The 72,089-nt window shown below is 38.6% G+C and overlaps 2 pseudogenes; both read right to left on the bottom strand.

Moving 5' to 3' along the window:
• Positions 1 to 12,874: 12,874 nt before the first annotated feature.
• On the bottom strand, positions 12,875 to 14,056 carry LOC127670619 (leucine-rich repeat-containing protein 58-like; annotated as a pseudogene).
• Positions 14,057 to 24,894: 10,838 nt separating this feature from the next.
• On the bottom strand, positions 24,895 to 71,556 carry LOC127670811 (vomeronasal type-2 receptor 116-like; annotated as a pseudogene).
• Positions 71,557 to 72,089: the final 533 nt, after the last annotated feature.

The raw sequence follows: 72,089 nt of genomic DNA, 5'->3' as shown, positions 1-72,089 counted from the left end.
CTGATCAATTTTCAAAGGACCCAGAGTGTGAAATCTGTATGGTTGTTGATTTTAGGTATTGTGTGTCTGGGTGAAGACCCAGGATGCGGACAGAGAGCTTGGTACCATGCTGTGCCAGCAACAGAAGTGTTACCAAGAAGAGCCGCCCCCCCCCACACACACACATGGCAACCTTGAATAATCCTCTGTATCTGCAAAAGAATGATGATTATTTTCTTTTCAAAAGAAAGTTCAGCTGCCCAATGCCACCAGTCACCATTCTACTGGGCTTGGTGAACAGAACCTGGGTAATTGATGATAATCTACCACATTCATGGCTTGAAGTACATCTCTGAATTCTTCCTGCTACACACTGGCTCATTCCCATTCTTAGGCCAACATCATTTTAGCATCAGGTGTTTGGTCCCTCTATCCAATATTTTCCTCCTTTTGTAGCTTCCTTTTCTCAGAATATTACACTCTCATTTTACCTATCTTGATATAAATGACAGGATTTCTTGGCCCTTTCTTTCTCTGAAGCAGGTTGCTAATGTGAAGCGCAGGCTAATCAACTCACATTTTTTTCTAGGTCCTTTGTGTTGTGGTGACAGGTTTGTATCTCTTGCATTTTTAGGCATTCTTCTTCCTTGACTTGTGTCTTGAGCAAGCATTTCATGGGTTCAAGCCCTTATCATAACCCCAGGTATTGAGACCTTCACAAACATTTACTGTGACTAGAATTTTTCTGTACTTGTTTTTACATTGCCTGTTGACTTCAGTCCCTTAAAGAGTTGATGGCTTGAAGATGTTCTCAGAAGCCATCGTTGATGTGGAGGAACTTTCTGGCAGTGTCTGTCGCACAGCCATTATATGTTTCTTCCTCTGGAACAATAGTCGGGGGCCCTGTCAAGCACATCCTGCAGAGTGATCTCAACAAGCAAGGCACTTTTATTCAGAGGCCCCTCTATGTACTCCAGTTAAGGGTGTGCAACCTGGGCGTGGTAGGATGGAAAGTTCATTCATGACACGACTGTTAAAAGGTTCTTCTGTGGATATAGTATGTTCATCTAGGGAGTATGTCCATGGGATGGACAAGTAATTGTATGTCCTAGCCATAGGTCTAGGCAGAAAATTCAAAAGCTGCTGGCAGAGGATTGTGGGCCCCTGTCGTAGGGGAATATGTGGTACAACAATAAGCTGAAACTTTATTTGAACAAATAGTCCCCAATAGGGTCATGGGAGGGGCTTCTGATAGAAGTGGGTGTCCTGTTCCCAAAATAAGCTCTAGAGAACCTCTGTTCCTGCTACACATGACAATGGCCCAGTGGTACTGAACCTTCCCTAAATTGAAGAAGTTTGAGCTCCCGGAATACTACTAATGTCATGTGATATCACTGATTTATTGGTGACAATCTTGATAGAAGCCTGACACCTGTTCATTATATACTTGGCACCTAGGATACTAGATCCGTCTTGGGGTGGAACAGTGTGTGCATCTGCTAGGTACAAATGCTTAAAATAGTAAAAAGTATGATAGTGCCCCATAGATACTGATCTGCTTTGTACACAGCCTAAGACCCAGCTCCATGGAATTGTGTCTTCTATGAGGTCACTTAGGGGATAGGCTGTGGATATTTTATCCGACATGGAAGTACAATATGGTGGTCCCTGGCTATTGCTCCCTCCTGGAACATGCCCTTTCTTTGCCTCCCCTAGGTGCTGTGCTGTTACGGTGTCACTCTGCAGTCCCATTCCTGGTCACTGCTTTTGCCTTGAGGAACAGTATGTGGCTGCTTGCGCACTAGCCCTGCCTTGTAATAAAAATGGGCTGGGTCCTCTGGACACTGGACATTTAAGAGGACATTGCATGTCCTCCTGGTTACTAATATTACAAAGCAGTCACTTTTTGATTCTAGAGGCTACTTGAGCAGTCTTTGTGTAATAAATATATGGCCTCTACCCCATGAGTTTTGGCTGACTAAAGGAACTTGAGTTGCCCTTAGGTCCAGTACGCATTCAGTATTTAAGATACCAAGCATCTGAGTGTGTGTAGCATTTACTTGTATCCTAGGTTTTGGGTCTGTCCTAGAGTGGCCTTTCGTGGCCTAAATAGTAGGTTTGCCCTAGTACCAGCATACAGTAAATCTGGGTCTTCAGACCGTCTCAAGACGTGCATGATGATGGGGCACTCAGATCTGGGCCTTGCTTCCACTTAGCAGAGAACTGGGCTCACTTGTAGAGCTGTATGCAAGATGTCCTCTTAGGTACTGGAGACCTGGCGTGTCTGTGTGTGTGTGTGTGTGTGTGTGTGTGTGTGTGTGTGTGTGTGTGTGTGTGTACCTTCCTTTGGTTTTTCTTCTGTGCAACTTTTTATTTGCTGTGTTTTCTTTGGTGTTGTTAACCTTCTCAGAATGGATTTTTCCTTCTAGTATCTTCTTTGGGCTGGATTTGTAGATGTTATTTAGTGTCTTTTCCCACAGAATATCTTATTTTTTCCATCTCTGTTGATTGAGAGGTTTGATATCTGGTGTCTTAAAGTCTGTAAGTCAGCTTTCTAGGTCTTTCTGGGTTTTAGAGTATCTGTTGAGAATTCTGGTGAAATTTAAACACATTTGCCTTCATATGTTACTTTCTCTCTTTCCCTTTCTGCTTTAAATATTTTTTTCCTATGTATAGTTTTTTTAATAATATATACATATATACATATATAATATATACATAAATACCTATACATATATATTTGATTATCTTTTGGTGGAAGATCTTTTCTGGCTCAATCTATGTGGTGTTTTGTAAGCTATGTGTACATTTATAGATATCTCTTTAGTTTAGGGAAATTTTCCTCTATAATTTTATTGAAGTTATTTCCTGATCCTTTGACCTGGGAATATTTTTTCTATTGCTATTATTCTGAGGTTTGGTCTTTTCTTTCTTTTTAATTTTTTTAATAAAATTTTACATTCCATATTTTATTTCCCCCCCATCCACCCTCCCGACTATTCCACATCCCACCTCCTCCCTACCCCCTCTCTCCACAGGATTTGCCAAACTCCCACCCCACCCCACCTGACCTCTAAACTTCTTTGGGCCTCCAGTCTCTTGAGGGTTAAGTGCATCATCTCTGATTGAACACAGATCCAGCAGTCCTCTGATGTACATTTGTTGGGAGCCTCATATCAACTGATGTATGCTGCCTGTTTGGTGGTCCAGTGTTTAAGAGAGTTCAGGGGTCCAAGTTAATTGAGACTGCTGATCCTCCTACAGAGTTGCCGTCCTCCTCAGCCCTAATTCAACCACAGGAGTATTGTTTTCCTTGAATTTTGTTGCTGTTCTGATCTTCTGTCCTGGGTTGTCTGCAATTCTGGTGATCAGTCAGACTTCAGGTCCAGTGTGGTCTCTTTTCTAAGACTTTTTGGCCTGGACAACTTCTTGGAATTGGATTTGGGGAACCACCATAACCTCTTGATCCCTAGAACTGGCATGACCTCTGGGAATGTAAAGATCTTCTAGCAACATTGTAGTGTCTAATATGGTTGCCCAGAAGATGGGGTGTAGTTTATGGCTTTTGGGTACACTTTAAGGGGAGCTAGTATGCAGGGGGCCATGTCTTACCTTGGGTCCCAAGTGCCCAGATGGCCTCTGGGAAAGCTTCCAGAGTCATGAAACAGAATATAGAACCCAGAGCATTGGGTGCCTTTTGGTGATGTTAGGCCTACTTTAAAGGGAAATTGTGGGCATTAGGTGTGGTCTTACATATGGTCCCTGGCACTTAAATGGCCTCTGGGAAGGCAACCAGAACTCAACAAGTCTTCTGAAGAAAAACATTTAATTGGGGCTTGCTTATAGTTCAATGTTATAGTCTATTATCATCATATTGGGAAGCATGGTGGAATACAGGTAGACATAATGTTGAAGAGATAGCTAAGAGTTCTACAACTGAGTTGGCAAGCTCCTGAGAAAGAGACATTGGACCTGGCTTGAGCATTTGGAAATTCAAGGCCCATTCCCAGTGACACAATTCGTCCAACAGGGCCACACTTACTCCAACAAGGCCACACCTCCTAAAAGTGTCACTCCCTGTGCCACTTTAGGGCCATTTTCACTCAAACTACTACATTCTACTCCATTGCATCAATAGTCCATCATCATCAAGAAAAAATGATTTAGTCTTACTTAAAATGTTCCCATTGTCTATCACAGGAACAGCTTCGTTTGAAAGCAAAGTCTTGTTTGAGTCTCATGCAATCTCACTGTAATCCCCTGTAAAATCACAATGAAGAAGCAAGTCACATACTTTCAAAAAATAATGGCAGGGGATATATACATTACCATTCCCAAAGGGTGTAAAGAGGATGTAATGAGGAAATACTGGGGCAAGGGAGACTAAAAACCAGCTGAACAGACTCCAAACTCTGCATCTTCATGTATGATGTCAAAACACTCTTCAGATCTCCAACTCCTTTCATACTTGTTGACTGCAACACACTATTTTTCTTGGGGTGATTCGGCCCTGTGTTAGCAGCTTTCCTCAGCAGATATCCCAGGGCTCTGGCATCTCTAACATCTTGGGGTCTCCAAGGCAATCCAGGCTTCACCTTCACAGATTCATGCAATGGCCTCTCTTGATCTCTATGCAGGGACACCCCTAACATGTCTGACCTCTGAGAATTCTCTTCAACTTGGAGGGAGATTTCACAACCTCTTTCTTGTAACCTTGACTCTGACATGACCACAAGGCCATGGCTGCCAAGTTTTGTTACTTATTGTGCTGGAAAATAACACCCTTATTAAAACATTCTTATTTTTCAAATACATTTTTCACCAGCTTTCTGTTTTCAATGGTTTTCTTCAGTGCCTAACGTTGAACGGCTTAGAAATTGCTCTGAAAAAACATGGTGGCCTTGAACTCTGAAGTCTACTTGTCTCTGCCTCCCTAGTGCTAGTATTAAGGTATGAATCAGGCCTTTTCATGAGGTGGAAGCTTGGCTGGGTCTTGTCTTACCTTGATGTCAACCATTCCTTGTATTTCATCTAGCATGAGACACTTCTTTACATTTTTTTAAATGTCCTTGTGTACAGGATTTAGTTGCTTTAAGTGTCCTGGTGCTCTCTTTTTCAGACTGTACATTTTGTATTTTTCCTAGTTCAGATTGTTCCTTTTCATTATAAAACTGCATAAGTCAGACCAAAAAGAACCACATGACACAGTCAATGCTAGGCTGCTTTAAGTGTCCTCTGTCAAAACTTTTAATGCATATTATGTTCAATCTAGCCTCAGATTGATCTTAACATAATTGTAGAAAGCAGCAATGCTCTTAGCCAAAATATCACAAGAATATTTTTCTAGGCACCATACTAATAATATTCTCCCCTGAATCTTCTCTAGCTGAGCCCTCACAGTTTAAATAACCCCGAGCATCACTGTCTTCCATGATCCTACTAGTATAACCCAATAAACCCTGCTTGAATTGTCCATCTGCACTTAAGTTCGAAGTCTGAAAGACTTCTGTATTCCTCCAGATGAAAGCATGGTCCGTACGATCTTGGCAACACCACAGGCCATGGCACCAGTTTCCATCTTAGTGTTTGATTGCTATGAAGAGGAACCATAACCACTGCAACTCTTAAAATGGAGAATACTGAATTGGGGCTGGGTTGTATTTCTGAGGTGGAATACAAGCATTATTATTGTGACAGGAGACATGGTGGCATACAGGCAGACATGGTACTGCAGAGTTAACTGAGAAATCTACATCTGGATTGGAAGGGAGAAGGAAGAGAGAGGGACCCTGAGCCTGGGTGGAGCATTTGAAACCTCGAGGCTCACCCTCCGTCACATACATCCTCTAACATGTCCTATGTGCTCCAGCAAAGTCACACCACTTAATCGTGCCAATCTCTGTGAGTGTATGGGTGGCATTTTCATTCAAACCACCACAATCCTATTTTAGAAAAGTAATTTTTGTCTTCTTCCTCCTCTTCGTCCTCATCCTCCTTTTCCTTCTCTTCCTCTTTCTATCTTTCTGCTACCAACCAAAGATTATGAATGCATTTTTGTGTAGTCCGGCCTTTTCCACAGTTTTCTTTAGCCTTACATAGACTGCCTACACGACTGCCTGGTGACCTCCACTGTGACAGGAGTGGCTTCCTTTGTCCTCTTCATTCCCTTGTGTTGGCTCCTAACGTTTACTGCTAGCCTGTCATGGTTTTCTCTCAATACTTGAAAAAAAGTTCAAGAGCTTCAATCAAGAGTTTTACAATATTATTTTATTCATTTAACTAAAACTTCAAGAAAAAAGAAACTCTGATATTGCTAGTAACACCATTAAAGCATTAGCCTAAGTAAGCCTTGTTTCCATGTCCTTCATTTATATAAAAAAGAATTCTTGACCTATTGTCATCATTTATTATCACACTCTGTCAAGTAAATGTCTCTACTTGTGAAAAGATACCCAACCCTTCACATGTTATTTTTACAAACACTCACCATTACGGCATTAGTAAAAGTACATACTATTTACATTTTTTTACATTTAGTTGTATGTGTGTGTGTGCGTGGGTGTACATGTGTGCGTGTGTGCATGCTTATATGAGGTTTATGTGCAATGAGTGTTGCCAGGAGTCCTGAAGAGGACATCTGATCTCTCAAACTGATGTCACAGGTGGTTGTGAGTCAACATGTGTTGCTTAGACCCAAACCAGGACTTTCTTAATACCAGGAAGCACTGTGCCATCTGTGTATCACTATTGTCTTACTGAGGGTGGTAGAGCTTCAAATTTATATATATTTGAATATATATATACATATTGAATATATATATATATACATATTGCTTGCACATGTTATTTACACAAATTGGAGAGTGTTACTTATGAGAAATCCATGTGTGTATCTACTGAAATTTAACTATAACAACCCTTCTACTTCTTTCTTCTGACCCCGTCCACATCCGTAGAAGGGCCCTGTCATTTTTTTTAAAATATGTCAGTATCAATTTTCCAATGTATATGATTTATCACAAGAGTTTATATTTTAACTCTTATGGTTCATAAGTTTGTGGTGGTGTACCTTTTTAGGACAGCAAAATAAAAACTTTCCAGTACAGGAAACAATGAAAACCTTAAGAATACATGCAACTCAACTGACCTATGTATAAAGCCATGTGTTTGTCAGTGCTCCCCAATTCATAAGGATTCTTGACTGTATAAAAGATTTTTTTTCCTATAAAGACATTCAACCATGAATGAAAAGATTAATATGAAAAGACAAAGTTAGTACCACCCATAATATCATGACAATTTATACCAACTTTGCTGTCCTTTGAAGCAAAAGAAAATAGTTACTTGTGTTACGCCATGCAGAGAGAAACAGCAAGTTCTTTTTCCTTTTGCCAATTCCATAAGAATTAGCTCATCTTGGCACAAAACTCTAAATGGAAATTATGACTTGAGTCCTTATAAGATGGCGCAGACCTTGTAAAGGAGATGCTTTGGTGTCCAGGTGGTCACAAAAGAGACTGAAACAAAAGCAAGCTCTCCCAGGACCTGCTATGGAGGTGTAAGTCATGACTCAAAGCAATGTGCCTGTGGTAAACTCATTGGAGGGAGGTTACATTTAGGTATTCTAATGAAGAACCAGGCATGACAAGTTCCCTTGTTCTTGTCCATATAATGCTCTCTGTACAGCCCTGAATGCCAGCACAGGATTCTGGCTCTGCAGCTGTTGGAGATATGCTGTGACAACAGTCTTTATCTCCAAGGGCTTGTGTGTCAACATTAGCATAGGATTCCAAACCAGTCAGTTTATGGGATAATCCATAACAAGCATGCCCTGATGTTTCAAACCTTTCTGAGTATAAAGATTCTAACAAGGTAACGCCAGAAGAACGTGCAGATCAGGCATCCATCATTCATGTGTTTAGCTGCTTAACTGTACCTCAGCACTCACTAAGCAACACTGTGGGAGGCTTACAATTTGTTTTCTCTGCGTGATTGCCAGTATTTCACCTTCTGTCACACAGAAACAAATTCCCTCTTCCCTAGAACCCAACCAGCTCTGCAACTGATACACTCAGACTTCTGCAGGACCTTGAAACACAGAGCTCTTCCTGACGGGGCAGAGGCCAGGTCTCTATTCACACCTTGTTCACTGCAGAATCTTAAAACCCACACCGTTTTCTAATAGGACATGAAATTCATTCCAACTCACTTTGTGTCTTCAGAAATTCACCTTCATAATCCCCATCTCCTTCTTAGAAAACGAAGGCTCCCTTTGCCCTTCTGCCACCTCCAGCTAGAGTGCGTTTCAGTCAGCAGTGATGGCAGAAGTCTTTGCAACTGCCTCCTGTACAGTAGCTATGGGCAGAAATGTGTACCACGAGCTATTCTGTCCAGCAACCAGGGTGCAAGGTCTCTGGTGAAGTATTTAGCAGGGCATAGCACGAGGATAGGACACAAAGGCCTCTGGGTGGACCAGTTAACTGGGTGTAGCACAAAGGAACAAAGGCCTTTGGGTAAAATAGTTGGTAAGTGTTTCTGTTTCTTGGTCGTGGAGATCTCTGGGAGGATCTCAGCAGTTGGTCTCTGTGGTCTTTTTGCCAAAGGTAAGAAGGGATTAAATATAAGGATTAAAAATATTTAACTGCATCCTTAATACAAGTACTCATTGTCTGGGTCTTTCAGTTTTGTATGTACCAGAACTTCAGGCATTTGTCACATTGATTTAAAAAAAACCTATCTTCAGTAATTTCCCACATGTACACATTACAGTTAGATAAGGCTCATTTGTTTCTCCTGCCTCCAACTGCAAAAGGGCATTTTGTTGTTAACCAGGTGAAGTGAATGCTGTCCCCTGTGTGTTATTGCATCTTCAATTAGCCACAACTTTGCCCTCCTGATTTTTCTAGAAATACGTTGGATCTCTTTGAAGTAGGTTACCTATGTTTTGTAGATGTTATTTCCTGAAGGATATTGCCATATCTTTTTTTAATGTCTGAATATTTATTTATTTATTTTTACTGAATATAGTCTTCATTTACTTTTCTTTTTTTCTTTTTTTTAATTTAATATTTTTATTTTCTATATTCTTTGTTTACATTTCAAATGATTTCCCCTTTCCCAGATCCCCCTCCACAAATGTCCCATAAACTTTTTCCCTCCACCCATTCTCCAATCACCTTCCTCCTTTTTCTCTGTCCTTATATTCCCCTCCAATGCTGGATCAATCCTTTCCAGGATCAGGACCCTCTCTATACTTCTTCATGGGCGTCATTTGTTATGCGATTTGTGCCTTCCAAATTCAGAGCTTCTGGGCTAATTAATATCCACTTATCAGAGATTGCATTCCATGTGTATTCTTTTGTGATTGGGTTACCTCACTTAGGATATTTTCCAGATCAAACTATTTGCCTAAAAATTTTGTGAATTCATTGTTTCTAATTGCTGAGTAGTATTCCATTGTGTAAATATACCACATTTTCTGTATCCATTCTTCCTTTGAGGGACATCTGGGTTCTTTCCAGGTTCTGGCTATTATAAATAAGGCTGCTATGAACATAATGGAGCATGTGTCTTTATTGCATGCTGGGGAATCCTTTGGGTATATGCCCAGGTTATAAAATCAACTCAAGAAATCAGTAGCCTTCCTATACTCAAAGGATAAACAGACTGAGAAAGAAATTAGGGAACTGACACCCTTCACAATAGCCACAAAAAGTATAAAGTACCTTGGGGTGACTCTTACCAAACAAGTGAAAGAACTATATGACAAGAACTTCAAGACTCTGAAGAATGAAATGGAAGAAGGCCTCAAAAAATGGAAAAACCTCCCATGCTCATGGATCACCAGGATTAATATAGTTAAAATGGCCATTTTGTCAAAAGCAATATAAAAATTCAACGCAATACCCATCAAAATCCCAACTCAATTTTTCATAGAGTTAGAAAGACCAATTCTCAAATTCATCTGGAATAACAAAAAACCCAGGATAGCTAAAACTATTCTCAACAACAAAAGAAATTCTGGGGGAATCAGTATCCCTGACCTCAAGCAATACTACAGCGCAATAGTGTTAAAAACTGCATGGTATTGGTACAGTGACAGGCAGGCATCAATGGAACAGGATTGAAGTTCCAGAAATGAACCCACATACCTATGGCCGCTTGATCCTCGACAAAGGGGCTGAAAACATCCAATGGAAAAAAGATACCCTTTTCAAAAAATGGTGCTAGTTCAACTGGAGGTCAGCATGCAGAAGAATGGGAATTGATCCATGCTTGTCTCCTTGTACTAAGCTCAACTCCAAATGGATCAAGGACCTCCACATAAAGCCAGACACTCTGAAGCTAATAGAAAAGAAACTGGGGAAGACTCTTGAGGACATCGGTACAGGGGGAAAGTTCCTGAACAGAACACCAGTAGTGTATGCTCTAAGATCAAGAATTGACAAATGGGACCTCATAAAATTACAAAGTTTCTGTAAAGCAAAGGACACCATCAAAAGGACAAATCGGCAACCAACAAATTGGGAAAAGATCTTCACCAACCCTACATCAGATAGAGGGCTAATATCCAATATATACAAAGAACTCAAGAAGTTAGACCGCATAAAACCAAATAACCCTATTAAAAAATGAGGTCCAGAGTTGAATTCTCACCTGAAGAACTTCGGATGGCAGAGAAACATCTTAAAAAATGCTCAAATTCATGAGTCATCAGAGAAATGCAAACCAAAACAACCCTGAGATTTCACCTTACACCAGTCAGAATGGCTAAGATTAAAAACTCAGGAGACAGCAAGTGTTGGTGAGGATGTGGATAAAGAGGAACACTCCTCCACTGCTGGTGGGGTTGCAAATTGGTACAACCACTCTGGAAATCAGTCTGGCAGTTCCTCAGAAAACTGGGCATGTCACTTCCAAAAGATCCTGCTATACCACTCCTGGGCATATACCCAGAGGATTCCCCAGCATGTAATAAGGATATATGTTCCACTATGTTCATAGCAGCCCTATTTATAGCCAGAAGCTGGAAAGAACCCAGGTATCCCTGAACAGAAGAATGGATGCAAAAAATGTGGTATATCTACACAATGGAGTACTATTCAGCCATTAGAAAAAATGAATTCATGAAATTCTTAGGCAAATGGATGGAGCTAGAGAACATCACACTAAGTGAGGTAACCCAGTCTCAAAAGATCAATCATGGTATGCACTCACTAATAAGTGGATATTAGCCTGGAAAACTGGAATACCCAAAACATAATCCACACATCAAATGAGGTACAAGAAGAACGGAGGAGTGGCCACTGGTTCTGCAAAGACTCAGTGAAACAGTATTCGGCAAAACCAGAACAGGGAAGTGGGAAGGGGTGGGTGGGAGAACAGGGGAGGGAAGGAGGCTTATGTGACTTTCGGGGAGTGGGGGACCAGAAAAGAGAAAATCATTTGAAATATAAATAAAGAATATATCGAATGAAATAAAAATAAAAATAAAGAAATGTAATATGCAAGGATTCTGCATACAGTTGGCTTCTAATAAAGCACTCTTCAAGAGATCACCTGATGCCCCACTGCAATCCGAAACTGCTTTTGGCACTTACCAACTAGACTTCCTGTTATAGGTTGGTTAATGATCAGCAGTGACAGTTTCATGCCTTTTAATGTTAGCTTATACTTTTAGTATTTTATTCCTAATCAACTAGTTAGTAAAATTTATTAATTTCCGATGACAACACTTTGTGTTACTATTTTTCTTCTCCACCTTAGGGATACAATGTATTTAATGTTCTCTCAATGCCTTCTTCGGTGTTCTGTGGTTGCTGTCTCTGTGAACTCCTCTACTGAGTAACAACACAATAGGCTCTGCTTCACTATACTTATGTAGTTGTAGTTTTTCTTTTAAATGTAGAGGAAGTCTTAGCTTAGTAAACAAGAGGAACAAAGGAGACACACGTGGTGGTTAAAATCTGCCCCCTTCCACCTTGAGACAAGTTTTCATGTATGTAGCCCAGGCTGGCCTCAAATGTACTATGGAGCCTAGGTTAACACTGAAGTCCTGTTCTTCTGCCTCTACCTCCCAAGTGCAGGTCTGAAGGTGTGCACAACTATGCCCGACTTTTCCTCATTTAGTGCGATGTTGTAAAGAAGGTTCTTAGACTACTTAGCAGTTCTTAGACTACTTGTCATCTAGATTTTTTGGGGAGTCCAAACCTATTATTCTGCCTCTTGGTGAATACACAGATCAAGACTTTAGCCTCTCATTAAGTGTAAAAGACATTTACTTAGAAGAGATCATTGCAGTTAACACAAAGTTAAGATGGCCATGGAAGCAGATGGTGGTGTACACCTATAATATCAGCAACTAGGGAGGCAGAGGACCCCTAGAATTGCCACCTGGAAGATATCCCATCTGGGAGTTCTTCCAGGGCGATCTCTTAGTTCCAGGCCAGTCCATTCTACAGAGTTCCAGGCCCTCAGAACTCATGTATTATGTATACAATTATTCAGCTAGTTAAAGTAAATTTCCAAGTGTTTTGCACAGTGTCAGGTTGTAGGTTGCTCTGAAATAATTTCTATAATAAGCTTCCATAATCTTGCTAGGATTAAGGAATTGCTAGTTTATATAAAGTTAGTAACAATCACACAAGACAAGAGCTGGTTTAAATATATTAAAAGTTATAGGCCTTACTGTCCAGTTAGTTGTTTAGAAAGGCTTTCAACAGTCCAGGGGTAACACAAGGAGAAGGTTCATTTTATTTGTGTATAGTGTTCAGCATAAACCAGCCATGGTAAGAGGACTGTGATGAATTCTTTAATCAACTCAGCTGTCTGAGGTTGTTCTGGCTGATTGCAAACATGACTGCTCTTTAGAATGCACCATGCTGTTAGTGTTTCTTCAAAGACTTACATGAAAATTGTGGTCAATCGGCTTAATTTTGAACTGCCATTGATTTAATAAATTACACTCAAAGAATCTAAACTCGGGACCGGACTCACTCCTGCCAAATGTGAAGATAAAATGCAAAACCTTTCTTTCACACCATGGCAAAGTCTTACATGGACATTCAAGATGAAAAACGCTCAGGTCTCCAATCAACTTCAAGACCCGGTATCTTTTTAAGTCACTTCTGCTCCGTGTTTTATCAAAACCCACTGTTCCCCAACCATAAAGAACTTTCTGCATTCTGTGTGCACTGGCTTCATCTTCTGAATCAGACTCACTCTGGGATGTGGAGTTGTGTGAGGCAGAGTGCAGTGGGAGGAGCATTCTGGAGCACGCAGTGCATGAGGGAAGACGGTACTTCCCACAGAAACCCACAAACTTAATTTTTCTAACACCACAGTCAAAATAGACTCCACCGCACTTTGGGTTTTGGACAATTGTCGGCTGAACCCAAGTATCTATGAAGATTCCCAGGAAGTCCATAGTGTGTGTAAGAAATACTTCGGATCTTAATGGTCCTTGAGGCTAATTCCAGAAGAGCTGTATGGTCATGTTAAATCTCTAACAAAACAACCAACCAACGGGTTTCCTCGTAAACTCAACTTTTCCAGGGAATAAGATTACGGATCTCTCGAGGCAGGTATGTCACCAAGTTATGAAAACTGATGATCGAAGCGAATGCAACTGTGATTGCTGAGTAGGCACACTTTGGATCTTGTCACGCAGCACCTAGTAACTCGGAGAAGGCAGATTTGCTAATTCTTCTGCTGGGATTTCTTCAATGACGTTTACTCCAAGGAATAAACTCTGCAAGTTCTCCATCTCTGCCAGGATGCTCTGCAGCTAATTGCCACCCAGCCCAGACTGAAGGTCTGAAGCACATGCAGCTCCAGCAGCAAGGCAGGCAGCTCCTGGAAGCGGTTGCCACTGAGGCTGAACACCTGGAGGCTGCAGCAGAGCAGGGACTGGGCCAGGCAGGCCCTTGGGCTGCAAGCCTGGGCCGCCCAGCAGGTTTTTCCTGGCCAGCAGCATGAGCGGGCCTCTCAGTGTCAGCAGCTCGGATCCCTGCGCTGCAAGCTCATTGCCACTCATGTCCAGGAGCATGAGGAGGAAGCCACAGCCCAGTGCTCCCATGGCAGAGACCAGCAGCAGCCACAGCAGCGCCTCACACAAGCCACTCCACTCCTAGGTTGTGCCTTCAGCTCAGACTCCAGGGCCTCCGCCCCACATGCTGTGAACGGACCAGTTGAGATTGGCCTCCCCTAGCCTGGTCTCCTCCATCCAGCGGGATCCTAGGACGCCTGATGAGGCAGTGCATCCCAGAACCTGAAGGGATCCACCACATCAGAAGTGGTGCAGCATGGCCCTGCCCAGGCCCTCACCCCTGATGCCAGCCGAGTCAAGCCTCAACCTTCTTCTTTACTCTTTGGATAATATCCACTTACAATTAAGAATATACAGTTGTAGATTTGGTTTATTGTTAATATTATCTTAATGGGGTTCCCAAATTATAGGAGAATTTTCATGTCTAAGTGTGAGACACTGTCCTTCCTCCCAGAATGTGCTAAATGCAAAATAAATTTGCTGGTAGCAAATGACTGGAAAGGGAGACAGAGGTGGGACTTTAGATTTCTCAGACAGTAGATCACTGAAAGTAGGTAGTTTTAGAATTGCCATGCTGTCGCCTTTCCCTGGAACTAGATGTCCCAGGCTAGGTTGGTACCCAAGAGGGTCTTCCTCTTCTCTGTGCACAGGGTAGAGGGGAATATGGAGGGAGAGGGATTTGTAAGATCATAAGTAGAAGAGGATCTGGGGACTGCAGTCAGGATGCAAAAAGATTTTTTAAAACAATAAATTGATGAAAAAATGAAAAAAAAAAATGGCCATGCGGGGGAAGCAGAAGATGGAAATGTCTCTCATTCTCATGGATTGATAGGTTTAATACAGTAAAAATGGGCATCTTACTAAAAGAAATCTACTGATTCAATGCAATCCCTATCAAAATAGCAACACAATAATTTACTGACATGGAAAGAGCAATTCTCAGTTTCACATGGAAAAACAAAAAACCAGGATGAACGAAACAATTCTGAACAAGTAAATACTTCTGAAAGAATCACCATCCCTGACCTCAAGCTGTACTACAGAGCAATAGTGAAATAAATTGCATTATAGTGGACACGGACAATCAGGTTAATCAACCGAATAGAGTCAAAGACCCAGAATTAAACCCACACACCTGCGGACACGTCTTTTGATAAAGAAGCCAAAACCATACAACCAAAATTATAGCATCTTCAAATCAGACTGGCACTTAGCACCTCATTTTAAAACAGCGGTGGATTAAGTGAGGGATTGTTTGCTAGAACCCTTCCCCTCATGGCCAGATGACTCTTCCTTGTTTGGCTACTGCGAGATTTGGAGCAATAAACTTCTATTGAACCAGAAGAAGAGAGTCAAATTTGCAGAAGAATCTTTTACATAAGTAAACATGGATAAACTCACATAAAATTATATATGGATTCATGCTTACACATTCATATATCTCCATTAAATCCAGTTGGGCCAAACTACATCCTTATCTCATAATTACACACACACACACACACACACACACACACATCTCTACTTACAGATGCATTTGGAGCAAAAGATCAAGCACCAGTGCAGAGTGAACTCATTCATTCTGGATGAAAAATGAGCTCCAATCTTTATTGCATAGAGAAAGAAAAGCTTCTTCAAGTTTGTTGCTAAATGAATTTAACCCAAGTCCATAGCAGAAAGCTTTGTCCTCTTTAGTACGACTAAGTTTGCATTGCTATTAAGAAAAGACATGTTCTGTCCTGTGGTTAGGAGGGTCTTACCTGCTCCTTCCACTCTCTCTGTAGTTTCTTCTTTTTGCCTCATTTTCTCTACATTGTGCATATTGCTGTTATTTTATAAAGTTGCCTTATATTTAAGATATTAAACTCTGCATACTCCTTCTAATCTTGCTCCCTCCTCCTGCTCTGATGTAACAATGCTCTTACTTTCAATGTGTTTGTTACTTTTTATCTCACTCACTTTTTATTAGATATTTTCTTTATACACATTTCAAATGTTATCCCCTTTCCTCATTCCCCCTCCAAAAAGCCCCTATCCCATCCCTCCTCGACCTGCTTACTACCCCACCCACACCGGCTTCCCTCTCCTGGCATTCCCCGTCACTGGGGCGTGGAGCCTTCACAGGACCCAGGGCCTCTCCTCTCATTGAGGTCTGACAGGGCCATTCCCTTCAACATATGTGGCTGGAGCCATGGGTCCCTCCATGTGTACTCTTTGATTGGTGGTTTAGTCCCTGGGAGTTCTGGGGGTGCTCGTTGGTTCATATTTTTGTTCCTCCTACGAGGCTGCAAGATCCTTCAGCTCCCTGGGTCCTTTCTCTAGCTCCTCCATAGGGGACCCTGTGCTTAGTTCATTAGTTGGCTGTGAGTATCCACTTCTGTATTTGTCAGGCACTTACAGAACCTCTCAGGAGACAGCCATATCATCTTCCTTTCAGGAAGCACTTGCTGACATCCACAATAGTGACTGTATGAGGGATGGATCCCCAGGTGGGGCAGTCTCTGGATGGCCTTCCCTTCAGTCTCTGCTCCACATTTTGTCTCTGCATCTCCTCCTGTGGGTATTTAGTTCCCCCTTCTAAGAAGTACTGAAGTCTTCCTTCTTCTTGAGCTTCATTTGGTCTATGAATTCTGTCTTGGGTATTCCAAGCTTCTGGGCTAATATCCACTTTTTAGTGAGTGCATGCCATGTGTGTTCTTTTGTGACTGGATTACCTCACTCAGGATGATATTTTCTAGTTCCATCAATTTGCCTAAGAATTCAATGAATTTGTTGTTTTTAATAGCTGAGTAGTACTCCCTTAGGCAAATATCATCTACAAATAGTGATATTTTGATTTCTTCCATTCCAATTGGGTTGCATTTTACCTTCTTTTATTGTCTAATTGTTTTTGCTAGGTCTTTGAGAACTATATTGAACAGGTAGGGAGAGAATGGACAGCCTTGTCTAGTTCTTGATTTTAGAGGGATTGCTTCAAGTTTCTCTCCATTTAGTTTGATGTTGGCTACTGCTTTGCTGTGTATTGCTTTTCTATTATCAGGTATGGTCTTTGAATTTCTGATCTTTCCAAGACTTTTATCATAAAGGGTATTAAATTTTGTCAAATACTTTCTCTGCATCTAATGAAATGGCCATGTGATATTTTTCTTTGAGTTTTTTTATATAGTGGATTACGTGTATCATGAAGGGGTGATGGATTTTGTCAAATACTTTCTCAGCATCTAATGAAGTGATAATGTGTTTTTTTCCTTTGAGTTCCTTCATATAGTAAATGACATTGATAGATTTCTGTATATTGAACCATCCCTGCATCCCTGTGATGAAGCCTACTTGATCATGGTGGATTATTGCTTTGATGTTTACCTGGATTCTAAAAGGAAAACTCTAAAACAGGAAGGTATCTTCACCAATGAGAAAATAAGATAAGAGTTATCTCCGAACAAAATAATCAAAAGGAGAGAATCACATGCATATAATGCCACCTACAAGAACAAACATAACAGAACTAATATATTCCATCCTTAGTATTTCACAATATCAACAGGCTCAATTCCCCAATAAACAGACATATGCTAACAGACTGGATATGCAAAAAGGATCTAGCATTTTGCTGCGTATAAGAAACACACCCCCAATGACAAAGGTATACATTACCTCAGAGTTAAAGGCTTGAAGCAAGTCTTCCAAGCAAACAGTCCCAAAAAACAAGCAGGAGTTGTCATTCTAATAGCTAATAGACTTTCAACCAAAAATTTTCAAGGGAGATGGCAAACGACACTTCATATTAATCAAAGGAAAAATCAACCAAGAGAAAGTCTCAATTCTGAACATCTGTGCCACAAATGTAAGGGTATCCACATTCATAAGGGGTGACTTTAATGAAGCTGAAAACACACCTTGAATCATACACAGTAATAGTGGAAGACCTCAACACCCCACTGTCACCAAAGGACAGATCATTGAAACAGAAACTAAATAGAGACACAGTGACACTAACTGAGGTTATGATTCAAATGCATCTAACAAATATATATAAAACATTTTATACTAAAACAAAAGAATATACCTTCTTCTCCATAACTTATATTACCTTTTCTAAAATTAGCCATATAATTGGTTACAAAACAAGCTTCAACGGGTACAAGAAGATTGAAATAATCCCGTGCATTTTATGAGATTACCACAGATTAAGGCTAGATATCAAAAACAACACAAACACCCCCAGAAAACCCATGTATGTATGGAAATTGAACAACTCTCCTTCAATGATAACTTCATCAGGGAATAAGTAAAGAAAGAAATGAATAACATTTTAGAATTCAATGAAAATGAAGACACAACAACCCAAACTTATGAGACAGTGAAAGCAGGGCAAAGAGGAAAATTCATAGCACTTAGGGCCCTAGTAAAGAAAGTGGAGAGATCCTACACTAACACACTAACAGCACACTTGAAAGCCCTACAACATAAAGAAACAAACACACCCAAGAGGAGCAGAGGGTAGGAAACTGTCAAGCTCAGAACCAAAATCAAAAAAAAAAAAAAATAGAAACAAAGAGAATAACACAAATAAAGAAACCAAAAGCTGTTCCTTTAAAAAAATCAACATAATAGATAACCCCCCCTAGCCAAACTAAATAAAGGGCCCAGAGACAGAATCTAAATGAACAAAATCAGAAATTATAAAGGGGACATAACAACAGAAGCCGAAAATTTTTTTTAAAAAATTCATATCTTTGTACAAAAGTCTATACTCAACAAAACTGGAAAATCTAAATGAAATGGATGATTTCCTAGACAGATACCATGTACCAAAATAAAATTGGGATCAGGTACACCATCAAATCACATATCATCTAAGGAAATAGAAAAATTAAACTTCCGAACCAAAACAAGCTCAGGGCCAGATGGCTTTAGTGTAGAATTCTACCACTCTTGCAAAGAAAAGATAAAAAATAATACTCCTGAAATTATTCCTTAAGGCAAACGCAGAAAAAACACAACCTTGTTCATTTTATGATTCCATAATTACTCTGATACCTAAACCACACAGAGACCCAACAAAGAAAGACAACTTCAGTCCAATTTCCCTTATGAATGTCAATGCAAAAATACTCAATATAATTCTAGGAAACTGAATACAAGAACACAGGGATGAAAGGTTGGTTCAATATGTGAAAATACATCAACCTAATCAAGTATGTAAACAAACTAAATGAAAAAAAATCACATAATCATCTCATTAAATGTTGAAAAAACATTTGACAAAATCAACACAACCTCCTGTTAAAATAATGGAGAGAACCAGAATTCAAGGCACATACCTCAACAAAATAAATGTAACATATAGCAAACCAACAGCCAATATCAAATTAATGGAGAGAAATTTGAAGCAATCCCACCATAATCAGGAAAAGGACAATGATGCCAACTCTCCCCATATCTATTTACTATAGTAATTGAAGATCTAGCCCGAGAACTACAACAACAAAAAGAAATCAAAGGGATACAAAGTGGCAAGAATTCAAGGTATAACTATTTGCAGATGATATGATAGTATATGTAAGCATCCCCAAAACTTCTACCTGAGAACTACTACAACTTATAACCAACTTTAGCAAAGCGTCCAGATACAAAATTAACTCCAAAAATCAATATCCTTCCTTTAGACAAATGATCAACGGGCTGAGAAAGAAATAATCAAAATAATGCCCTTCACAATCGTCACAAATTATATAAAATATCTTCGGGTAACTCTAACCAAACAAGTGAAAGATCTGTATTTCCAGAACTTCTAGTCTTTCATGAAGGAAATCTAAAAAGACCTCAGATAATGGAGTCATCCCCCATGCTCATGGATTGATAGTTTAAACACAGTAAAAATGGACATCCTACCAAAAGTATTGTAAAGGTTCATTTCAATCCACATCAAAATTCAAACAAAATTCATCAAAGACATGGAAATAGCAATTCTAAATTTCATATGGATCTCTGGGTTCTACTTTCTTGAGTTCTTTGTATATATTAGATATTAGCCCTCTGTCGGATTTAGGGTTGGTGAAGATCCTTTCCCAGTCTGTTGGTTGACGTTTTGTCCCTTTGACTGTGTCCTTTGCCTTACAGAAACTTTGTAGTTTTATGAGGTCCCATTTGTCAATTCTTGATCTTAGAGCATAAGCTATTGGTGTTCTATTCAGGAACTTTTCCCCTATGCCCATGTCCTCCAGGGTCTTCCCCAGTTTTTTTCCAATTAGTTTCAGTGTGTCAGGTTTTATGTGGAGGTCCTTGATCCATTTGGAGTTGAGCTTGGTACAAGGATATAAGAATGGATCGATGCGCATTCTTCTACATACTGACCTCCAATTGAACCAGCACCATTTGTTGAAAAGACTATCTTTTTTCCACTGGATGCTTTCAGCCCCTTTGTCGAAGACCAAGTGACCATAGGTGTGTTGGTTCATTTCTGGGTCTTCAATCCTATTCCATTGATCCACTTGCCTGATATTGTACCAATACCATGCAGTAAAGTGGGGTACGAAGCTAAAGAAAGAATTTTCACATGAAGAACTTCGGAGAGCTGAGAAACACCTTAAGAAATGTTCAACATCATTAATCATTAGGGAAATTCAAATCAAAACAACCCTGAGATTTCACCTCACACCAGTCAGAATGGCTAAGGTCAAAAACTCAGGAGACAGCAGGTGTTGGCGAGGATGTGGAGAAAGAGGAACACTCCTCCACTGCTGGTGGGATTGCAAGATGGTGCAACCACTTTGGAAATCAGTCTGGAGGTTCCTCAGAAAACTGGGAATGTCACTTCCTGAGGACCCTGTTATACCACTACTGGGCATATATCCAGAGGATTCTTCAGCATGCAATAAGGACACATGCTCCACTATGTTCATAGCAGCCCTATTTGTAATAGCTAGAAGCTGGAAAGAACCTAGATGTCCTTCAACGGAGGAATGGATACAAAAAATGTGGTATATTTACACAATGGAGTACTATTCAGCCATTAGAAACAATGAATTCATGAAATTTTTAGACAAATGGATGGAGCTGGAGAACATCATACTAAGTAAGGTAACCCAGTCTCAAAAGATCACTCATGGTATGCACTCACTGATAAGTGGATATTAGCCTAGAAACTTTGAATACCCAGGACGTAATCCACAAATTAAATGATGTCCAAAAAGAATGGAGGAGTGGGCCCTGGTTCTGGAAAGACTCAGTGCAAGAGTATAGGGGAATTCCAGAACAGGGAAGTGGGAAGGGGTAGATGGAAGAATAGGGGGACAGAAGAGGGCTTATGAGACTTGCGGGGAGTGGGGACCCAGAAAAGGGGAAATCATTTGCAATGTAAATAAAAATAAATAAATAAATAAATAAAATTTCATATGGAAAAACAAACCTGCCAGGATAGCAAAAACAATTCTTAAGAATAAAAGAATGTGTGGGGCAATCACTACCCATGATCTAAAACTATACTACAGATAAATAGTGATAAAAACTGCATGGTATTAGTACATCACAGACAGGTTGATCAATGAAATAGAATAGAAAACTAAGAAATATAACTACACGCTTACGCACACTTCATCTTTGACAAAGAAGTAAAAAAATATACAATGGATAAAGGAAAGCATCTTTAATAAATTGTGCTGGTCTAACTGGCAGTTGGTATGTAGAAAGATGAATGTACATACATATTTGTCACATTGCACAAAGGAGATAATTTTTTAATATACATTTTCACTTTATTAAAATCGTGTATAAATACAGAGCAGTTGGGCACATCCATCCTAAGGCACTGTTCTGGTTTGAATGCAATTCCACAAGAGAGAAAGAGAAGCCATTACATTCTGTATTTTTAATCTCTACATTCAGACTCCTCCCATATTACTGGGGTCTAATTTTAATCCCAGAATTATTAGCAGCATCATACAGGGACCTGGATGCCAGGAAAAAAAGAAACATCCTGGCTCTGGCACTTTCTATGATTTGGCACTTCGTCACAAGCTCTCTCTTGTATTGGTCTCCATTTGTTTCCCAACTCTTGTTTAAGTAGAGATATTATAAACTCTTTATGATCCTTACATATGAATTATGTTTTGTTACTACTTTCCATTTGACTAGGACAGGACAAGTTAGGCACATAATACATACCCGCCAAATACTTATAGATCACTCCCAAGAACTTCCTTAGTTCTACTTTACAGATGACTGTGTATCTTCATAAAGGGAATATACTTGAATGTCCCATTTCTTGTATCTAATAATAAGGACTAAGCTCAACGAGGATTTTCACATGTCAACAGTTTTAATTGATAATGAGATTTTCTCCCTTACTATGAGATTTGAGTTGTTACTATGATTACACAAGAACACTTATATAAGTATCAACTCTGTGTGTGTGTGTGTGTGTGTGTGTATGTGTGTTTGTGTGTGAGACTATAAGTAAAATTGGAAAAGGTTAAGAATCACTACATAATTCATAAATTAAGTGAATTACTGATCTTCACCTTCTTAAAATGTGTGTGTCTACATATAATTAAAACTCAGAGGCTACAAATCACTAAGTAACCCATAAATTTTGTGAATTAGTGATTTTAACGTCTTTGAAATGATATGTGTATAATACCAAATATGTAAATCTTCAAATATTTTTTTCATAAAATCATTGAAACTAGAAAGAACTGGGTTTAGAGCAACAGGTCTACACTGCTAGCTATAGATATACTGGGTTAAGGCAGTGTGTCCCAAGGGATACTTCCAGAATTCTACTGCAAGTTATTATTATGTGTACATGAAAACTGTTCTAGGGTCAAATAAGTTTGGAAAACATTGAGCTGCAAGAGGTGTTTCCTTTCTAAACAAAGACCTGCCCAGGGGCTTCACATGCTCATGAGCACCAGGATTCTAGGAAGGACAAACAGCTAGAAGCAATTCCCAAAATTATTTGCAGAACATCTTGCAGAACAAAGTATTCTATGACACATACTTAGAAAAACACTGACTTGGAGAATGGATAAAATTTTAAAAGCACTGAAATAAACTGGAGAGAATCCCGAAGCAGAATGAAAATCCATGCAGACTTGTTCTACAGTCCATCTAAATACAGTCAGATTCTACTTGTACAACATCAACTGCAAGTTACTTCTGCTAGACCTAGCATACAGTTATAAAGAGAACACTCCACTCTAGTCACCATCATCACCACAGCCAGCCAACTAAGCCGACCAGCAAACTCAACAAAATTCCAAACTTAACATCCCAACTTCTCTAAGCATAAAACTGTAAATGGGAACAAGCCTGTTCCTTAGGCCAGTGACATCCTCTTCACCTAGTCCCCCGGACACAATTTTTTAATGTGTTGACAAAATTCATTGCCTCATTTCTTACCACTTGAGGCACATCTATCTACTGGCTACTTTCATAATTACACAGGAAAACAAGTGTGGTAGGATTGTCACCGACACCAGTACTCATCCATTGATCGGTCCTACCTATAAGCGACAGCCACCACAAAGGAGATAATTATTTAATGATTCATAATGGTAGCAGAATTATTGTGATGAATTATCCATGAAAATAATATTATTATTGGAGTAACCAGAATATTTGGGAATATATTAACGGGTCACAGAGTTATAGAGCATGTGAACCAGAGATTTAAGATGGTCAAGCAAATTTTAATTCATGTTAGGAGCAAACCATTACCTTTGTGAGTTTTGGGCAAGTGGTCTGCTAACTTAGTCTGAAAAATGGGGGTTACATGCCCACATTTTGAATAGATTTTAAAAGTAAAGAATTCTATGTGCTAAAAAATATGCATAATTTTTAGAGCACATTGTTTGTTTGCAAAGACTCAGGATTTAATCCACTGTTATCCTTATATGGTGTCAAGAAATAGTTTTAGATTTTGAAATACACAAAATTTTCAAAATGTGGTGGGAAGTGTTTAAAGGACACTTTTCATAGTTTTGGATAAGAACGTAGAGAATAATGGTTAGAGTGATGTCACAATTGACTTATGGTTCCAGAGGAACAAGAATTTTATTGGTCAATATAATCATGTTACACATTGCACATAATGTGAAGCAGTGTCAGGGATTCTCCCACATGATGCTGACCTCAGACTCAGAGAACTAATTGCTTATTTAGCAGGAGAAACATGAAGAATGGGTCACATTTAGCTATGCCATGGTTTCTGCTGATTGCTGTTTCAGGACTTTAGTTGAAATAAGAACAGTACTGAAAGAACTGGAAATGGGAAACTTTATGAGGAATGTTGTGGTATGTAGTTTTATGTGGCAGACAAACTGTGTGAACTTCATGATATCTGAAACTGTTAGAAATCAATGCCACCAGAAAGACATTGCATAGTCAGCACTGGGAGAAATGAAAAGGTCCTTAAAGGAAAAAACACCACTGGTTGAAGTAATTAATATGATTTAGAAATAAGAACTTAGAGAAAAAGCCCCAGGACCATCACATGATTTGGTGAATAGAGTGTCCTTACTGCAAAATGTGAGAGATTTCAATAGGAAAAATTAATAATTTAAGTCAGTGGAAACAATAAGAGCTCATGCAATCATCTCAATGTAATGATTGTTTTCAAAAGGGTTTTCTAAAGTTATATTACAAATGTTTACTTATTTTGGGGACTGGAAACGCACAAGTCCAACTTCAGAAAATCAATTCCTTACTTCATCATGAGGTTCCAGGGAATTAAGCTCAGAATATAATATCTGGTGAGAAGAAGCCATACCCACAAAGCCATCACAGGAAAAACATGTGACCTAATATGTGATGGTCAGAACGGTAGAGATCCAGTGAAATTCAGTTTAGATGAAGAATCATGTGAACTATGTTTTAAGTAAATATTTGCCCCTGTGGTGTCTTTCATCCCTGTTATGAGGAAGTGTGTTTAATTCTGGCCTAAACAAAACAATGTAGCACTTAGGGACAAAGATTACAATTAGAATGCTTGCACTGGAAGCCAGGATAGAGAACATTTCCATAGCTACCCTGACCTTCCCAGTGGTGCTGTGGTAGACAGGGAGGAACATGACCCATATACTGCAGAACACAAGCATGCTGAAAGCCATGGACTTGGATTCATTAAATGTGTCAGGAAGGTTCCTGGACAAGAAAGCCATGAGGTAACTACCCAAGGCCATGACTCCCAGGTAGGCCAGAGCACAGTGGAAGGCAACAGCTGAGCCCTTGTTGCAAAGAATGATGATGTGTCCCTGTTCAAAGTGAGCATCCATGTCAATAAAGGGAGGGCATGTTCCCAGCCATATGCCAGAGAGAAGTACTTGTATCAGAGTGCAAGCTGGAATGACACATTTAGAGACCTGTGATATCTGCAACCATCTGATCTTTCTTCCTGGAGCTGTAATCTTGAAGGCCATAACTACAGTGATGGTTTTGGCCAACACAGTGGATAGAGTCACAGTGAACAGAAGTCTAAACACGTTCTGTTGCAGGATACATGTGGCTGTGTGTGGAAGACCAAGGAAAAGCAATGGACAGAGGAAACAGAGGGTCAGAGTGATGAGCAGGATGTAACTGAGAGATCTGTTATTGGCCTTGACTATTGGAGTGTCTCTGTGGTTTACAAAGACTCCAATAGTAAGAGCTGTGAGATTAGAAAATCCAAGGGACACGAGTGTGAGTCCCTTCCCCAAGGGATCCTCATAGGCCAGAAAGGTGACAGTTTTCTCCAGGCAGTATGTCTTCTCTGCATTTGCATAATGTGTTTCTGGACACTGCACACACTGATCCATACCTGGTGGAAATGAAGTTGATCATGAATGCATGGTCAAGTTTCCCTTTATCCTACTACATTTTATGCTTCAAACTCATTGGATTGTTATTACAACCATGTTCCCTTGTCACTTTTGGTATAGAGATATGAGTATTCTAAAGTGAATAATCACACAAGTTAATGTTTATACTTCTTTCCAAAAACCCCATGAAGAGTATCCTTTTCTGGAGAAAAGGGTATTTTTCACATTATACATTATAAATATATCACTGAGGAAACCATGCAGGAACTGAAGGGAGGATAAGGAGGTAAGAACTGAAGCTGAGTCCACTGGGTGTGGGGCTGCCTGCCCTGCCTCTACTATTTTCCCTGACCTGCTTTGTTATGTAGATTGTGATCACCTCATCAGAGCTGCACCAACCCAGTGAGGCAGTGCAGCCCACAGCAACCACTAAACATGAGTATGTACAAAACTCTTTGCTACAGTCCAGCCCTTCAAAGGATTTTCAATTGTGGTTTTTCTTTTATTACATAAATCTTGATTGTGTCAAACTGACAATGAAAACACCCATAAAATCTCATACCTAGAGCCTATTTATTTTAGTTGTATATTGAAGTATTCTTATTTTTTGCTTTTTACCTCTCTTTTATTTGTATTTTGTAATACAGTTGAAGCATATATTTTCAAACTAGAAAATACCAAATTACATTGCAATAACTAATTCAATTTTTATGCCAGTTCTCAAAAAATATTTCTAAATTTCCAATAGAAGATGCGAATTCAATTTTGAAATAGACATTTTTCATTGAATTTCTTATGTAAAATGATTTTTTAGTCTGGAATATATGACACAAATTCATTTTTTTAATTTTTTTATTCGATATAATTTATTTACATTTCAAATGATTTCCCCTTTTCTAGCCCCCCACTCACCGAAAGTCCCGTAAGCCCCCTTCTCTTCCCCTGTCCTCCCACCCACCCCTTCCCACTTCCCCGTTCTGGTTTTGCCGAATACTGTTTCACTGAGTCTTTCCAGAACCAGGGGCCACTCCTCCTTTCTTCTTGTACCTCATTTGATGTGTGGATTATGTTTTGGGTATTCCAGTTTTCCAGGTCAATAACCACTTATTAGTGAGTGCATACCATGATTTACCTCTCTTTTATTTATATTTTTTAATACAGTTGAAGCATATATTTTCAAACTAGAAAATACCAAATTACATGGCAATAACTTATTCCATTTTTATGCCAGTTCTCAAAAATATTTCTAAATTTCCAATAGAAGATGCGAATTCAATTTTGAAATAGACATATTTCATTGAATTTCTCATGTAAAATGATTTTTTAGTCTGGGATGTATGACACAAATTCATTTTTATTTATAAATTTCTTTGAGTTTGAAAATGTTTTCTCCTCATGTGATCTTGGTTGGAAACTACTAAATATGTGTTCAAAGCATTCCTTATCTTTCCCCAGCCCCTTTCATTTTTGATGGAAGGAAGTTCTCACAGGTATTATAGTGAATATATGGATGTTTGATAAAAGTTAGTAGGCCTTTTCTCTTTTAACTACTACTGGGTTCTGTGATGAAATTAAGGGTAGAGTAGGGGATGGAAGTTCCTTTTCATATTGAGATATTTTCGTGGCTATTAGTTTACTGTTTTGGAAAACTTTTTGAAAGATTTTCAGGAAAACAACTACTTAATAGTTAAATTTATGTTTTCTTTGTTCCTCCAGAATAGATTTTAAGAACTAAATCTTTGTGAATAAAACTCAGAGGAGAAAAATAAATGCTCCTAATATTATTTAATCACATATTTCTTGTCACAAATAACTTTCAGTAATTTTGTAAAGGCTTCATTTCAAAAACTATTTTAGTTTCACTTTTCCTTAAAAGATACAGAAAGACTACATTTACTTCTTTTTACACTCAGTTCTGCATTTGTGTATCTTTCTTATGCTTTCTTAAACTCTCCTGTCAAATAGTTAACATTTTCTCAATGTGACTATTCATGCTAATGTAACACTTTTACATAAATCTGTTCTGCTCTGTTGCTAGATTATTTTTGTTGCTGTGTTATGCTAGCTTTTAATATTGTATCTTATAAACAATATTCATTAATTTATGGCAACTGATCTATAAGACACAATTTGTTTTGTATAAGGCTTATGGTTTGTCTTGAAATATATGTTTATTATATTTCCCTGTATTCAAATTCCTTTGATCAGGAATTTCTTTAACTTTTGACTGTTCAACATATATTTAGCTGTATTTTTAATCAATACAATCTGATACTGTGATGTAGGTCCAAACCTTTATTCTATTCCATCCCTCCAAATGTACATATCTCTAAAGTGTCTGAACTTCAGTCTGTAATAAAGGAAGCATTTTGGGGAGACAGTTGAAGTGGTCCTTCTACAACCACATTAAATTCTTAAGTGGAATTTATATGTCTTCAATCTGCATACAGGAACTACAACCGAATTAACAGGCAATTAGGTAGTCTATATGTAGCAGAGAAATACCTTATATAAAATATTTTACAGTCAAATAATGGAAATTAATAGATGAGGAAATATAATTATCCGGAAATCTGCACCAGACTTCTATTCTCCCACTACCTCTCTACCCAGCTTCATCAAGCCTGTTGATCCAGAACCAAAACATTTAGATTTCTTTCCTTCTCTAATCGTCCCTGCCCAAAGAACTTTGTCAGGCATGGCTCTGAGGAGATAGTCCCTGCCAGATATAAAATTTTCTGCCAAGTCTCTTGCCATCTTTTTAAGACCTGCTATTCCAGAACCATATAGCCCAAAAATATACACCAGGGGCCTGTCACACAAAGATCACGGTGGTTAGCCATCATCCCAATATATATCACAACAGGAACATGCAGTGACTAAAACATCTAGATGGCTGTAGGAGTTCTCTAGTGGAGTTTTTTTGGGTCACTTAGGTAGACTATCATGTCATCTGCAAATAATGATAGTTTAACTTCTTCCTTTCCAATTTGTATCCCTTTGACCTCCTTATGTTGTCGAATTATTTATTGTTTTATTTATTGTTTTATTATTTAAAAAAACATCTAGATGGCTAAAGGCATGAAACGAACTCAAACACAAAATTCAATAATATTATGACACCAACAGGGCAAACTTACTCTACAACAGCAAGCCCTGCATATCTTAACACAACTGAACCACGGTGCCCTTAAATCCAGTCTTATGAAGATGATAGAGGCCGTTAAAGAGGAAAGAATAAAATGCTTAAAAAAGAAAAGGAAAACACAATCAGACAAATATAGGACTTTACAGAGGAAACAAATAAATCTCTTAAAGTAATAGCAGAAACTACAGTTAACCAGAGAAGTAAGTAAAGTTGTTCAGGAAATGAAAGTGGAAATAGAAGCCAGAATGAAAATCCAAACTGAGGGTAAACAGCAGATGGAAACCCTAAAGAAGCTTACAGAACAACAAATGCAAGTATCACCAATAAGATAAAAGGATGTAGGAGAGAATCTCAGGCATACAAAAATAGAAACTGGCACATCAGTAAAAGAAAATGTTAACGCTAAAATATCCCAGAAACAAAACAGCCAAGAAATCTGGAATACAAAGAAAACAAGGAACCTTAGAATGATCAGAATAGTAGAAGCTAAAGAGTCCTAGATCCCAGGGTGAGAAAGTATTTCCAACAAAATTATATTAGAAAAAATCACAATGTAAAGAGAGAAATACCTATAAAGATAAAAGATGCTTGTGAAACACAAAATAGAGTGGGCCAGAAAAGTCCTCCCTCAACAAAATAATGAAAATGCAGAATGTAGAGGACTAAGAAAGACTAAGCACTGAGGGAAAAGACCAGGTATCATTCCATGGCAGACCTGTTAGAATTGTGCATTTTCAATAGATTCTCTAAAAACTGAAGGGCCTGGACAGATATCTTAAAGCCTATGAAAAAATCACACATGCCAACCTGGAGTCCTATAACCAGAAAAACTGTCAATCACAATAGATGGAGTAAACAACCATAATTCAAGACAAGTCTGGATTTAAACAATATCTATCCAAAAATCCATTCCTACAACAAAGTGCTAGAAGGAAAACTCCAACAGAAACATGATAGCTAATTTGAAGGAAACACAAGATATAGGTAATTCCATATAAGGAAAATCAATTTAAACACACACAAACCCATATACACACAACACCAACATCAAATAATAGGGATAAACAAACACTGACCATTAATATTTCTCACCATCTATTGATTCAATTTCTCAATAAATGACACAGACTAAGAGAACAAGTATAAAAACAGGAACTATCTGTACTGGCTGGTTTTGTGTGTCAACCTGAAACAGGTTGGACTTACCACAGAGACATTTGCTTCATTTGAGAAAATGGCTCCATGAGATACAGCTGTGGGGCATTTTCTCAATTAGTGATTACAGGGAAGGGCCCCTTGTCAGTGCTGCCATCCCTGGGCTGGTAGTCTTGCTTTCCATAAGAAAGCAGGCCAAGAAATCCAGGGATGCTAGCCCAAAAGTAACATCCCTCCATGGCCTCTGCATCAGCTCCTGCTTCCTGACCTGCTTGAGTTCCAGTCCTTACTTCCTTTAGTGATGAACAGCAATGTGGATGTGTAAGCTGAATAAACCCTTTCCTCCCCAACTTCCTTCGTGCTCATGATGTTTGTGCAGGAATAGAAACCCTGACTAAGATGCTTTCATTTTGCTGTATAAAACAGACATCTCAGCAATACCAATAGACATTACCTTAGAGTAAGTTCTGAAAAAAATTTCCAGGACAAAAACACTAGAAGTAAGCTGAAATAATCATTTTTTTTTACCATTTGAAACATTTTTATTAGAATTTTTTATTGGATATTTTCTCTATTTACATTTCAAAAGTTTTCCCCTTTCCAGGTTTCTCTTTGGAAACTCCCTGTCTCATCCCTCATACTCCTGCCTCTATAAGAACGCTCCCCCACCCACCCATTCCACCTTCCTGTCCTTTCATTCCCCTACACACTGGGGCATCCAACCACCTCAAGCCCAAGGGCCGCTCCTCCCACTGATGTCCAACAAGGCCATCCTCTGCCACATATGCTGCCAGAGCCCTGGGTCCCTCCGTATGTATTCTTTGGTTGGTGGTGCAGTCCCCAGGAACTCCAAGGCGTCTGGCTGTTGACCCTGTTGCTCCATCCATGGGGCTGCAAACCCCCTCATCTCTTTCAGTCCCTTCTCCAAATTTTCCATCTGTGATCCCATGTTCAGTCCAATGGTTGGCTGCAAGCATCCTCCTCTGCACTTGTCAGGCTTTGGCAGAGCCTCTCAGGAGACAACTATATCAGGCTCCCGTCAGCAAGCATTTCCCTGCATCCACAATAGCATGCAGTTTTGGCGAGATGGATCCTCAGGTGGAGCAGTCTACGGATGGCCTTTCCTTCAGTCACTGCTCCACACTTTGTTTCTATATTCCCTCCTGTGAGTATTTTGTTCCCCCTTCTATGCAGGACTGAAATATCCACACTTTGGTCTTCCTTCTTCTTGAGCTTCATATGGTCTGTAAATTGTATCTTAGCTATTCTGAGCTTTTGGGCTAATATCCACTTATCAGTGACTGCATTCCATGTGTGTTCTTTTGTGACTGGGCTACCTCACTCAGGATGATAGTTTCTAATTCCATCCATTTGCCTTAGAATTTCATGAAGTCATTGTTTTTAATAGCTGAGTAGTATTCCATTGTGTAAATGTACACATTTTCTGTATCCATTCCTTGGTTGAGGGACATCTGGGTTCTTTCCAGCTTCTGGCTATTATAAATAAGGCTGCTATGAACATAGTGGAGCATGTGTCCTTATTACATGTTGGAGCATCTTCTGGGCATATGCCCAGGAGTGGTATAGCTGGGTCCTCAGGTAGTACTATGTCCAATTTTCTGAGGATCCTCCAGACTGATTTCCAGATTGGTTGTAACAGTTTGTAATCCCACCAACAGTAGAGGAATGTTCCTCTTTCTCCACATCCTCTCCAGGATCCATTTGAAACTTTTATACATGATTCAGTGAATCTTGATCATATGGATACACCCTCTCTCCCCCACCATCATCCCTCCCAACGTTCTCCCCTTCCAACGTTGTGTCCTTCATTTCCGTGTCCAGTTGGTGTTCCTCATATGTGCATGGGTATAAGGTTATCCATGGGCAGTCCACTAGAGGCCACACCTCCACAGAGGGGAGAGTCTCCCTCCTCTAGAAGCCACAACTGCCAGCAGTGCCTCAGTGGGGCCTTAGCAACCTATTTCCCACCCATGTTAGAATTTTCGATGGGCAGGATCTTAACGTGGGTCTTGTATAGATGGTCACAGCTGCTATGGGTTCATGTGCAGCAGTGCGTCCTGTCCGGAAGACAGCATCTCCCAGCATTCCTCCTGTCTCTGCTTCTTACCGTCTTTCTTGAGAGTTCCTCTTCTGCCATGCTCCCCGGGCATCAGGAGAGGAAGAGGGCAGGCTGATGTGGATGTCCTGTCTGTGACTGAGCACACAGACTCCCTTACTCTCAGCACTAAGCAGCTGGGGGCCTCCGCAGTAGTCTGGACCCTCTGCAATAAGAAGCTTCTAAGACCAAGGCTGAGAGCCGTGCCCTTCAGCGCCATCCCTCCTGAGTCTTCATTCCATCTAGGCAGTTTCTCGATTCTGGTTACCATCATCCCCTAGACCTCAGTTTTCTAATCCATACAATGGGGCTGATGATCTTGTTCACCTTACAGAGATATTGAGAGGGCCATCTGAGAAGATATGTGTGGTGGCGATCCCTGCTTACCTTCAGCATGTCTTAGCAGCAGATGGTCCCGTCTCTACTACCCTGGAGAGGTAAACTGAGCATGTAATTAATTTTCTGTCTCTGATTCTGTCGGGTTCATGGTAGAGGCCTTCCCAGAGTCGATCAAGTTCATCTTTAGAGAACCATTTGATTAAAATGTCGTATTGGAGATGACTTTCAGCTCAACACAGTAGGTCGCTATTAATTCTCAATGAGACTTGAACCTTGGCGTTGGGTCTGTTGACAAAGATTCCCCTTGAATTCCTCTTGAAAGCTGGAAGACTTCTCAATCTCATGAGGCTACCCGCAGTGCCTAGCCAAGGGCTCCTGCACCCATATCATGTAACCCCATAGTTAGCACTGCCCAAGGAAGCTCCTTGTACCCTTGACCTGAACTGGAAAACTTATCAGGATGGGTGTGAGTACATGCTGAGAGGGCAGCTAGGGTCAGAGAGGGGACACTTGTCTGTCACCCTCCTGGTTTCCTCCTTTTGCAGAGTGGAAGATTCAGATATCTTCGTCCTGCTATGGTTAGAGTACCACAGTGAAATAACAGAGCAAGTGAGTTTGGAAGTCAGCTAAACCAGGGTTCACAGGTGGCTTCTGCCCAGGCAGCCTTGGATAGGAGATTTATTTTCATGAGGCATGTTGACGATATTGGCCTTTCTTTGGCTATTAATTTAAATTTATGTTTTACTCGCTCCAGTTTCCTTCACTCACATTTAATCCTAGCACAACTCAATGAAGCAGGTACTTTGAATGATCCCTTTTCTATGGATAAGAAATTTGAACTAACCTGCCCCACATAACACAACTCATAAGAGGTGGTGCTGGGATTCAGACCAGGGCTTCAAACCCCATGAGCTTTATTGGTGCTAGAATGTGAAGCACTCGGTCTGGAGTCTGAAAGGTTATGAAAGCCAGTTTGGGTAGGGGCTCTGTTCCCATGTTGATTCTCCCAGCACTAATATTATAGCTACCCTCTGTGTAGCTGTCCTCTATAGAACTGTCGGCTGCATATCAAGAGGGACTTTGATTCACCCCAGGCACGTCTTGTCTTGAAGGACTTTTCCTGTTTCTTACCCTCCTGTGTCTGGAATGTCACGTATCCCCACCCAAGCCTTGTCTCCTGAGTCTGTTAGAACAAGAACCTGGTTGGTTATTTGATCTGGATACTCTACAGTAGTGTGGGTCAGAGCCCATTATCAAGTCTTAAAATTAACGTTTTAGTTGTGTGCACTTATATATAAATGGTGTGTATGCCATTGATGTTAAAAAGCTGTCACTAGCTTCATTGCAGTCCATGATTATGAAAGCACTGATTCAAAGCAGATTCCCACAGGGGCTGTGGCTGGGACCAGGTGACCTCCTGTCTCTTCTGGTTCTGAGGTGTTTGTATCTGCCGGTCAGTCTTTGCAGCTCAGGGCTAATTTCTCACCATCCCAGGAATTATGTTACTTGGTGTTGTTTGATTATGCCTAGCTGCTGGGGAGGCAATCACTCTCTCTTGTTCAATTAAGCTCATCTGTGCTCTTCAGCCTGCTAAATGAAGCCTTCTATTGCAGTTGAGAATTTGCTTCTGTCTGAATCAGAGCTCCACATTTGCCCATTTCCAACAGCTGTGGATTCTAATTGTAAAGAAACACCGTGGAGGTTTTTCTCTGGCTCTTAATTGAGTTTTTCCCCCTTATAGATTGCCAACTGCTGCTGGTCCCTTTCTTTTTTTTTTAATTCTAATTTTTTATTGGATATAATTTATTTATATTTCAAATGATTTCCCCTTTTCTAGCCCCCCCACTCCCCGAAAGTCCCGTAAGCCCCCTTCTCTTCCCCTGTTCTCCCACCCACCCCTTCCCACTTCCCCGTTATACTGTTTCACTGAGTCATTCCAGACTTATACTTATTAAAATAAACTTCCAACTAAAATTAATAAAAGGAGATGGGAATGGATAATTCATACTCAGCAAAGGAAAAATCTACTAAGATGATATTTCAATTCTCAACATGCATGCCTCCAGTTCAAAGGCATGAACATTTGTAAACGAAACATTGATAAAGCTTGAACCACATGTCAAACTCTGAACATTACTAGTGGTTAATTTCAACACCCTGTTTTCACCAATTGACATGTTATTTAGTCAGAAACTAAACAGAGAAATAACAAAACTTACAGACATTATGAATCAAATGAACTTAAAAGGCATCTAGAGAATATTTCACACAAACACAAAAGAATATACTGTCTTCTCAGCACCTAATGGATTCGTCCCCCCAATATTTACCAGATAATCAGTCACAAAGCATCCTTCATGGATACAAGAAAATTGAAACATCATCTTTTCTGTTATGAGAGAACCTTGGAGGAAATTTGGACTTCAACAACAGAAATACCATGAAACTTAAACACTCATGAAAACTGAAGAACTCATTACTCAGTGATCTCTGGATTAGGGGAGAAATAAAGAAATTTTTAGATTTCAATAAAAACAAAGCACAGCAAACCCAAATTTTTGGGAAACAGTAAAAATAGTGCTAAGAGGAAGGATCATTGCACTGAGTGTCTTTATAAAGAATTTAATTTGAAAATTCTCAAAAGAGTAATTTAAACATAAATGTGAGAGCTCTAGAAAAAGGAAACACCAGGAAGAGGAGGCAAGCAGAGGAAATAATCAAATCAGGGCTGAAATCAATCATTTAGAGCTAAAGGAATAAAATTAATCAATGAAGACAAGAACTAGTTCATCGAGAAAATCAATAAGATAGACAAAACCTCACCATATTAACTACATAGCAATCGTATCAAAATAAATAAAACCCACACTTGAGAATTCCTTGTTTAGCTCTGTACCCCATTGTTAATAGGTTTCTTTTGTTCTCTGGAATCTAACTTCTTAAATTCTTTGTGTATATTGGATATTAGCCCTCTACCGGATATCCGGTTGGTAAAGATCTTTTCTCAATTTGTTGGTTGCCATTGTGTTTGTTCTATTGACAGTGTCCTTTGTCTTACAGAAACTTTGTAGTTTTGAGAGGTCCCATTTGTCAATTCTTTATCTTAGAGCATAAGTCATTGGTGCTCTGTTCAGGAAATTTTCCCCTGTGTCCATGTGCTCGAGGTTCTTCCCCACTTACTCTTCTATTAGTTTCAGTGGATCTGGTTTGATGTGGAGGTCCTTGATCCAATTGAACTTGAGCTTTGTACAAGGAGATAATAATGGATAATTTGCATTCTTCTGCATGCTGACCACCAGTTAAAGCATAGCCATTTGGTGAAACGGCTATCTTTTTCTCACTGGATGGTTTTAGCTACTTTGTCAAATATCAAGTGACCATAGGTGTGTTGTTTCATTTCTGGGTCTTCAATTCCATTGCACTGATCTACCAGCCTGTCACTGTACCAGTTTACCATTCACTTTTTAAACACTTTTGCTCTGTAGTATAGTTTGAGGTCCAGGATGCTGGATTCCCACAGAAGTTCTTTTATTTTTGAGAATTGTTTTTACTATCCTAGGTTTTTTGTTATGCCAGATGAATTTGAGAATTGCTCTTTCTAACTCTGAAAAATTGAGTTGAATTTGGATGTGGACGGCATTTAGTCTGTGTATTGCTTTTGGCAAGATTGTCATTTTTAATATATTAATCCTGCCAATCCACAAGCATGGGAGATCTTTCCATCTTCTGAGGTCTTCTTCAATTTCTTTCTTCAGTGACTTGAATAGTTTGTCATACAGATCTTTGACTTGTTTCGTTAGAGTCAGACCAAGATACTTTATATTGTTGGTAATTACTGTGAAAGATGTTATATTTGTAATTTCTTTCTCTTACTGAGAAACACCTAAAGAAATGTTCAACATCCTTAGTCATCATGGAAATGCAAATCAAAACAACATTGAATTTCTGCCTCACCCCAGTCAGAATGGCTAAGATCAAAAACTCAAGTGACAGCAGGTGCTGGCAAGGATGTGGAGTAAGAGGAACGCCCCTCCCCTCCACTGCTGGTGGGACTGCAAGCTGGTACAACCACTCTAAAGTCAATTTGGTGTTTCCTCAGAAATTTGGAAATAGTATTACTTGATGACCCAGCTCTACCACTGCTGGGCATATACCCAGATGATTCTCCAACATGTAATAAGGACACATGCTACACTATGTTCATAGCAGCCAGAAGCTGGGAAGAACCTACATGTTCCTCAACACTGGGATGGATACAGAAAATGTGGTTCATTTACACAATAGAATGCACTATTCAGCTATTAAAAACAATGAATTTATTAATTTTGAAATTCTTAGGGGATTGAATGGAAGCAGAAGATATCATCCCAAGTGAGATAACCCAATCACAAAAGACTTGAAGTTCTTGTCATACAGATCTTTGACTTGTTTGGTTAGAGTCACACCAAGATACTTTATATTGTCGGTGACTATTGTGAAGGATGTTATTTTTGTAATTTCTTTCTCTTGATGAGAAACAACTAAAGAAATATTCAACACCTTAGTCATCAGGGAAATGCAAATCAAAACGACACTGAATTTCCACCTCACCCAGTCAGAATGGCTAAGATCAAAAACTCAAGTGACAGCAGGTGCTGGAGAGGATGTGGAGAAAGAGGAGCACCCCTCCCCTCCACTGCTGTTGAGACTGCAAGCTGATACAACCACTCTGAAGTCAGTTTGCTGTTTCCTCAGAAAATTGGACATAGTATTACCTGATGACCCAGCTCTACCACTGCTGGGCATATACCCAGATGATTCTCCAACATGTAATAAGGACACATGCTACACTATGTTCATAGCAGCCAGAAGCTTGGAAGAACCTATATGTTCCTCAACACTGGAGTGGATACAGAAAATGTGGTACATTTACACAATGGAATACACTATTCAGGTATTAAAAACAATAAATTTATTAATTTTGAAATTCTTAGGGAAATGAATGGAAGTAGAAGATGTCATCCCACGTGGTATGTGCTCACTGATAAGTGGATATTAGCCTAGAAGCTCAGAATACCTAAGATACAATTCCCAGACCAAACAAAGCCCAAGAAGAAGGAACACCAAAGTATGAATACTTTGGTCCTTCTTAGAAGGGGGCACAAAATGGCCATGGGAGGAGATAAAGAGACCAAATGTGAGCAGAGCCTGAATGAAAGACCTTCCAGAGACTGCCCGACAGAGAGATTAATCCCATATACAGTCACCAAACCCAATCACTATTGTGGATGCCAACAAGCACTTGCTGACAGTAGCCCGAAATAGCTGTCTCTTGAGAGGCTCTGCCAGTACCAGACAAATGCAGAGGTGGATGATCTCAGAAAACCACTGAAGTGATCATAAGGTCCCCAATGGAGGACCTAGAGAAAGGACCCAAGGAGCTGAAGGAACTTGTAGCCCCATAGGAGAAACAACAATATGAACCAACCAGAACACCCCAGAGCTCCCAGGGACTAATCCACCAACCAAAGAGTAAACATGGAGGAACCCATGGTTCCCACTTCGTATGTAGCAGAGGATGGCCTTGTTGGACATCAAAGGGAGGAGAGTCCCTTGGTCCTGAGAAGATTCGATGCCTCAGTATAGGAGAATGCCAGGACAAGGAAGCATGAGTGTGTAGGTTGGTGAGCAGGGGGAGGGGCGATGGAATAGGGCGTTTTCAGAGGGGAAACGAGGAAAGGGGATAACGTTTGAAATGTAAGTAAAGAAAACATCTAATCAAACATAAATAACTATATATAAATAAATAAAATCAGAAATGAAAAGGGAGGCAAAAACACAGACAAGAAAAAAAAAAGTGTTAGCTTACTGCAAAGTTTATACTCCACAAAACTGGAAACGTTTAATGAACTGGCTGAATTTCTAAACAAATTCCACACTTACTAAAGTTAAGTCAAGATCAGGTATACAAATATCTATAAAACCCTAAAAGAAAAAGAGAGAAGCAGTCATGAAATTTCTCTTGATTAAAAATACCCTAGAAAATTGGAATACCCAAAACATAATCCACACATCAAATGATGTGCAAGAAGAATGTAGGAGTGGCCCCTAGTTCTGGAAAGACTCAGTGTAGCAGTATAGGGCAAAACCAGAACAGGGAATTGGGAAGGGGTGGATGGGAGAACAGGGGAAGGGAATAGGGCTTATGGGACTTTTGGGTAGTGGGGGACCAGAAAAGGGGAAATCATTTGAAATTTAAATAAAAAATATATCAAATAAAAAATACCCAGGGCCAGGTGGTTTTATTACAGAATTCTCCCAGACTTTTAAAGGAGAGCTAAAACCAATGCTTCACGGATTATCCCACCAAATAGAAGCAGGAGCACTGCCAAACTCATTTTATGAGTCCACCGTCAAACTGATACACAAATTTCACAGACTCAACAAAGAAAGATAATTTTGGACCTATTTCACTTATGCATATTGATGCAGAAATACTAGAATATATCTATAAAAATCAAAACTCACAAACCAATTACAAGAACACATCAAAAATGTCATACACCTTAACTCAGTAGGATTCATCCCTGAGATCCAAAGATGGTTCAATACATGAAAATCCTTCTGCCTGATTCACCATATAAAAAAACTGAAGAATAAAAAACATAATGATCATCTCATTAAATGCTGAAGGAAGCATTATGAAAATGTGATACCAATTCACTCAAAAAAAAGGAACCTCCTAGCTTGACAGAGCACTGGAAATCCCAACAAGCAGCAGAAAGAGTCAGATGCAGATATTTGCACCTAACCAATAGACAGAAGCATCTGACCCCTGTTGTTGAACTAGAGAAGATTGAAAGAAGCTGAGGAGAAGAGCGATCCTGTAGGAGGACCAGCAGTCTCAATTAATCTGGACTTATGTGATGCTTCGATCACTGGACCACCAAACAGGCAGCATATACCAGCTCCCAGCACACATACAGTAGAGGACTGATGGGTCAGTGTTCCGAGATGATGCACCTAACCATCAAGAGACTGGAGACCTCAGGGAGTTTAGAGGTCAGGCAGGGTGGGGGTCTGGACCTCCATGTGGAGACAGAGGGTGTGAAGGAAGTATGAGATGTTGAACAGTTGGTGAGTACATGGGGGTGAATAAAATATGGAGTGTAAAAAATTAATTAAAAGAAAGAAAATGTGACATCAATTCATTTTTAAAGTATTTGAAAAATCAGGGATATATGTCAAATATTTAAATTTTACACAACCAACATACTGAAAGCCAGTAGCTAATATCAAATTAAATGGACAGAAACTTAGGTAATTCCACTAAGATCAGGGGCAAGACAATGTTGCCCAATCTCACTAATCTATTCAATACAGAGGTTGAAGTAGTAGCTGGAACAGTCAGAGAACTAAAACAGATCAAGTGGCTACAAATTAGAAAGAAAGAAGTCAAAGTATTGCTTTTGACAGATAATATGATAATAAACATAAATAACTCCAAAAATTCTACCAGAGAACACCTACAACTGATGAATACTCGAGGAGTAGGGGCCCAGAAAAGGGGAAATCATTCAAAATGTAAATAAAAAATATATTGAATAAAATAAAAAAAATTAATAAAAAATGAAAAAAGAAATAATAATAAAAGAAATATTAAAAATCACAAAAAAGTGGCTGAATACAAAATTAACATTAAAAAATGCCATATTCCTTCTTTACACAAATGATAAATGAGCTGAGAAAGAAATTAGGGAAACAGATTTCTTTGCAATATTGACAAATAATATAAATATCTTCATGTAATTCTAGCCATGCAACTGCAAACCTATAAGAAATTATCTTAAAATCACTGAAGAAAACATTGAGAAAACTATCAGAATATCGAAAGATCTCTCATGCCCTTGAAATCAAAATTAACATAATGTAAATGATTACCAAACGAAAAGTAATCTACATATTCAAACCGATTCCCATCAAAATTAAAATACAATTCTTTATAGACCTTGAAATAGTAATCTTAACTTTATATGGAAAAACAAAATCCCAGCATCACTAAGGGAATCCTGAAATATAATAGAACTTTTGGAGGTTCTATTATAACCCCATCCTTGACCTTAAGTAATAGTAATAAAATCAGCATGATACTAGTCTAGGAACAAACAGATTGATCAATGGAATCAATCCTCAAAGACACATGCCTACAGACACTTAAATTTCTGACAAAAACCCAAAATCATACAATGGGGAAAAAAGAAAGCATCTAAATAATAGTGGTGAGCTAATGGGATGTCTGATGTAGAGGAAAGAAAATAGATGTATATCTATCACCCTGCACAAAACTTCAAGTGAAGTGGATCAAAGACGTTAGCATAAAGACTCCAGAGAACCAGGTAATGCTATTAAAAATGGAATACAGAGCTAATAAAAGAATTTCCAAAGAAGGAATCTCAAGTGGCTTAGATGCTCCTAGTGAATTGTTCAACATTCTTAGTCATCAGGGAAATGTAAATCAAAATGACCCTCAGATTCCACCACACACCCTTTAGAATAACTAAAATCAAACTCTCAGGTGACAGCAAATGCTGGTAAGGATGTGGAGAAAGAGGCAAACTCTTCTATTGCTGGTGGGAATGGAAGCTGGTAAAACCACTCTTGAAATCAGTCTGATAATCTCTCAGAAAATTGTAAATAGTACTACCTGAGGATCCAGTTACACCACTCCTGGGCATATATCCAAAAGATGCTCCAATATGATCATATCAGCCTTTTTTATAATAGCCAGAACTTGAAACAACCCAGATGCCCATCAATGAAAGAATGGATACAATACTTATCATACAAATACACAATGGAGTGCTATTTAGCTATAAGAAATGGCAACTTTGAGTTTTGCATTCAAATGGATGGAAGTAGAAAATACCATCCTTACTGAGGATGTCGAGCAGCAAAAGAACATGAAACATATGTACTACTCTCTCATAGTGATCTGGCTATTAGGCAAAAGGCTTGTAATACCCATGATACAATGGACAAACTATGAAGATCAAGCTGAAAGAAGACCAAATTGTGGATCCTTCAGTCCTACTTAGAAGATGGAAGAAAATAATAATGGGAGCTAGAGGGAGAAAATTAGTTGACAGAGCAGAGGATGAGAAGAAAAGAGTGTCAGGATACAATTCACAGACTATATGAAGCTCAAGAAGAAAGAAGAACAAATTATGGATACTCTAGTCCTTCTTAGTAGGGGGAACTAAATACCCACAGGAGGAGATACAGAGAAAAAGTGTAGATCAGAGACTGAGGGAGAGATAATCCAGAGACTGCCCCACCTAGGGATCCATCTCATATACAGTTACAAAACCTGGACACTATTGTGGATGCCAACAAGTGCTTGCTGATAGGAGCCTGATATAGCTGTCACCTGGGAGGCTCTGCCAGTGATTGACAAATATAGAGGTGGATGCTCTCAGCCAACCATTGAACTGAGCAAAATGGACAAGCTAGAGAAAAGACCCAAGGAGCTGAAGGGGTTTGCAGCGCCATAGGAAGAACAACAGTATGAACCACCCAGCTCCACCAGAGCTCCCAGGGACTAAACCATCAACCATAGAGTACACATGGACGGACCCATGTCTCTAGATACATATGAAGCAGAGGATGGCCTTGTTGGACATCAAAGGGAGGAGAGGCCCTTGGTACTGAGAAAGCTAGATGCCCCAGTATAGGGGAACCCCAAGACAGGGAAGCGATAGTCCGTGGAATGGTGAGCAGGGGGAGGGGCGATGAGTTAGGGGATTTTCAGGAGGAAATCAGGAATGGGGACGACATTTGAAATGTAAATAAAGAATATAACTAATAAAAATAAAAGTGCTTGCTTAGAGGAGCCAGATACAGGTGTCTACTAACAGAGCCTGAGAAATACAGATGGGGATGCTCATAGCCAACCGCTAGACTGAGCACAAGAATCCCAATGGAGGAGTTAGACGAAGGCCTGCAGGAGCTGAAGGGGTTGCAACTCCATAGGAAGAACAGTATCAACCAACCAGAACACATGTAGAGAACCATGGGTACAGCTGCATATGCACCAGAAGATTACCTTATCTGGCATCAGTGGGAGGGGAGCCCTTTAGTCCTGTGGAGGGTTGATGACGCAGCGGTGGAGAATGCTAGGGCTCTGAAGTAGGAAGGTGTTGTGTGGGTGGGGGTGGCATCATCATAGAAGCAGGAGGGATAGGATTGGAGGGTTGCTGAAGGCAAAATAGGAAGAGAGATAATATTTGAAATGTAAACAAATAAAACAAACAATAAAAAAATTTAAAGAAAGAGCATAGACTTAAAGATCTAGTTGCGAATCTGAAGTAATGTAATTGCCACGTAGTTCTCTTGTTTAGTTTTTTTTCATTACTTAGTTTTGTCAGTGCGCCGTAGAGAGGATGTAAAACCCTCTGAGAGACTTGTCCTTCACCTGTCTCATTGGAAATCTCATTGTCTGGGCAAGGACTGCAGTCAAAGCAACAGGTAGGCCTTCCCTCCAGAACAACTTTCCTGAATCCAGGGCTGCAGCTCTCACTGCAGACAGACCGAGGAATCTGAAAAATATTTAATACAAGATACAAAATGCTTAGCTCCTAATCAGTGCCCAAGTACATATTTTATAATGGAAGGTGTATTAATTAAAATTTATATTTAAAAATGTACAAACGTGCTATTGAATGAAAAGTGGAAATGAAGTTTGGCCAGCAACAGCGATCGCTTTCCTCCTGCTGAATGTGGACAGAATCTGCCCATTTTCCTCACATCACTGCTGTCCTGATTCCCTGCCATGATGAACTTCACCCTCCAACTGTGATGTTCTGAAGACAATCCTACTTTCCTCGCATTGGTTTTGTTGCCATTTTTCCAAGATGAGACTTAAGAATAAAGGGACATCCTCTCAGTTTGTTGTGTGTCTGCCAAAGGCTTAAAAGCAAAGGCCGCCAGAAAACTGACTGTGACTGCCTTTCTAGTTGTCTTAGTTGTGGTTTCTATTGTGATCAAACACCGTGCCAATAGTAAACTGAGGACAGACATGTTTCTCATCAATGGAAATAAGGACAGGAGTTAAAGCAGGAAACTGGAAAATTAATAGAAATGGAGAACATGCAGTATTTCTGTTTACTATCCTGCTAATCATGGGTTTATCATCCATGATTCTTAAACAACTTAGGACCACCTGACACCACTCCATTTTATGTGTCATTGAGATTATTTTTTCACTAATTGTTTTATTAATTTCACATACAGGATGCTACCTCTCCTAGTCCACACCCTAACACTCCTCCCCCTGGCCTGCTGTGCTGAGAGGGTGTGGGCCCCCTGGATTTACTGCCACTCTGCCACATCATGTCTCTACAGGATTAGCTTCAAACTCTCCCACTCTGGCCAAGGAAGGCAGCTAAGTTGTGGAGTGAGTCCCACAGATAGCTTAAGGACAGCCCCCACTTCAGCTTTTTGGAACAAACATGGAGTTTGAGCTGCACATCTACTACATATTTTGAGGGTGTTGAGACTATGTCTATCTCATGTATGACCTTTGATTGGTGGATTATTTTGTCAGAGCCCCCAAGGGTTGAGGTTACTAGACTCTTGGTCTTCCTGTGCAGTTCCTAAACTATCCTCAATCCTTCCATAAGAGACCCTTAGCTCTGTCCAGTGTTAGGCTGTGGATCTCTTCATCTGTGTCTGTCTACTGTTGGGTGAAGCATCTTGGACGACACTTGTGCTAGGTCTTTTTCTGCAAGCATAACAAAATATCATTAACTGTTTCAGGGATTGAGTATTGCCCCAGGATGGTTCTCAAATTGGGCCAATTATTGGTTGGCCATTCTATCAATCTCTCTTCCATCCTTGCATTTCTTTTAAATAGGACAGATTTGGGGTCAAAATTTTTGTGTCTGTGTTGTTGTCCTTATCCCCCCAAGGCAGGACCAGCATGGCTATAGGAGTTGTTTGTCCTCTTCATGTACTATATCTCCACGGCTATTTTTCTCAGCTATGATCACCTGAATTTTCTACTGGTACCCTTCCTAAAGCCATGTTTCTGACACTTCTTGTGATTCCCCCAAACCCTCCACTGCTGGCAGCTACAGATTGCCTTTCATTCTTCTAATTCTCCCAACACCTGATACTGAGACCACCATTCCCTACCACCTTCCCTCTCACACCCAAGTCCTTCCTCCATCTACCAATTATGACTATTTAAAAACCACTTCTAAGTGAGATTCAAGTATTCTCGCTTCAGTATCTTGCTTTGTTTAGCTTCGTTGGGCCTGTGGATTGAATCAGGGCTATCATGTACTTTATGACTAATGTCCTCTCAAGAGTGAGCAAATACAGTGCATGCCTTTTGGGTCTGGGTTACCTCATTGAGCAGGATATTTTCTAGTTCCATCTGTTTTCCTTGAAAGTTTACAATTGCCAAGTGTTTTAATAGCTGAATAGTAGACCACTAAGTGAATGAACCACATTTTCTGAATCTGTTTTTCTATTGAGGCCTATCTGCGTTGTTTCCAGTTTCTGGCTATTATGGATAAGGATGCTATAAAGATAGTAGAGCAAGTGTCTTTCTGATATGGTAGAGCAGTTTTGGTTATATGCCCAGAAGCAGTATATATACACTTCTTCACGTAGTACTATTTCAAGTTTTCTGAGAAAATGCCAGATTGTTTTCCTGTGTGATTGTACAAGTTTGCAATCACACCAGAAAGAGAGGAGTGCTGCCCTTTATCTATATCCTTACTACCATATGCTATCTCTTGAGTATTTCTTTTTATTTTAGCCATTTTGATTGGTGTAAGATGATTTCTCAGGGTCATTTTCACTTGCATTTCCCTGATGACTATGGTTGTTGGACATTTCTTTAACTGCTTCTAAGACATTCAAGGCTCCTCTTTTGAGAATTCTCTATTTAGTTCTTTACCACATTTTAAAAATTTTGTTATTAGCTTTTCAAAATAAGGAATCTAATTTCTTGAATTACTCATTATTTAGAATATTAGACTTCTACTGAATGTAATGTTAATGAAGATCTTTTCACAGTCTATCAGCTGCCACTTTTGTCCTATTGATAATGTCCTTTGCCTTATGGAAGAATTTCAGGTTCAGTTATCAATGGTTTCATGATCCGTCCAGGAAACTGTCTTCTCTGCCAATGGGTTCAAAGCTTTTCACACTTTCTCTTCTATTAGACTCTGTGTATCTTGGTATTATGTTAAGGTTTGTTTTTTTATTTATTTATTTTATTTACTTTGCAAATGATTTCCCCTTTTCTGGGTCCCCACTCCCCGCAAGTCCCATAAGCCCTCTTCTGTCCCCCTATTCTTCCATCTACCCCTTCCCACTTCCCTGCTCTGGAATTCTCCTATACTCTTGCACGGAGTCTTTCCAGAACCAGGGCCCACTCCTCCATTCTTTTTGGACATCATTTAATTTGTGGATTATGTCCGGAGTATTCAAAGTTTCTAGGCTAACATCCACTTATCTGTGAGTGCATACCATGATTGATCTTTTGAGACTGGGTTACCTCACTTAGTATGATGTTCTCCATCTCCATCCATTTGTCTAAGAATTTCATGAATTCGTTGTTTCTAATGGCTGAATAGTACTCCATTGTGTAAATATACCACATTTTTAGTATCCATTCCTCCGTTGAAGGACATCTAGGCTCTTTCCAGCTTCTGGCTACTACAAATAGGGCTGCTATCAACATAGTCGAGCATGTGTCCTTATTGCATGCTGAAGAATCCTCTGGATATATGCCCAGTAGTGTGGTTGCACCATCTTGCAATCCCACCAGCAGTGGAGGAGTGTTCCTCTTTCTCCACATCCTCGCCAACACCTGCTGTCTCCTGAGTTTTTGACCTTAGCCATTCTGACTGGTGTGAGGTGAAGATTAACGGAACAACTGAAAACCCTGGAACAAGAAGAAGCTAATTCACCCAGGAGGAGGAGAAGACAGGAAATCATCAAACTCAGGGCCGAAATCAATCAAGTAGAAACCACGAGAACCATACAAAGAATCAACAAGACCAAAAGCTGGTTCTTTGAAAAAATCAACAAGATAGATAAACCCTTAGCCAGACTAGCCAAAGGGCACAGAGAAAGTATCTAAATTAACAAAATTAGAAATGAAAACGGAGATATCACAACAGAAACCGAGGAAATTCAAAAAATCATCAGATCCTACTACAAAAACCTGTACTCAACACAACTGGAGAATCTGGAGGAAATGGACATTTTCTTAGACAGATACCAGTTACCAAAATTAAACCAGGATCAAATAGACCATCTAAACAGACCCATAACCCCTAAAGAAATAGAAGGGGTCATAGATAGGCTTCCAACCAATAAAAGCACAGGACCAGATGGTTTCAGTGCAGAATTCTATCAGACCTTCAAAGAAGACTTAACACCAATACTCTTCAAACTCTTCCACCAAATAGAAACAGAAAGAACACTACCAAACTCCTTCTTCGAAGCCACTATTACGCTGATACCAAAACCACACAAAGACCCAACTAAGAAAGAGAATTTCAGGCCAATCTCCCTTATGAACATCGATGCAAAAATACTAAATAAAATTCTTGCCCACTGAATCCAAGAACACATCAAAACGATCATCCACCATGATCAAGTAGGCTTCATCCCAGGGATGCAGGGATGGTTCAATATACGGAAATCCATAAATACTATCCACTACATAAACAAACTCAAAGAAAAAAACCACATGACCATTTCATTAGATGCTGAAAAAGCATTTGACAAAATTCAGCATCCTTTCATGCTAAAAATCTTGGAAAAGACAGGAATACAAGGCCCATATCTAAACATAGTAAAAGCAATATACAGCAAACCGGTAGCCAACATCAAACTAAATGGAGAGAAACTTGAGGCAATCCCACTAAAATCAGGGACTAGACAAGGCTGCCCCCTCTCTCCATATCTTTTCAATATGTTAAGGTTTTTGATGCACTTGGTCTTGGGTGTCTTCAGAGTGATAAATATTGGTCTATTTGCCTTCTTCTATAAGCATATATTCAGTAGGAGAGATATCATTTGTTGAAGATGCTTTCTTTCTTTTTCCATTGTAAGGTTTGGCTTCTGTCAAAAATCAAGTGTCTGTAAATGTACTACAGGGAGCTGATTTCATTCCACTGATCAACTACTTTCATTTTATAGGAAACTATAAAGGTTTTATACCATTGCTCAGTATTACATTTTGAGGGCAAGGATGGTGATTTCTCCCAAAGTTCTTTTATTGTTCAGGTTCATTTAGCTATCCTTGGTTCTTGTTTTTTCCATATGAAGTTGAGAATTGCTCTTTGAAGGTCTGTAAATAATTGTGTGAGAATTTTCATAGGAATTACACTGTATCTGTAGATTCCTTTATTAAATTTGTAAAATTTAGGTAACACTCTAAATTTCCAATTTTCACTAGATTAATCAAATTCATCCATGAGGATGAAAGAGGTTTCCATCTTCTCACATCTTCTTCAATTTATTTCTTCAAGGACTTGAATTTGTTTTCATACACGCCTTTCATTTCCTTGGTTAGAGATACATCAAAATAGTTTACATTATTTGTGGTTATTATTGGTAAGGTTGTTTTTTTCACTAATTTCTTTCTAATCCCATTTTTTTTAATAAATTAGGGAAATATCTCCCATATTAATGGTCCCTCATACTACAATGTTTTATGATAATACTCGACAGGTTTTCCTTGATGAAAGAAGATCAGAAATACTATCTATACTAAGATTCCTCTTCTCAGGGAAGTTCAATTTATGTTATTTTGAAAAAAATTTACCTTGGACTCTAGAAGTTAATGTAAACAGCCTGATATCTCTTATGTTACAATGACATCAGAAAGTACTAACTGATAACCTTTCTTTAAAGGTCAAAATAATTAGATAATTTAAAAATATTTAAAACACTTCCACAAGAATGAGCGATCAGTAAAACTCTTAATAATAATAGTTATGAGTGTATTGATGGGGTAATTATTAACAACCAAGATTTACTACATCAAGAAGCATATAAGATTTACTTAGAATCACACCTCTGTAAATCCTATGGGCCAGTTAATCATGTATTCAGATATCATCAGCTGTTCCCCCTTGGAAGCACTAGGAACAAATGTACCCACTTTCATCAATAGTGAAAGACCTGATGGAAAGTTCCAAACATTGTGAATATCATACTCTGGATCAGCCATCCTTTTCCAGTCCAGAACCACAGGGTCACCAACAGAGTTTTTGAATTGAATATTCTTCAGAAAAGGGTGAAGCTAAAAGATATGAGAAATCGTATGATGAAGTTGAAGTTATGGATTTATAATTTAATTATGAATAAGGAGTTATTTCCTGACAATAAGGTATGATGTTAACACTGTTTTAATTAATTATCTATGGGATTGAACACAACAAAAGAAACCTTAGGAGAAAATAAATATAATTTATTTCTTAAATGTCAGTTTGCATAGAAAATGCCAGGCCAAGAAGAACCAAATGATCAAAGATAATACAGCAAACAAGTCACAACTTTTTATCCCTTTTCAAAAGATTGAAACTACTTCATTTCTATCACTATTATCTAATAGAATAAAATATAATTCCAAGAATCTATAAAATGCTACAAAAGAGCGTATTACTTTGCCATGGTTGAAAAAAAACTATCTTATTACTCTTCCAAGTACTACTAAATGTTCAAGGAGTATGGAGTGAACAGATCCCAACTTCTTTGAAAAACTAGGTATATCCTTATATTTCCGGACATTTTCACAGCCTCAATGTTTAAGATGAAGTTATTTGAGTTTGATGGATAGTAGGAGTGGGCTGATTTAGAGCACATACTTATGCTAATGGCATACAGGAATTTTGCATATATTTTGTGTAAAATGAACTTGAAAACCTGGATTTTTTTTCTTCTTTCTTTTTTCTTTTTGTTCTGGTTTATTTGCAAGAATGAGAACATGCATTTCAAACAATCAAATGTTTTATAAACTTAGCAACATAGAATACAATGGCAGTTTTCAAACTAGAAAGCATAGCTTAACATGAATTGGTAGCCATGATTTACATGTATGTTGACTTCTATGAAACCCAGAGATACACAGTTGTCCTGTATGCTTCACTGACTTAAAGAGTGCTTATAGTTCCTATGAATAAAAAGTCACTCAACATTTCCCTAGATCCAATGACCTAACGCCCAAAAGTCGCCTGACACATGCCTCTCAAGACAGCTTAACAGGGTAACCCCAGGAGACCCAGCAGCTTGGCACTTGGATTTGGATTGCAGATGCAGTCACATTGACAACTATGACTACCCATCACAACTAACTGTATGTCATGCTGTGAAACACCAAATTATTCTTATTTATCTAAAGTGGGGTATCCTCTAAACAACATTTTCATTGCCTTTACCCTCTAATCACCTTTTCTTGGCAATTCCCATTCTACTTTCTAAATCTACTCTAGAATTTGGATCTACATTTCCTTTTTTATAGGTTTTGTATGCTTTTCAATGTAATTATTCAGTTCCATCCTGATTGCAGTTCCTCTTTTTAGACTAATCCATCTCACCACCCAACCCCCATCAACTTCTCTGAGATGGTGGAGCATCCCCTGGGTATTCCCAACTCTAAGACATGAAGATTCCTCAGGGATCGGCACATTAATGAAAGTCTTGGTTTTTCTACTGAGAAATTATCAAGACAAATATCTCTGCTATTTTTTTTGTTTGCTTGGGGGTTTTGGTTCTTTTTCAAGACAGGGTTTCTCTGTGTAGTCCTAGCTGTCCTGGAACTCACTCTGTAGACCAAGCTGGTCTCGAACTCAGAGATCTGCCTACTTCTGCCTCCCAAGTGCTGGGATTACAGGCATGTGCCACCATGCCCAGCTATCTCTGCTATTTCTACAAAAAGAAGAATTAGTCTGTTGAACAGAATCTTCTACAGGCCACTTATCATATACATAGACATTGAACTATATTGATATCTAAGCACTGAAATATGCACTATGTCTTATGGGTTATTGAATGGAAAAATAATATAGTATTACTAGTTTGAGAGCTTTTCAGGCATCTGTGACATGTTGGTGAATTTAAAATACAAAGAAAGGCACATTACCTGCCAGGGGGATAACAGAGTCCTATCAATATTTGCCTGTGGTTGAACTTGTATTTGATTGAGATTCTTCTCATGGAGACTGTGGGCCACTGCATACACAGCATTGTACACATTGTAACTCTCTTCAGTCATGACCATTTCAAAAAGACTCCTTGGCAACAATCCCAAAGATGCATTGGACAGACATTTTTTCGATGATTTTAGGTACAGAAGGCAATCTTGAGCAATTGAAAAAAATCATCCACAAGATAAGAAGAAAAGTATCTTCTGGGTACTTAACAGGATTGGCTTCCCACATAAATTTTGTGAAACCAACAATCTCCCCATGATGGGGTGAAAAAGTGAGAGCCCCATGGGATAAATGTAACACTGTATATGGATGAATACTTGGGCTAATCCAGTTTTTATCCATAACCCAGATTTTATTCATTGTGTACTTTCTATGGATATTTACTATTACAGTTAATAGTAAATTAATGGGTCCATAAATTACAATCACATCTGCTGATGACTCTAGAGTACGCATCTGATCATAGGTTAGCGAATGATATATTGATTCTCCCACAAACGATACTGTTTCCACAAAAGCTATGCAGGCTTTGTTCTTTTCCATCTCCATTCTAAAATCTGATGCAAACTGAGAACCTTTGTGGTCATCTGTGATGAGCAGTCCCACCCAGGTCCAGCTGAAATGAAGCATCAAAGAGGAAATACCACAGAACAGAGCTGTGTCTTTGGGGGCTACCTGGTACAGAGATGTAAACTGATTTGTGTCAATCTTTGCATGATCAAAAGGCCCAACAGTAAGCTGAAAGGAAATCAGTATTTTAAAAAGTAGAACAATAAATGCCATGTAAATAGTCTTAGTCTTAAAAACCCGGTTTAAGTTATAAAGTTGATACTCTGCTCAATAGTTCTTAATGTCACATCTCATCTCCTGAGTGTTTCCAGAAAAATTATTGAAAAGTATTAAAGTTTTAAATTGCCTTGTGTACTGTTCCCCCCTCCTTACTCTACATCAAAGTAAAAAATAACAGACTGTGTCCGTACTTCTCTTTGTATTTGCTCTTTAATGCCAATTAATCAAAATCTCTCCTTTTCATTTTGCAAACAGCTAATTCTGAGGGAAAAAATAGCTGGCTTCCCACCACTCACATCATGTGCACTTACCTGAGAAAATTTGTAAAGACCCAACAATGTCCCAATGATTTCAGATGATTTCGATGATATTCCAGTAAGTGTAGCAGCCGATTTCCACTTTTTTCTACATTTGTAATTAGGGATAAATATGCTCAAACCTGTGAGCCAATAGAATACACTCTTCAGAATGTTCCTTTCAGCATCTGGGAGATTATATATCTCAAGTCCCAGAGACGTGTTTGGTAAAACATGAGGGTTCAAGTTGATTTCATTGATGGCAAATAACATTGCCAAAACAAGTTGGTAGTTTCGTATATTCATCCTGCATAGAAGTATCACAGCATTCATATTCGGAACTTATAACTATTATACCTATAACTTTAGAACAATGGCTTTTATATTCTGAAAGCTTGTGTTTGCTTAGAACACACAGTCCTTCAACAAATTCTTCATTTCAAATGATATACTGAAGAGCAAAACTTGTTAATTATATATCCAAGGGAGTTTGCTTTCTCTGACTTCCAGATGTGGAAATATAACATAATTCCATCGTAGAATAAAATATATTTCTTCACAAATTATCCACTCTTCTTATCTTCCAGTATGCCAAACTATGTAAAATAGTTTATTTTTCATGAAGTCACCAGATTCGTGTGATTTACTGTTATGATAGGGCTAGCTTTGTGATTCCAGTCTATCTGTGGCAAGATTTGGCTTTTGAACAAACTGTTCATTTTTGGTTTACCCTGGAAAATAGATGGGTGCAACGTTCTCTGTGTGGGCCAGAGATGAAATACCTTTTGCAAGATGGAATAGCTAGAAAGTGAATCATAGTGTGTAAACCCTCAGAGCCACTAGGTACCTCATTTGCATGGAAAACTATGTTTTGTGGTATGTGATCACATGTCTTATGTCCTTATGTGGAAAATATGGCAAATATCCAATTCAGGAATGTAGTAGGGAGTTAGCAGTTGCCTACAATATCTGGTGGGTGCCTGGGTACCAGGGTGCCAGGGTCTCAGATATATTCAAGCTTACTAGGTTTCTGGTTTTGTCTACTTTCTATACTATCCCAGATTCAATTCCTTAAGAAAACTGGGTGGTGGTGGCACACGCCAGTAATCCCATCACTCTGGGAGGCAGAGGCAGGCGGATTTCTGAGTTCAAGGCCAGCCTGGTCTACAGGGTGAGTTCCAGGAAAGCCAGGGAACTCTGTCTCAGGGAACAGAGAAACCCTGTCTCAAAAAAAAAAAAAAAACAAATCCAAAAAAACCAAAAAAAAAAAAAAAAAAAAGAAAGAAAGAAAGAAAGAAAGAAAGAAAGAAAGAAAGAAAGAAAGAAAGAAAGAAAACCAGGAAGAGGATCAAGATTGGTGGTAAGTTTCTATGCTGGGGCACATTGTGTGATGTTTTGTCACTATTATTGGATTGCTGAATTCTAATCCTTCAGGGAGTAAAGTGCTAGCTTAGTTGTCACTTCTTGGTTTTGCTATTTCTGCAGACCATCACTGGCCTGATATTTTGTGAACATATATCCTTCCTCACTTTCCTTTTGGATGTAAGATATATCTGACTACCAATAGCTGGAAAGAAAGTGAATAGCAAAACTTCCAGGAGATATAGGGATATTTCAAAGCAGAAATCAAAGGTGGGAGTCTTCCTAGCAGGACACTGTGGTTTCTGGATGGACCTGAAGTTGAGCAAAGAAGTAGAGTTGACCACATCCAGGACATAGTAGCAGGTATTTCAGTGGAGAGTTTCAAAGCTTTCTGGTAATCTGCCCACCTAAAACTCCTATGCCTTAAAATATTGAAAAGCATCTGTCATTATCAATACCACTGGTGGGTGCATGAGTCTACTACATACAACCTTATTAAACATGCAGAAGCAGGCCTATCTGTAAATTCCAAATGAGTCTGTCTATATCTTGCTTCCAGACAACCCTGGATATACATTAATCCTATCTCAAAGAAAATGAAAAAGTAGAAAAATTTCACTGTGAAGTCACAAATATTGTTAAAAAGTATCTAAGTTATCGTTTCTTGACGTTTTGGCTAAGTTAGATGCTCTCCACTAAATGATTCTAAAATACAGGAGAAAGAAAGGAGTCAACATAGTAGAACTTCACTGCTAAAGAGGACAGTCAGGTCTGAAGGTCAGAATAACATATGAACGTCTAGCCTCAAGTGATTCGGAGATTTCTGCTTTTCCCCACTGATGAGCACTCATGGAAGCCCACGTAAGCTCTGAAGCTGCAACATTGACAGGATATTTTCCCTGCCCAAAAACAACATCTAGTTTCACTTCTGGTTTCCATCCCAGAGCTGAACCTGTGCACCAGCTCTCTATTCCAAAATACTGCCAATAGAGAGTTAGTCTCCAAGTAGTGATGACAAACCTATGAGCACAGATAAGACTAACAATCTGCTCTGAGTGACCTGACTAGAGCCCTCAGATCACAGGAACCAATGAGAAGTGTGAGATAGGATCCCTTGGGTTTCTGTCTGTGCCCAGAGTTGACCCTGGGCCACAGAGAGAACTCCTTCCAGAAAGAACTGATATCGAAGGAGTGCTGATACGCAGACTTGCAGAAGGGACAAGCCACAATCAGGGACAGGAATACCAACTAACACCAGAGATAACTTGATGGCAAGAGCCAAGGGCAAGAACACAAACAACTGAAACCAAGGCTACTTGTCATCAGCAGAACCCAGATCTCCCACCACAGCAAGCCCTGGATATGCCAACCATCTACTTTCTATATGCCAGAAAATCAAGGCTCTCATTTAAAATCAAATCTCATGATAATGATAGAGGACTGTAAGGACATAAATAACCCCCTTAAAGAAATACAGGAGAATACAGGAAAACAGGTAGAATGTGTTAAAGAGGAAACATGAAAATGCCTTAAAGAATTACAGGAAAACACAACCAAATAGGTTAAGGAACTGAACAAAACCATCCATGATTAAAAATGGAAATAGAAACAACAAAGGAAACAAAGGGAGACAACACTGAAGATAGAAAAACTAGGAAAGAGATCAGGACTCATAGATGCAAGCGTCACTAAGAGAATACAAAAAATAGAACAGAGAATCTAAGATGAAGAACACACCATAGAAAATATTGACACAACAATCAAAGAAACCACAAAATGAAGAAAAGTTCCTAACTCAAAACATCCTGTGAATCCAAGACATAATGAGAAGACTAAACCTAAGGATAATAGGTATAGAATAGAACAAAGATTCCCGACAGAGAGAGCGATTAAATATCTTCAATAAAATTATAGAAGAAAACTTCCATAACCTCAAGAAAGAGATGCCCATAAGCCTACAGAACTCCAAACAGACTGAACCAGAACACAAATTCCTCCCATTACATAATAGACAAATCACAAAATGCACAAAACAAATAAAGAATATTAAAAGCAGTAAGTTTAAAAGGTTAGGTAACATATAAAGGCAGACCTATCAGGATTACACAAGACTTCTCAACAGAAACTATGAGAGCTAGAAGATCCTCAGCAGATATCATACAAACCCTAAGAGAAGACAAATGCCAGCCCAGGCTACTATCTTTCTACAAATTCAGCCCTGCAAAGGGTAACAGATGGAAAATTCCAAGAGGAGGAGGGAAACTACACCCTAGAAACAGAAGAAAGTAATCTTCTTTCAAGGAACCCCAAAGAAGATACCCAAAAGAAAAGAACATAATTTCATCTCTAACAACAAAAATAACAGGAAACAACAATCACTATTTCCTAACATCTCTTAATATCAATAGACTCAATTCCCCAATAAAAAGATATAGACTAACAGACTGGATATGTGAACAGGATACAGCATTTTGCTGCATACAGGAAGCGTACCTCACAGACATAAACAGAAACTACTTCAGGGTAAAGGGCTGGAAAACAATTTTCAAAGCAAATGGTCTCAGGAAAGAAGCTGGAGTAGCGATTCCAATACTGTATAAAATCTACTTACAACCAAAAGATTTCAAAAAAGATAAGGAAGGACACTTCATACTCATCAGATGAAAAATCTGCCAAGGAAAGCTCTCAATTCTGAACATCTGTGCTACAAATGCAAGGGCACCCACATGCATAATAGAAATTTTATTAAAGCTCAAAGCACACAGTGAATCTCACAATAATAGTGGGGCACTTTAATACTTCAATCTAACCAATGGTCAGATCATGGATACAGAAACTAAAGAGAGAGACACAGTGAAACTAACAGAAATTATGAAACAAATGGATTTAACTGATAACTACAGATGATTTAACCCTAAAGCAAAATAATAAACCTTCTTCTCACCATGGTACCTTCTCAAAAATCTACCATATAATTTGGACACAAAATAAACATCAACAGATCCAAGAATTTTGAGTTAATCCCATGTATTCTACCAGGCCACCACAGAATGAGGCTGATCTTCGATAACTACAAAAATGGGAAGACCATGTACACATGGAAGGTGAACATCTATCTCCTCAATGGTAACTTGGTCAGGGAAGAAATAAAGAAGCAAATGAAAGACTTTTAGAATTCAATTAAAATGAAAGACACAACATACCCAAACTTATGGGGCACAGTGAAAGCAGTGCTAAGAGGAAAACTCATAGCTCTGAGTGCCTCCAAAAAGTAGCTGGAGGGAGCATACACTAGCAGTTTAACAGCACACCTGAAAGCTCGCTTACAGAAATAAGTAAATACACCAAAGAGGAGTAGACAGCTGGAAATAATCAAACTCGAGGATGAAATCAACCAGGTAGAAACAAAAAGAACTATATAAAGAATCAGCAAAAGCAGTTGATGTTTCTTTATCAACAGGATAGTGGAAAGACTTAGCCAAACTATTTAGACAACACAGAGACAGTATCCAAATTAACAATGTCATAGATGAAAAGGGAGACATAGCAACAGAGATGGAGGAAATTTAAAGAAATTATCAGGTCCTAATACCATAGCCTGTACTCAACAAAACTGGAAGCCCCTTTCTCAGAGGAACCATAGCACCCTCACTTAAGTCCTCCTTCTTCTTGAGCTTCCTGTTATGGGTGAATTGTAAATTGTTTATTTTGAGCTTTTGGACTAGCATCTGCTTATTAGTGAGTGCATACCATGTGCATTCATTTGTGACTCGGTTACCTCACTCTGGATGACACTTTCCAGTTCCATCCATTTGCCTAAAAATTTCATGAATTCATTGTTTTTAATAGCTGAATAGTATTCCATTGTGTATATATACCACAGTTTCTGTATCCATAATACTCTCAGGAGCAATAAGGGAGGTAATGTGTGGAGCAGAGTCTGAAGTAAAGGCCACACAGTGACTGCCCTACGTGGAGATTCATCCTATAAACAGTCACCAAACCCTGATACTATGACAAGAAGCATGTACCAAAAGGAGCATGCCATGGCTGTCTCCAGAGGGGCCCTGTCAGAGCCTTATAAATAGAGGCAGAAACTAGCAACCAACTATTGGACTGAGCTTGTGGTCCCCACGGAGGATATGGAGGGTGGTCCGGAGGACTGAAGGAGTATATAGTCCCCTGGAAAGAACAATGACTTCGGACATGCAGACACCCCAAGACTCCCAGGGACTGAACTCTCAACAAAGGGGTACACATGGTTCTAGCCAAAAATGTGTCAGAGGAAGGCCTTGTTAGGCATCAGTGACAGGAGTTGTCTTTGGTCATGTAAAGGCTCAATAGAGGCCGCAACAAAGGGAAACGAACAGGGGAAATGTTGGGGGGAAGTTGGGACTGTGTCCGGTAGAGGGGCATTTACATGGAGGCAGGGGGTGGGAGGAGGTGTAGGGAATCTTTTGGAAGGGGGCCTTCGGGAGGGGGTAAATTGGGAAAGGTTTACCATTGGCAATGTAAATGAAGAAGATACTCAATAAAAAAAAAAAAGAGAGAAAAATAAAAAAAAAATTAAAAAAAATCACAGGGCCAGAAGATTTGAGGGTAGATTTCTATCAGAATTAAAGATTTCCTAATACCAAAGTTTCTGTAAGGCAAAGGACACCATCAAATGGACAAATCGGCAACCAACAAATTGGGAAAAGATCTTCACCAATCCTACATCAGATAGAGGGCTAATATCCAATATATATAAAGAACTCAAGAAGTTAGACTCCAGAAAACCGAACAACCCTATTAAAAAATGGGGTACAGAGTTAAACAAAGAATTCTCACCTGAAGAACTTCGGATGGCGGAGAAGCATCTTAAAAATGCTCAACTTCATTAGTCATTACGGAAATGTAAATCAAAACAACCCTAAGATTTCATCTTACACCAGTCAGAATGGCTAAGATTAAAAATTCAGGAGACAGCAGGTGTTGGAGAGGGTGTGGAGAAAGAGGAACACTCCTCCACTGCTGGTGGGGTTGCAAATTGGTACAACCACTCTGGAAAGCAGCCTGGCGGTTCCTCCGAAAACTGGGCACCTCACTTCCAGAAGATCCTGCTATACCACTCCTGGGCATATCCCCAGAGAATTCCCCACCATGTAATAAGGATACATGCTCTACTATGTTCATAGCAGCCCTATTTATAATTGCCACATGCTGGAAAGAACCCAGGTATCCCTCAACAGAAGAGTGGATGCAAAAAATGTGGTATATCTACACAATGGAGTACTATTCAGCCATTAGAAACAATGAATTCATGAAATTCTTAGGCAAATGGATGGAGCTAGAGAACATCATACTAAGTGCTGTAAAAATATTCAATAGAATTCTAGCAAAATGAATCCAAAACACATCAAAATGATTAGTCACCATGATCAATTGTGTTTCATCTCAGGGTTGCAGAGATGTTTCAATACATGGAAATCCATCAACTTAATCCATTATATAAAAGGTGACTCAAAAGGTGAATCATGGTATGCAATCACTAATAAGTGGTTATTAATCTAGAAAACTGGAATACCCAAAACATAATCCACACATCAAATGAGGTACAAGAAGAAAGGAGGAGTGGCCCCTTGTTCTGGAAAGAGTCAGTGAAATAGTATTCGCCAAAACCAGAACGGGGAAGTGGGAAGGGGTGAGTGGGAGGACAGGTGAAGAGAAGGGGGCTTACGAGACTTTCGGGGAGTGGGGGGGATAGAAAAGGGGAAATCACTTGAAATGTAAATAAATTATATCGAATAAAAAAAATTTAAAAAAAGATGTCCTAATACCAATAATCTCAAACTCTTTCACAAAACAAAAACAGAAGGAACACTACCCAATACATTTTACAAAGCCTCATTTATGCTTTGTAAAGCCTCATTTATGCTAAACCACACAAAGACCCAACAAAGAAAGAGAACTTCAGAACAGTTAACAATTTCCCTTATGAATATTGCTGTAAAAATATTCAATAGAATTCTAGCAAAATGAATCCAAAACACATCAAAATGATTAGTCACCATGATCAATTGTGTTTCATCTCAGGGTTGCAGAGATGTTTCAATACATGGAAATCCATCAACTTAATCCATTATATAAACAATGTCAAACAAAAAAAACCCTACATGATCTTCTCATTCGATCCTGAAAAACTTTTGAGAAAATAAAACACCCCTTCATGATAAAGGTATAGGAGAGATCAGGAATTCAAGTCCATACCTAAACATAATTAAAGAACTATAAAGCACACCAACAGGGTTAGAGAACAAGAGCAACTGGAGAGGGATAGAGGAGCAGGAGGGCAAAAGGGAGGGGCATGAACAGGTAATGGAAGAGACAGGGGAGAAGACAGAAAATAAAACAGAAACAAGTAGCAGTGGAGATGGGGAAATGGGGCTATCCAGAAGACAGTCCCAGACTCCAGAAAAGTGAGAGGCTCCCAGGATGCAATGTGGATGGCTTTAGTAGTAATATCCAAGAAAGAGATACAAAACCTGTACAGACAACCTCCAATAGATCGTCAAATGACCCCCAGTTGAATCATGATGCCACCCATGTAATTCAAAACTTTAAACCCAGAAATATTCCTGTCCAAAGGAAAGAGAGAGACAAAAATGCAAGAGAGACGGAAGGAAAACCCTTCTAGAGGCCACCCCTACTAGGAATTCATCCTACCTGTAGAACCAAACCCCCACAATATTGTTGATGTCAAGGGCTTGCTGGAAGGAGCCTGGTATGACTGTTCTCTGAGAGGTTATGCCAGCAACTGATTATTACTAATGGAGAAACTAACAGGCAACTACTGGACTGAACGCAGGGACCCCAATAGAAGAGAAGGGGAAGAACTGTAGGAGCTGAAGGGGATTGCAACCCCATATGAAGAGCAACATCAAGTAACTGGACCATCCAGGCCTCCCAGGGACTAAACAAGCAACCAAAGATTGTACATGAACCAAGACATGATTCCAGATACATATGGAGAAGAGGATGGCCTTCTCTGACATCAAGGGAGGGTAAGGAGGCATGATTCTCTGTGTAAAGGGATGCTAGATGGGTGAGGCAGAAGGGGGTGAGTGGGTGGAGGAGCACCCTCTTAGAGGTAAAGAGTAGGGGGTTGAGGGGAAATGTGATGGGGGGCTTTGTGAAAGTGTAACTGGAAAGGGAATTTTCATTTTAAATATAAACAAAAAACGATAAATAATGTAGTTGTATAAGAAAAAAGAAGACAGCATAGATAAATAGACACATCTTTCAAATAAAATGTGAAATTTAAAAAAAAATTCCAGACCCAAAACATCCAGAAAAATCTTGGACAATATAAAAAACAAAGTTTAGACACATAGAAATAGGAGAAGTAGAGAATCCCCGTGTCAGAAATCCAGGATATTTTAACAAAGCCTTAGAATAAAAATGTCATATCCTACAGAAAGAATTGCCTATAATCATGCAAGAAACTTACAAAATACCAAAAAGACAAGCTAAGTAAACATTCTTGCTACATAATAATCAAAACACTAAGAACACAAAAGAAAAGAAAAGAAGAAATACAAAAAAGATTAAAATTAAAGAGAGAAAATGGAAAGTTATATATAAAGGCATACCAAATAGAATTAAATCAGAATTCTTTTTTTTTATTTTTTTATTCGATATAATTTATTTACATTTTAAATGATTTCCCTTTTCTAGCCCCCCCACTCCCCGAAAGTCCTGTAAGCCCCCTTCTCTTCCCCTGTCCTCCCACCTACCCCTTCCTACTTCCCCGTTCTGGTTTTGCCGAATACTGTTTCACTGAGTCTTTCCAGAACCAGGGGCCACTCCTCCTTTCTTCTTGTACCTCATTTGATGTGTGGATTATGTTTTGGATATTCCAGTTTTCTAGGTTAATATTCACTTATTAGTGAGTGCATACCATGATTCACCTTTTGAGTCTGGGTTACCTCACTTAGTATGATATTCTCTAGCTCCATCCATTTGCCTAAGAATTTCATGAATTCATTGTTTCTAATGGCTGAATAGTACTCCATTGTGTAGATATACCACATTTTTTTTCATCCACTCTTCTGTTGAGGGACACCTGGGTTCTTTCCAGCATGTGGCATTATAAATAGGGCTACTATGAACATAGTAGAGCATGTATCCTTATTACATGGTGGGGAATCCTCTGGGGATATGCCCAGGAGTGGTATAGCAGGATCTTCTGGAAGTGAGGTGCCCAGTTTTCGGAGGAACCGCCAGACTGCTGTCCAGAGTGGTTGTACCAATTTGCAACCCCACCAGCAATGGAGGAGTGTTCCTCTTTCTCCACACCCTCTCCAACACCTGCTCTCTCCTGAATTTTTAATCTTAGCCATTCTGACTAGTGTAAGATGAAATCTTAGGGTTGTTTTGATTGTTTTGATTACATTTCCGTAATGACTAATGAAGTTGAGCATTTTTTAAGATGCTTCTCCGCCATCCGAAGTTCTTCAGGTGAGAATTCGTTGTTTAACTCTGTACACCATTTTTTAATAGGGTTGTTCAGTTTTCTGGAGTCTAACTACTTGAGTTCTTTATATATATTGGATATTAGCCCTCTATCTGATGTAGGATTGTTGAAGATCTTTTCCCAATTTGTTGGTTGCCGATTTGTCCTCTTGATGGTGTCCTTTGCCTTACAGAAACTTTGTAATTTTATGAGGTCCCATTTGTCAATTCTTGCTCTTAGAGCATACACTATTGGTGTTCTGTTCAGAAACTTTCTCCCTGTACCGATGTCCTCAAGGGTCTTCCCCAGTTTCTTTTCTATTACTTCAGAGTGTCTAGCTTTATGTGGAGGTCCTTGATCCATTTGGATTTGAGCTTAGTACAAGGAGACAAGGATGGATCAATTCGCATTCTTCTGCATGCTGACCGCCAGTTTAACCAGCACCATTTGTTGAAAAGGCTATCTTTTTTCCATTGGATGTTTTCAGCCTCTTTGTCGAGGATCAAGTGGCCATAGGTGTGTGGGTTCATTTCTGGATCTTCAATCCTGTTCCATTGATCCTCCTGCCTGTCACTGTACCAATACCATGCAGTTTTTAAGACTATTGCTCTGTAGTATTGCTTGAGGTCAGGGATACTGATTCCCCCAGATTTTCTTTTGTTGCTGAGAATAGTTTTAGCTATCCTGGGTTTTTTGTTGTACCAGATGATTTTGATAATTGCTCTTTCTAACTCTGTGAAGAATTGAGTTGGGATTTTGATGGGTATTGCATTGAATCTGTATATTGCTTTAGGCAAAATGTCCATTTTAACTATATTGATTCTATCAATCCATGAGCATGGGAGGTTTTCCCATTTTTTGAGGTCTTCTTCCATTTCCTTCTTCAGAGTCTTGAAGTTCTTGTCATACAGATCTTTCACATGTTTGGTAAGAGTCACCCCAAGATACTTTATACTGTTTGTGGCTATTGTGAAGGGGGTCATTTCCCTAATTTCTTTCTCAGCCTGCTTATCCTTTGAGTATAGGAAGGCCACTGATGTGCTTCAGTTGATTTTATAACCTGCCACTTTGCTGAAGTTGTTTATCAGCTGTAGGAGCTCTCTAGCGGAGTTTTTTGGGTCACTTAGGTAGACGATCATGTCGTCTGCAAATAATGATAGTTTTACTTCTTCCTTTCCAATTTGTATCCCTTTGACCTCCTTATGTTGTCGAATTGCCCGAGCTAGTACCTCAAGTACAATATTGAAAAGATAAGGAGAAAGGGGGCAGCCTTGTCTGGTCCCTGATTTCAGTGGGATTGCTTCAAGTTTCTCTCCATTTAGTTTGATTGCTGACTATCGGTTTGCTGTATATTGCTTTTACTATGTTTAGGTATGGGACTTGAATTCCTGTTCTCTCCAAGACTTTAAGCATGAAAGGATGCTGACTTTTGTCAAATGCTTTTTCAGCATCCAATGAAATGACCTTGTGGTTTTGTTCTATGAGTTTGTTTATGTAGTGGATTGTATTGGTGGATTTCCATATATTGAACCAACCCTGCATTCCCGGGATAAAGCCTACTTGACCATGGTGGATGATCGTTTTGATGTGTTCTTGGATTCGGTTGGCAAGAATTTTATTGAGTATTTTTGCATCGAAGTTCATAAGGGAAATTGGTCTGAAGTTCTCTTTCTTTGTTGGATCTTTTTGTGGCTTTGGTATCAGCGTATTGTGGCTTCGTAGAAGGAATTGGGTAGTGTTCCTTCTGTTTCTAGTTTGTGGAATAGTTCGAAGAGTGTTGGTGTTAACTCTTCTTTGAAGGTCTGGTAGAATTCTGCACTGAAGCCATCTGGTCCTGTGCTTTTTTTGGTTGGAAGACTTTCTATGACTTCTATTTCTTTAGGCATTATGGGACTGTTTAGATGGTCTAGTTGGTCCTGATTTAATTTTGGTATTTGGTATCTGTCAAGGAAATTGTCCATTTCCTCCAGATTCTCCAGTTGTGTTGAGTACAGGCTCTTGTAGTAGGATCTGATGATTTTTTGGATTTCCTCAGTTTCCGTTATTATATCTCCCTTTTCATTTCTAAGTTTGTTAATTTGGATACTTTCTCTGTGCCATTTGGTCAGTCTGGCTAAGGGTTTATCTATCTTGTTGATTTTCTCAAAGAACCAGCTCCTGGTTTTGTTGATTTTTTGTATGCTTCTCATTGTTTCTACTTGATTGATTTCGGCCCTGAGTTTGATGATTTCCTGCCTTCTACTCCTCCTGGTCGAAATAGCTTCTTTTTGTTCTAGGGCTTTCAGGGGTGTCATTAAGCTGGTAATGTATGCTCTCTCCATTTTCTCTTTGGAGGCACTCAGGGCTATGAGTTTTCCTCTTAGCACTGCTTTCATTGTGTCCCATAGATTTGGGTATGTTGTGTTTTCATTTTCATTGTGTTCTAAAAAGTCTTTAATTTCTTTCTTTATTTCTTCCTTGACCAAGGTATCATTGAGTAGAGTATTGTTCAGTTTCCACGTGTATGTGGGTTTTCTGTTGTTTCTGTTGCTATTGAAGACCACTTTTACTCCATAGTGATCAGATAGGAGGCATGGGATTAGTTCGATCTTCTTATATTTGTTGAGGTCTGTCTTGTGACCAATTATATGGTCGATTTTGGAGAAGGTACCATGAGGTGCTGAGAAAAAGGTATATTCTTTTGTTTTAGGATAGAATGTTCTATATATATCTGTTAAATCTAATTGGTCCAAAGCTTCAATTAGTTTCATTGTGTCCCTGTTTAGTTTCTGTTTTCCTGATCTGTCCATTGAGGAAAGTGCACTGTTGAAGTCACCCACAATTATTGTGTTAGGTGCAATGTGTGCTTTTAGTTTTAATAAAGTTTCTTTTACGAAAGAGGGTGCCCTTGCATTTGGGGCATAGATGTTCAGGATTGACAGTTCTTCTTTATGTATTTTTCCTTTGACCAGCAAGAAGTGTCCCTCAGGGTCTCTTTTGATGACTTTGGGTTGAAAGTCAATTTTATCTGATATTAAAATGGCCACTCCAGCTTGTTTCCTGAGACCATTTGCTTGTAAAATTGTCTTTCAGCCTTTTACTCTAAGATGGATGAACATCTCCTGACTGGTGGGAGGCAGAGTTCTGAAGTGGCTTCCGTGCAGGCTAAATCAGAATTCTTAAGAGAGACTCTAAAATCCATGTGGGCCAAGGCAGATTTCATATAGACTCCAAGAGACAACAGATATCCATGGATAGTATTTTACCCAGAGAAACCTTCACTAACAATAGATGAAGAAAACGAGATAGTCCATGAGAAAGACAAAGTACACAATGGACTTGTAGAAAAATTCAAACTAAAGGAGGTCAAATGTAGCCCTGAAAATTCAGACAATAAATAATCTCATACCAACATTACAAAAGAAGCAAAGCAAAAATACACTCCACCACTACCACCAACATCAATACCTAAAATAAACTAACAAGGGTTAATAATCATTAATCATTGTCTCTCATTAACAATGGAAATAATTCTCTGAAAAACAACACAACCAAATAAAATGACTACAAAATCAAGATGTTACTATGTTATTTTTATAATACAAAACTCCTCAACATCAAAGATAAAAAAAAAATTATCTCAGAATAAAAGCCTGGAAGGAGTTTCCCAACCAATATCCACGAAGATCAGTAAGGTACCATCTAACAAGATAGACTTCCAGCTAAAATTGCCAAAAGGAGATGGGGAAGTGGACTTCATACCTACCAAGGAAACATCTATCAATATTATACTTCAATTCTCAACAACTATGCCTCAAATTCAAGGGCACCAATATTTGAAAAGAAACATTACTAAAGCTCAAATCCCATCATCCTTCAAACTCTTGTAGTGCAAGATTTCAATATTCCACTCTCACCAATAGTCTGGACATACCAGACAAAAACTAAACATAGAAATTGTTGATGTAATAGACAATATGAACCAAATGGACATAGCAGATAACTAAAAAGTATTTCACCCAAACACAAAAGAAAATACTTTCTTCTGAGCACCTCCTCTAATACTCTTAGAAAATGACCACATAATTATTCACAAAGTATGTTTAAACTCATAAAAATATTGAAATAAACCTTTATATTTGATCAGGCAAATACTAATTAACAGGCTATCAACAATGACATCATTTGTAAGCTATCATGAATGACAGAACAACAAATAGCATAGTAACTCATGGAAACTGAAGGTATCTCTTCAGAATGACTACTGGATCAAGGTATAAATAAAGGAAGAAATTCAAAACTTCGTTGCCATTCAATGAAAATGAATACAGATCATACTCAAAGTTGTGGGACTCAATGAAGTTGTGCTAAGAGGAAATGTTAAAGCAGTATGTACTTTCATAAAGTAATTGGAGAGATCTTCTACATTCAACTTAATAGCACACCAGAATATTCTACAATAAAAAGAAGCAAACACATGCAAGATAAGTGCATGGTAGGAAATAGTCAAACACATGGCTGAAATTATTAAAACTGAAACAGAAAGAACAAAACAATCAGTTAAACAAGAGTTGATTCTCTAAAACAAAACAAGATGAAAAAATGTTTATCCAAACTGCCTAAAAGACATGAAAGCTGTACCCAAATTAACAAATTCAGAAAGAAAAAGAGGCAAACAACCAAAGATAACAAAGAAATTCAAATAATCATTAGTTCCTCCTTTAAAGACCCTTCTTCCAAACAATTGGTAAAAGAAAGGGACAGTTTTCTTCATAAATACTACTTACCACAGTTAAATGAAAATCAGATAAGCAGTATAAATTGACCTGTAGCCCCAAAGGATATAGAAGAAGTCAGTAAAATCATTCAATTAAAGCAAAACAACAACAAAAACAAAAACTGAAGGTCAGATGGTTTTAGAGGAGAATTCAACAAGAGTCTCAAAGAAAGACTAATGCTAATCTTCCTAGAAATATATTCAGAAGGAACATTGCCCAATTCCTTTTATGATGCCACTGACACTCTAATGACCAAACACCACAGAGTATAAGAAAGCCTGTTGTAGAAAAATTTCTACTGAAAGTAGGTGAAACTACTCAATAAAAGACTTGCAAAGAACTGAAAGGGCATTGACAACATCATCTACTATGATCAACCGGGTTTCATCTCTGAGATGAGGCAATGGTTAAATATATACAAATCTTTCAATGTAATCCACAGTATGAAAAACCTGAAAAAAAGTGCATGATCATGTCATTAAATGCTGAAACAGCATTTGAAAATCTGGAGAAACCTTTAAAGAAAAATAGTTTTCTACTGATCTGTGGTATAAGGGACATACACTTAAGTAAGCCAGTTTATACCAAGCCTAAATCCAAGAAAGCAATTCTTCAAACATCAGGAACAAGACAAAGCTGTCCACTATCTCCAGAACTATTTAATATAGTACTTGAAGTTGTAGATTGAACAATAAAACAGAAAAGCAGTTTATGGGAATTCAAATTGAAAAGGAAGCTATCAAAATACCACTATTCACAGATGATATGATAATATAAATAAGTGAGTCCAAAGTCGCATATACTAAACTAACTAAAAATTATCAATAACCATCCTATATGGAATCAATAAAAAGACCAAGGACGAAATTGCTACTGAACCACCCTTTACAACAGCCCCAAATTATATAAAAAAATCTTGTGGTAGCAAACACCAAGCAAGTTAAAAAACATGTATAATAAAAATGTTCAGTCATTGAAAATAAATTGAAGATGTCAGAAGACAGAAAGATCTCAAGAGCTGATGTAATAGTAGGATCAACATAATGAAAATGGCCTTCCAATAAAAAGAAATCTCCTGTTTCAACTTAATCATTATCAAAATTACAACAGAATACTTTTCAAAACTTAAAAGAATATGTAACTTCATACGTAGAAATAAAATCCCACTGTAGATAAAACAATTATGTACAATAAAGAAAATCCCAAGGTATTACTTTCCCTGATTTCAAACTGTGCTACAGAGCAATAGTAATAAAACCATCATTGTTTTAGCTTAAAACAAACAGGTGTATTAATAGAATTAAACAAAAAACCCTTATTGGAATCCATACACCTATGGACACTTGATCTCAGATAAAAATCCAAAAATTATACAATTGTAAATAAGAAAGTATTTTCCATGAATTGTTGTGGTCTCACTAGATGCCAATGATTATAGAATGCAATTAGATGCACATCTAGCTTTTTGCACAAACCTAAATTCCAAATAGATCAAAGATATTAACATTAGACCAGAAATACTGAATCTAATCCTAGAGAAATTAGGGCAAACCGTTGCACGCATTGAAGAGGAAAGACTTTCTGAACAGAACAACAATCATGCAGTTACTGTACATTATCATAGCTAATAAAATGATAATAAAAAAGATTTGGTAAGGCCATGGAAAGACCAGTTGTTCAAAACAGCAGTCTTCAGAATGCAGAAAGATTTTCACCAATTCCACTTCTTGCAGATAGCTTTTATCCAAAATATTTAGAGTACTCAAGAGACTAGAAAACAACAAATCAAATATTTCAATTAAAATGCAGTACATATCTAAACAGAATTTTCAACAGAAAAATCTTAAGTGTCTGGGAAACATTTAAATAAATGTTCAAAATTCAACAGAAAAATGTAAATCAAAATGATTCCGTGATTTCATCTTACACATGTCTGCTTGGCTAAGATCAGAAACAAAAGTGACAGTTGACGCTGGTGAGGACCTCAAGGAAAGGGTCTGCTTGCTCCTCCATTCATGGCAAACTTCTACAGTGACCTTGTCCATCAGCAACTCAATAGCCAGCCATACCACTGCTGAGTTTACATCAAAATATTCTACAGTTGTGCCCAAGGACATTTGCTCAACCATGTTCTTTGCAACTTACTGCATAACAGCCAGAAACCAGAAGCAATCTAGATATCCCTCAGTCAAAGAATAGACAAAAATGTGTTAAGTTTACATACTGCCATAGTACACAACTCTTTAATAGAGCATCATGGAATTTGGAACTAGAAAAATTTCTCCGGAGCAAGCTTACCCAGACCCAGGAAGATGAACATGGCATGTTCTCACTGACAAGTGGATTAGCTCTGAGGTACAGGTTTGGAGAGAGCAAGTAAGAAATAGGGCTTAAGGGACAATGCAAGAATGTTCACAGTGTAACAAATATTAGTGTCATGTGTGTATAAAGCACTTGTTCTTTGCCAGGCGGTGGTTGCACACACATGTAATCCCAGCACTCTGGGAGACAGAGGCAGGCAGATTTCTGAGTTCGACGCCAGCCTGGTCTACTGAGTGAGTTCCAGGACAGTCAGGGCTATACAGAGAATCCCTGTCTCCAAAAAACAAAAACAACAAACAAAAAATAAAAACAAAACAAAAAAACCCAAAAGAACTTGTTCTTTTGTTTATTATTATGTACTTTCACTTCCACAGTACTATTGTCATGTTATTTTGTTAATTTAAATCACCTTACACCAAAAATACTACGGTTTAATGATTAGGATGTTTTGGGTAATTTGAAATCCACCAAATATCCTTGTAACTGAAGGCATCACTAGCAATATTTTTGCTGAAAAAAATTATAGTTTTATAAACACCAGTATATAAAATGGATCAAACATGCAGACTTCATTTTATTGGGAAACACTTCAGCTTGGGGTTTTCATGCTTGCCTGCTGTTTTTGATTCCAAAATATTTTTTGATTAAAAAAAATACCTTCCACTAAACTATTGCAAAATGGATTAATAATAAAAAATCAGAAAATGGGTTCAATTACACACACGTAAATTGAAACTCCAGTGTTAAGGTTCATAATTCTAGCCACTCTAAAGCACATGAACATTGTGTTCATTGTGACCCTGACGCTTGCACTTATGCACATAGAAACGGAAAAGGAAGAATGTCAGAAAGATCCTTTTTTCAAAATGACTGTGCACCGCATCACTCTATTATAAAAGATTTAATCAGAAGCATGAATGAAATTTAATAGATCTTACTCTATATTTACTTTATATGAATACTTTATATTCAGATACCCTTTCTTGTAGAAAACGAGATAATTTTAAATTACATTAAATAAGGCGAATATAAATATATTTAATATATTTATACTTTATACATATATTTATCATACATGAAAAAAGAAATCACTTCCCAAATTCTGTTGTCTTATTTCATATCCTGTTAAATCATCTGACAAGTCATTTTCCACTTGCTAGTATTTGATGAGCTGTTCTACTGCAAATGTGCTTTTGCAGTGAGATTGCTCCCACTACACTGTCTGGACAGACATGGGGCATAGTGCAAAGTGGTTCCTGACGTGGTGCAACTGCACAACAGTGTAAAAGATTTATCAAATGCATCCATGGTTGTGCAAAGTTAAAAAAGATATATACCTGGGGCATTTAGAGAGCCACATGAAATATTTCAGCTAGTTGTGAATTTTTGGATCACTCTGATCATCTTTAATATTAAAATTTATTTCAAAATATGAAAAGATGTCTTCTTCACCTAATGATGTTTTATTTCTGAATCATTTCCCTTCTACACTGCCTTGACCTAACAATTTATCACCATACCAATTTGCTAGCAAAGTGTTAGCAATGTTTCTACTTAGACTAAATCCACTTAGACATTCAGCAATTTTCCAGCAACTAACCAGAAGCAGGACATTCATTGCACAGTTTTCCTTCCCCAGGTTGAATTCAGAGTTGAGTGTGTACTTTGTTTCTCTATTTCAGTTCTTTAGTTTATATATACCCTGATAGAAATTTCAGCATGCTACAATATACACTTTATTTCCTTGAAAAATTATTGTACATTGCTATTTATGTCTGAGATTACCAAGGAAGTTGAAGCAAACTTTATCTAGATCTGTTGTTCCTGCAGATATTAGACTGTCTAGGAAAGAGCCTTCAGTGACAGAATCTCAGAATATTCCTGTATGAATAAATTCATGAAATCAAGTATTGCATAGTGGAAATTTATACATTAAATAGGTTGTAATGGATAAAAATCTGAAATCATATAAATTAAAAAACATTAGCTTTCAATACTCTGCAAAATGTTAAGGATAGAAAATAAAAGTGAAGAGAGATAAATTTCTAATTCTGCCATCACTGCATTCAAATCTGTGTCAGCTGACACAAACAACACTGATCACTCTAGAACCTGAGGAGGTATTACAATGTCACAGATTTCAAAGGTATTACCTCCTCTAATACAATCACAAATAAAACTCCGCGATTCTCTGAAGTGTTGTGTCAGGCTACTGCCAACATCCCTTGTAGTACAGGACTGGCATGAAATGTGCTCACAGTCTGAGGAATTACAGACAGCATGGTGAAAGGTGATCAAACTGCAATGACCAAATATGAAACACAAAACTCTGTAATGACATATTTCTCTTCTCACTTGAGAGGACATATGGAGTCATCAAGAAAAGAAAATTAAACAGAGGATCTTGGAATGGAATATATGAAGGAAACCTCATGAGGAGAAATTTTTGGAATAAGGTTCAAATCCACACTTAAAGTAGGACAAACGAATATTTAAAAATGAGTTGATACAAATCACTTATCATACATCATTAGATGTGCCCAAAGGTAATGTTTTCCAATCTATTTCTAAACTTGAAGCAGAGTCACTTAAGAGAGGAAAAAATGCACCAATGACCACAGACCCATCACGTTGCAGTACATGTTCTGATTCTGTTAGGCCAAAAGGGGCTGCAATGATCCAGATGGGTGTTCGCATCTGTAAAGACCAGAAGATAAAAAGCCAAGAGAAGAGCATATTAAGAGATGTTTCTGCCAAGATCTAAGTCGTGGGATGGTACAACCTATGGTGTGTTACATATATATATTCAGTGCTCATATGTGTTTGCATGTGCGTGCCTGTGAGTGTGTGAGTGTGTTTGCACTGTTGTTGTTGACATGATGACAGAATATTACACTCTAATCAGCCAGAGATATGTGCAAGGATCCTTCCATTCACCCTGTGAGAATTCTATGGCACTTTATCCTTCAGGCTATCCATATGAGTCACCTCACTCAGTGACAAACAGGTTACAGCATCAAAGGACATGCTTTCATTTCCACTAGGAATCACAATAATTACTCCAAGACTGAAACACCCCAGTGTTGCTTTCTGCCTCTGTGTTTATGGCCTAAAATGTTTACCAAGAAAGAATTTATTCGAGAGCCTTTCAAGATAATGCCCACATATCACATCAAAGGAAATCATTGTTGGAAAAATATAAATACACATTAAAGACCCATACCAAGAACTGATGAACTTAATTAAAGGTGCACCATGCTCCAAAAAAC

The sequence above is a fragment of the Apodemus sylvaticus genome, chromosome 20 (assembly GCF_947179515.1).
Source record: "Apodemus sylvaticus chromosome 20, mApoSyl1.1, whole genome shotgun sequence".
Taxonomy (NCBI): Eukaryota; Metazoa; Chordata; class Mammalia; order Rodentia; family Muridae; genus Apodemus; species Apodemus sylvaticus.
The sequence above is the reverse complement of the archived record's forward strand: the minus strand, read 5'-3'. Positions and strand labels throughout refer to the sequence as shown.